Source organism: Chenopodium quinoa, unplaced genomic scaffold (genome assembly GCF_001683475.1).
Source record: "Chenopodium quinoa cultivar QQ74 unplaced genomic scaffold, ASM168347v1, whole genome shotgun sequence".
Taxonomy (NCBI): Eukaryota; Viridiplantae; Streptophyta; class Magnoliopsida; order Caryophyllales; family Amaranthaceae; genus Chenopodium; species Chenopodium quinoa.
This window is the reverse complement of record NW_018745666.1, coordinates 1061-62008: the sequence shown is the minus strand read 5'-3', so window position 1 is coordinate 62008 and position 60948 is coordinate 1061. Positions and strand designations below refer to the sequence as shown.

The window sequence follows — 60948 nt, the reverse complement described above, 5'->3', positions numbered from 1 at the left end:
TATATGGATTATTATTATTGTAAAATAGTGAAAATATTGGATTATTGTGCCTAATAATCTTTCATAAAGTTGAGAGAATAATAACATTCTTGTGAATATGTAATCTAACCCGTTCAATATGGGTTATCTATATTCTTTCTTTATCAAAAAGAAAAAGAGAAAAAAAAAAAAAAGTAGTTAGCACCCATTAAACAAAAAGTAATATTCCTAACTTTTCATATTAATTATAATGTGAATGCATTGATTTAGAGTGTCCTTGATTTAGAGTGTCCTTATCCAATGTCCAAAGAATTAGATTCTTTATCAATAGGTCCAGCCGCCACGTCTTTTATCCACCATAAGCCTAGTAAAATACTTTAATATTGTCAAATTACTCATATACATAATACATACTCACTAATCACTAAAAAAGTATGTATCTCGTATTTCCGTGACCCTATTATAACTGTACGAGTTGAGGTCTGATCAGCAAAATCTACTCACTAGTCACACACATCTAACGTCATTTTCATTTAAAAACAATCATTAAATATTCTTTTTTACGGCGTCCACGTAGTTATGTAAATCGCAATTTCGATCATACACCTAGGTGAACTAAAAAAAAAAAATATAATCCTTAACACCATAATGCCCAAGCATTATAATTGAGCGGCAAACAAGATACTAACACGACGTACATGTAACACATGTCACACAAACATTGATGCATATCGGTATACGGCATGTGTATACCCCGTCACCATTCACTCGAGTGTATCATGTACACGATACAATACGGATATTATATAATTTTGATGATATGCAAGTGTGTACTGAATTAATGAAGAATTAAAGCATATAGATGAAGCTGATATAAAAGTGGACCAACCCAAATATTTTCAACGTGGCTAAATATGCGTCAAACCGCGTAGCTAATAATCACGACAAAAAACTCTCCTACAAAAACCACGCTTCATACCCACCATAAAACCGCCATTTGTATTCCCACTTCAATTATAATTTTCTCTCTCCTACATTATAACAACAAACAAATTTCACAAACCCAGAAAAAAGTTTATTCAATCTTCAATTTCAATTCAATGGCAGATTTGTTAAGCAATCGAGGAGAAGATCAAATTATTATGGAGGGAGTTGATTATTTTGATCTGATTCCAGACCCAATTCTTAATTTGATCTTCAATAAGATTTTTGATGCGAAATCATTATGTCGATGTCTTCTTGTTTCTAAGAGATTTGCGACGATTGTTTCTGAGGTTGATTCAATCTCAATCCAAATGAGTAATAATCATAGTAATGGGAGTATGAATCAGCCGAAATCGAAGAAACCCAGTGAAGAATCTGCGAAATTATCAACTGGGTCAAAGAATTTTTTCAAGAATTCTATCTTTAAGTTCATCTGTAAGCCGATTAATCTTCTTCAACAGGCGATTTCAAGCAAGAAGATGGCTAAAAATGGAGGTGGGGTTGATATTATGAAATGGGTTGGAAATACTTTGAAGAATTTCCAGGATATTGAGTCGATTAAGCTCGAGCTCCCCTGCCATGGCGGCGAAATCGGGATCAACAAGAACATTCCATTGTTGAAATGGGAAGCTGAGTTTGGAAAAGAGATGGAGATGTGCGCAATTTTAGGGGCAACTTCGATTGTTGAGAGGAGAGAGAAAAAGGGGTCAGAAATTGAGGGTGAAAATGAGGTGCAGGTTTTTTCAGATGAAGAGCTGAAATTGAGGATTATTTGGATCATTTCTTGTTTGATTGCATCATCAGCTAGGCATAATTTGGTGAAAAAAATGGTGAATCAATGTCCAAAGTTAAGCAACGCGGTAGTTTCGGATGCTGGGAAACAGGGGAAGCTCTGTATGAATGCAAACCAGATTCAAGATCTCAAGGACTCAATCCAGATTGCAACAGTCAATGCTAGCAAAGGTGAAAACCCGGGATCGGAATCGGAATCGGAACCCGAAACCTCAGGTGAATCAACAACAGCAATGGCTTATGCAGGGAATTTGGTGATGAAAATGTGGTATGTCAAGGAATTGGAATTGCCCAATTCAGGGAAAGTGATGAAAGGAGCAACATTAGTTGTGATTAAGCCTGAAAAGAAAGGAAATAATGGTGAAGAAAAAGAAAAAGAAAAGGAAAAGAAAAGTGATGGAGTGAATATGTTGAAAGCTTTTCAAGGTGAAGATGTTTTTGAAGAAGCTGCAAAGAAATTGTTGAAGGGGAAAGAAAGGAGAATGTATAGATTAGAAATGAATTCCTTCTGAGTTTTCTTTTTTTTTCTTTTTTTTTTTTTTTTTTTTTTTTGGTTTGATTTCCATTTTGTTGCTAATATTTTGTTTTTAATTTTGTAGTTTGTGTATACATGATACATATATGAGATTAATTCCAACTTAGTTTATCTAATTCAATATGATTTTGGAAATTGTTACGAGTTTTTAATTTCAGGAGTTCGGACAATGTGACTACTTTATCCGAACTCTGATCTGAAGGATACCGAAGTATCAAACAAAGAGGTTAAGACTTAAGAGGGTGATGTAAGAGCCGTAAGCCGGTAACTAAACACTCTATATGAGCACAACCACTATAGCTATGGCTTTCCATAAGCCTTACCAAGGAACTCAAAGACTTGATCATCGAATCAACAAAACAATCCAATCTGATGTTTAGGCAGTAATTTACTACTTATATTGTTCTTGTAATTATACTCTGAATGACTAGTAGAAATGAATGCCTATCAACCAGCCACTTTTACCTATTTGTAGAGACGTTCTAGAAGTTGTCTAGTGAACTCCAAAGGGTGATGAATGCCGGTCTAGGAAGAATAAAACCTTGCAGTTATCTGCGCCACACGCGTAATGCTTAATGTGACATCTGACATAGACGATGTTGCAAAGAATAGTATGAAGAAGTTGACAAGGTATACTATAACAAGTAAATTTAGGAGTGGAGGGCACAAAATCTCCTCCACTTTGCTGATGGTATTTCCATAACATGATAACAACTGCTGTCTGCTGTAGCCAAAACTGACACCATTTTCTTACAGCTTACAAATTGCTTGGTCAGAAAATGGTACGATGACATTCAAATGTGATCATCTCAAAAGAGAGTCAGAGAAAGAGAGAGGGAGACAGGGAGGAAAGCTCTATTAAGACGTTACTTTGTGCAATTGTGCTGAAACATTGATCATTTTATTAATCTTCATCATCAAAAAAGGCATACAAATTTGTTTACCAAGACTAATTTAACCTAACCTAACCTAGAAGTATCTCTTCAAAACCTATACAGTAAATAGTCATACCAGGCAAAAATTCCATTTACAAAGTAAACTTAAGGAACACTAAGGAAAAATTACTCTCTGCAAGATGTATCTGAAAGATTAAAACTGAATCTGTCTACTTGATGCAACTGTAATCAGTAGTGCCTCCAATATTCAGAGGGATCACTCCGCATGCACCAGCCAATTACTACATGGCAGCTTCATCTGCAATATAAATAAATGGTCAATACTGATTAGCACCTTCAAAGATTCTAATAGAGTTTATATCAGTACGTTACTTTACAAATATTAAGCACAATAATTTCCTTACCATCACCACCATCACTCGGGTTGTAATCATCTTCATCATCATCAAAATTTTCACCCTGCAAGTTTTATCTTAGTCAGAAATAAAACTAACCAGGATATTCACCCAAGATTGTGAATCAGCTCAGTTAACATGCTTTTGCACAAAGCAGTAGTTATTTAACAGAAATCAGGGAAAAAAAAACAGCATTAAGCCTAAAATGCCATAATAACTCATATATGAGGCAAGCCATCAGATTTAGCCTAATAGCCAGTTACACTCTCCCTCTCTCACTCTTTGAACTCTAAATTCTAAAATAGAGAAGTATTTCATAGATATGCCAAAAAGAAAAAAGTTACTTATGTCAGTAACATTTCAGGTACACAATTAATTCTAGTTAACATACTGTACAATTACATAACCATCAGAGCCAAAATGTTGTCTACATTTGACCCCTGTTCATATAACTGGGGAATATTCCGATAGGCATTGAGTTATAATGTAAAAATATATTATTGGTTGATTCAAATTGAATTGAAGAAAATCAAATTAAAAATCAACTCAAACATTGCCCCCCAGTCCCAATCCAGAGCAAGAACAATGCAGTTAACCCCACATTGCCCTATTAGGTTTCACAAATTATTTATGGAGGTAAACTCCACATTGCCCTATTAGGTTTCACAAATTATTTATGGAGGTAAACTGGTGGATATAAAACTAAAAAAATTCTCAGCATGAGATTTGACAATGACAAAACCTCTTAACCAGTTTTGCAATATTCTAAATATGGGTTGCAATAGCCAAGGGGTTTTCAGGATAAAAAAACACCTGCACTCAACCAGTTGATCATATTACACCAATTGTTTTGGGACAATGGGCGGCAGTATATACATTCAGCTAGTTTTAGATAGAATGTGAATTTTTTTTTTTTTTTTTTTTTTTTTTTTTTTTTTTTTTGTTTTTGTTTTTGGAGTGTCTGAGATAGGATGGGAGTGGAGGACAGCAACGGATGGTTCTGATGTTGCAATGTGAATGTTATTTGTATCTAAATACTAATAGTGTTAGATGAAGCACATAGAAACACACTACGTTTGTTTTCTATAATAAGCTAGCACCCTATTATTGAGGAGATGTCACTACCATAAATGACATGCATCATGAAACTATCACTATAATACTACAGATTAAAATCTTAAGAGTGACAGATTTCCAAAGGTGACTATAGAAGTAAATTTATTCCCAAAAGGGCCAAAACAACAGAAAATAAACCGTTCAAAGCAGCAGTTTTGACAATAGAAGAAGTCATCACAAGGGTAAAACAAAGACAACAAACTCTAAAATTTGTTGTGTTATGAATTTATTAACTTACAACTCAACCAAATAGTTCAAATGTCCAAGCAGATGAAAGCATAAGCCAAAACAAGGCTTACTCATATCGAACAGATGGATAGGCAATTGGACAATCATACTCATCACTTGCAACTGTTGCAAATACTATATTAAGATTAAAAAAACTTAACAGAAGGATCAGAGATCTAAGAAACCAGTGTAAACTTTTTAAACTCGTAACTGCAAGCCATGTTATTTTGACTCTTGCATCCATCTCCATCCAAGTAATGGTCATGAACTCATGACAGAAGGGGAAAAAACAGTCATCTAAAGTTTTCTGGAGATCTTTACACATAATTTGCTCTCAAATAGCAAGAACGATACGTTATTCCTTTTTTTTTTTTTAATCTTTTTTCTTTAAATCAAAACATCAATTAGTGAATAAACAAGGTATAGATAGAGAATTGAACCTTTCCGTAATCATCATCAGACTCAACATCATCTTCTTCTTCCTCTAAATTCTCCTCTTCTTCCTCGTCCTCGTCACTTTCTTTCTCTTTCTCTTTCTTGCCTTTTGAGTCTTCATTCTATAGTCATCAAATCGAAAGGAATCATATAGTCATCAAGTATTACAACAAAAGAAGGGGATTCAAACAGAACATAAAAAACAGTGAACATATTTTATCTTCTGCAACTTTACATCCTCATTAAAAAATCTGAAGGATGACCCATCTTCAGCTTTTCAAAGGACATGTAGACAAAGCAGCAGGTCTTTAGAGCAACTTACTTCAAATTTCTTCTCAAGTTCCTCCAGGACATCCAGCTTCTGAAGGTCTACCATAGAAAGATCAGAGTTAGAAATGATTATACATCTAATGATAAGGGATTTGTGAAAGAGATAAATTCAGGTCCATATGCAAAATGTTCTGTCAAATTAACTGGCGAGACAGCCAAAAAAAATTGCTTTGTTGTTTATCTCTGTCATTTCATGGAACATAACATCACAAAGCCAATAGTCCTTAAAACAACATAGGGCATGAAGCTCAGGGCTAGCCAAGTGGCTTATGAGCAGTAATTTAGCCTAAAAGACCAAAAATGTCTTAAAATCTAATCACACACCAGTTACAACATGAACAAGTAAAGAGTAAGCTGGCAGAATCTGCAGAACTATCTTGAATAAATATACCTCGTTTTGGATTCCAATGAACCTTCCTCCTAGTCTTGAATTTTGTGCCTGAAATGATACTCTATTGTCAAACCACCTTTAGGGGGGTCAATAACAAGAAATTAAGAAAAGAGCAATAGTATTTTATTTTAATCAGCATAGGCACCATAAATTATTTGTCTCTTCAACAAAAGCTTCTCACAAGTTTAAACTAACCTCGAACAAGCTCTAGCGGAAAATATCCAGGTTCAAGTTTCAAATAACCAGAATCAGAAAGTGAGCACCGACCAAATCTACCTTTTTTCTTGACCTTATCAGAATATCGCTCAATGTCTACAGCTCCTTCTGCCAAGATGACAAACAACAAAAATAAGGATAGTTAAAATAGTAGCATGTAAATCTCAATAATTATGTTTAGCTGCAAAGAGTATTTATGTTTAATATTACTGTTAGAAAAGAGATATCTACTTTCCGAGAGAGAGAGAAAGAAAACTTAATTCTACACCTATGCTTAAATTAGTTAAATACCAAATTCAACACCAATGGAATTTACAGGATAAGTTCACCAGAGTTTACTGGTTTGTGTTGGAACACTCGGGAAGTCAGGAGGGACTCTGTCAAACAGAGTAAAGAGAAAAGAGCACATAACCGACAACACAGGTAGTGCAAAAGCCATCCTGAACAAACATAGCTCAAGTACATCCACGTTACTATTGTGCTTAGTGATCTTCAATAAGTTTACATATAAAATAACAAAACCAAACTGTATAGATACACACTATCACAAACTTCATTCTCCTTGACAGTTGACTTTCTGAATATAAAACACAAGCACGCCATTAAAAATAAATGCAGCCAGATTGCTTACCACCGGATAATGTTTCCTCAAGGTGGTACGGTGAGTTTTGAAAGTAGTTCCGAAACTTATAATTTCGTAATGCTAAATCCTTCTCTTCAGGAACATTGGTTCTGTCAGGCAACTCAATATCCTGTGGCAAATTTTTTAGAAAAATGTATTAAACAAATTAATCCAGCAGTGATCAAATATGAAGGTGAGGACTGAGGACAGAAATCAAGGATTTTAAGGAGTGATATAAATGTTAGAAATAAATTTCAATAATAATGACAGAAATATGCAGAACAAAATTTATCTTGTATACCACAACATCGGATTGAATAAAAGAACCCTAAAGTATAAATCAGTAAAGAGATACACACTGGTAAAACCGCGGGCAAAGTTACTGATAGATCCAGCCTTGTTCAGGAAAGGAATAAATTTTGGTAATGAGTAATTGTTCAAGTAATAAGAAGTATTAGTCTGTTAACCGTTTATGTTAAGGCCTAGGCTTTCAGAAAGCTAGCTGTCAAAAAAATTTCATGCATTTTGCCTCCACTCATTTCCAATCCAAATCTTTTAACTACCACTCAGCAGACAGTGAAGATATTTAAAAGTCCACTATCTTCGGTCATGCCTCAACGGGGAAAGCTCCAAAATCTCCAGCTTCTAAATCTAAATGATAACTTATTATCCGGGGTCATTCCAACCTCAATTGGAAACTTAACCAAGTTGTCAATGCTCTCCTTGTATAATAATAGCCTTGAAGGCCAAATACCTCCAAATCTTGAAAATTGTAGGTCACAAATATGATTATTGCTGTGTGATAACAAATCTCACCGGTAGTAAACCCTCACAACTCTACAACATTCTCTCCTCAACTATTGCACTCTCTCTACATGGAAAACACTTAATTGGATCTCTCTCTGAGGAAGTTGGACAATCGAAAAACCTTGGAGCCCTTGATGTATCTGGTGACAGGCTATCAGGTGAGATACCACACTCTCTTGGAAGTTGCCTATCATTAGAGCTCCTAGGCACGGATGAAAACAGATTCCAAGGCACTATTCCTAATGAACTGCAGAAATTAGCTGGTCTCCTAGAGATAGATTTGTCATACAACCATTTATCTGGCAAAATTCCAAAATTTTTAGCAAGCCTCAATTTGAGGAGGCTAAACCTATCATACAACAACCTTGAAGGTGAAGTACTAATCGGTGGAGTCTTCAGCAACGCAAAAAATCTTTCCATCATTGGAAACAATAGAATTTGCGGAGGCAAATCAGTCTTAAAATTGCCACACTGCAAATTTAGCAACACCAACAAGAAGAGAAGATTGATGAACAAAAAGAAGTTGACAGTTGCAATTCTTTCAGCAATTTTGGGAGTGGTTTTACTAGTTGTTATACTTGTGGTATCATACATTTGCTGGTTTAAAAGGAAGCCTAAGGAACCCATCTTCTAGTGATTCAGATAATTTCCAGAATTTGTCATATCAAATCCTTCTTAAATCAACTAATGGATTCTTCTCTGGAAATTTAATCGGCACTGGTTCATTTGGGATCGTATACAAAGGAATTATCTTGAAGAGGATGGATCAGCAGTGGCCATCAAGATATTTAACCTTGAAAATCGTGGTGCTTCCAAGAGTTTTTTGGCTGAATGTAGCGTCCTCAGAAGCATAAGACATCGGAATCTTGTGAAGGTAATAACAGTTTGTTCAAGTGTTGATTATCAAGGCAAAGATTTCAAGGCTTTGGTTTTTGAGTATATTGTGAATAGGAGTTTAGACAATTGGTTCCATCCAACTGAGGCAATCACTAGAGCTGATGGCACAAATGATACCTCAAGGAATTTGAACTTTAGCCAAAGACTTTATATTGCAATTGAGGTTGCATTTGCTTTGGATTATCTTCACCACCATTGTGGCACCTCCATAGTTCATTGCGACCTCAAGCCGAGCAATATTATCTTTGATGAAAATATGGTTGCACATGTAGGAGACTTTGGCCTTGCCAAGTTTCTCTTGAAAGGCATCACAAGCCAATCAATCTACCTCTATTGGAGTAAGAGGTACCATTGGTTACACTCCTCCAGGTATTAACTAGTGTTCTTATACCTATCTCTAAAAATATATAATCTACCTGTACTGTAGTGATCCTATTTAAGCTACTGTAGCAAACATTTAACATATGATTAAATGTTAGTTCAATTATAACATAGGAGGCACTACATGCAGAATATGGTGTGGGAAATGAGGTGTTTACCAGAGGTGATGTCTATAGTTTTGGAATCCTATTACTTGAAATAATTACTAGAAAGAGGCCTACAAACGACATGTTCAAGGGGGGCCTAAGCTTGCATTGCTTCGTCAAAGAAGCTCTATCTGAAAATGTTATCGAAATTTTAAATCATGTCCTTGTTGATGAAATAGACCATGAGGAAACAGACAGGCGAGACAGCACCTTGATGTTGGAGGCCCTAACTTCTATACTTGGAATAGCAATTTCTTGCTCAGCTGAGGTCCCAAGAGAAAGGTTGGACATAAGTGATGTAGCTAAAAAGCTATCATCAATCAGAAACAAGCTCCTTGAACTCGTTTACAACAAAGGAGGAGAATTCGAACAGGTAATGTTTAAAGTATGTTTCCTCACAAATGAAAATATAACGAGAAATTGCAGGATTACTTCTTCAACTACATCTCTAGCTGAGGTTTAGTGAAATTTTTATATCAGATTTTAACGCTTTAATCTTCTGGGTGCAGGAACACAAAAATGATCAATGTCTAAATAATGTTAGTGTCAAACAATAATTAAGAGTGAAAGTTCCCCTAATTAAGAATGTAGTGGTACACATAAACACTTAACCAAAATCACTACACTACCATCAGTTAAAAGATATTATCTCAGCCTAAATTTGATGAGCTTGAGCAAGTGCACTTTACCATTGCCACAAATAATAGATCCGATTGAAGACAATACAAGACAAACGGCCTGATGTTTACCAACAGATTGTCCAACACAAGAGATTACAACTTCCAAGGTTCAACTTAGCATATATTCCTGTATGTTGATAATATCCTTACAAAATATATACGACCAACTACAAGTCAAAAACATCTTCAACAAGTCCAACTTGAAACACATTTCCTCTACCCTCTCTTCTAAAAAGGAAAACAAAATTGTGGTCTGCGTTTTCTCCAGTATTGATTAAGGGAACAGCCACGTATGTGAGTCATACCTCTAGTGAGACTAGACTGGAACAGGGCAATTATGAAGGTTTCAAGTAATCAAATTCATAGAATAATTTGTTTTCTCCTACAACAACGACGACGACAACAACAAAGCCTTAGTCCTGAAATGAATCGGGTTCCGCTAACATAAACCAAATAATCAGGTTCCTTGTACAAAGAAAAAAGCTGGCAAAGTTGCATTACAACAGTTGTTAAGTGCAAATTTTGGCATCCAACATCAAAACAATGAAAAATGATAAAATTGGGTGAAATTATATACTAACCGGAAAAAGTACAAAAGATGTTTGCTTGGCAAACTTGAAGTCACTTCCACCAAATCCTCTCCCACGTCCTCTACCTCTAAATGCCATCTATATAACAGCAGTGGCGGATCCAAGATTTCGGAGCTAGTGAGTCACCCTGAATTTGATGACCTGTAAAAGTACCAAAAAAATTTTGAATCCATCGTTTCGGAGCTTTGTGGCATCTTATCAAAAACCCGACGAGCTTTCTCTAAAAACCCAAAACTCACATACATGTAAAGCAAATTGTTATGAGAAAACCCATCATTTAAAAACCCAAATTTGACAACATGGGCATGAATTTGCTTGCCTTCTAAAATCTAATTATCAATGCGACAAGCTCTAACAAGAGAAGGAAACGTGAAATTGTTAGGCAAAACAGAGTCCTGCAAACATTCGTAAGTACAAAATCAAGCATTCCCTATCCAAATAGCATTGCAAACAAGTAAATAACCCCTGATTAAGGTGTTGTTGGGGCATTTTATCAAATAGTTGGTGGGCATAAACCAAATCACCAGATTCCAACAAAGCACAAAACTTGATAGCTCTACCCATTACATCAAAGTATGAAACAATAAGTTCAATAACCAACTAATCAAGACTACAAAGCAGCAATTTTACCAAATAAAATTGAATTCAATATAACATTTCAACACCACAATGAACACATTGAACAACCTTGTCAAAGTACTGTCAAGATTATGAAATAATAAAAGGCTAAAATTATAATTAATTAAGTAATAACACAATAATGAACAATTTAATCAATCAAATGAGTGAAATTATACATAATTAAAATTAAAACTAAATAACAATTTAAATAGTTGATAATTTAAATTTTAATACAATAATACCTTGCTCAGTTACTCTGCTTCAATCGGTGGTCACTCACTCACTCGGTCACTCCGGTCGGACTTTGAGAGGTCGCCGATCGAAATGATGTGAGAGAGACAGAGAGGGAGTTAGGGTTTAATTCAAGGGAATTAGGGTTTAACATCAAGAAAAAAAAAAAAATACTGCTAATTTAGTTTCAAAATACGAGCTTTAATCTAACAAATTCCACTAAATCTCACATAATTTAAGGGTTTTGCACCACATTAAAAACTAAATTTGACGAGTAAAGTATATTACTAGGGTCCAAACTTTGCCAAAATGTAAGTTTAGGGGACTCACCTTTCAAATGTTTGAAAGAGGGGACTCCAAGCTGACCTTCAGTAACCGGTTACAAAGCTAATTATAATTTTATTTTTATTTTTCTTTTTTTCCTCTAAATCACTGAAAGTTCATTTCATTGGGAAACATAAAAATTGTTGATAAACAAAAGTAATTCATTTGCACACAACCACCATGAGCTATTACCCATACCACCCTACACCCATCAAACCCTGTCAACACCACAAACCACCACCACCCGAACCCCAAACGACCCACAAATCCTAAAATCCAGCCGCCAAACTTACCTTACAAAACTTCAATTATGGTTTTCTTTGATTTTCTCTGAAAATGCAATAGTGGGAATCATAAAGGTGATAGAGAAGGGGAATTTAATTTGGGAATGAATCCCGTAACGGCTGAGCAATTACCGCCGCCGCCACAACCACCGCATCCCCACCTGAAGTCAAAACCTACCAAATAATGGGTCCGCGTTATGAGGTAGGCCGAGTTCGAGTTCTTTGTTATCGGAGCCTCCAACAAAATTTCCACAATTCAAGCAACAAACTATAGATCTAGATTTTTCAAAGTTAAATTTAACTATCAAAACCTCACAATTTAGAGCTTTATTGGTGGTAATGAATTGAAAAAAAGGAGTAGAGAAAGTAACAATAATGAGAAATACCGAAATGGTGAGGTTGAACGGGGCGGGGTTACGAGCGGTGGCGCAACGTAAGAGGCGACGAGAGTGAAAAAGGGTTAAGATGGCGGTTGTAATATGAGGATGAGGGAGAAGAGAGTGAAAAAGGTTAGGCTAATTCAAACAATTAAGACAATTTTATCTCTTAAAAAAAATTAAGACAATTTTAATTCTTTTTAAAATTGAAAATTTGAGACAACTGGTAATTGAGGGTAAGCAAACTGGTGATAACTTGCACAACAGGTTTGAGTCCCCTCTTTCAAACATTTGAAAGGTGATAACTTACATTTTGGCAAAGTTTGGACCCTTGTATTGTGCTTTACTCCTAAATTTGACACAATTATCAAATTAAATTCTTCTCAAAAATAAGAATAAAATAAAGTATGTAATTTAATACCAGGATTGAGCAATTTTTCATAAAATAAAAGTATACTACTAGTCAACTTCAAACACCCATTTATAAATTTACATCAACAAATTACATTTTTTTATTTGAGTTTTGAGGAAAATCAACAAACTACATTTAGTATGTAATTCAATCGCTTACCAGGGAATGTCGGAGGTCGAAGAATACACAATCGCAGTGGTTAGGGTTTCGAGTGGAAAGAAACCACGATTTGGGTAAAACCAATTACTGCGGGGCATCAACTGATGTTTTCTGTTGGCGATCAGACAAAGATTGGGCACGGGTTGGGCTGCTCAGGGGAGATGTGCTTACGAGTTTAGGTCGGGTTAAAAAAAAAGTCGTGTTGTGTTAATTTCGTGTTACGTTTAAAATTAGAGTAATACATAATACATGGAGAATACATGACTTATCCCTACCCCTTAAAAAATAGTAAGTTGTCAAACATGAAATGAATAGTGTTATGAGTATATAGTAAATGAAAATCACTATTCATAAGGTTGGCAAAAGTTTGAGATACATGTATTTGGGTTGCATTTGCATTTCATTTGGTGAGTCACCAAATTTCCCATTTTTCCTCCCTTCCATTCATTTCCCCTCTCTGTCATATCTCTTTCCCAATTTCATGCTCCTCCATGTATTCTTTATCTCTCTCCTCTTTCATGGTTTAGGTTGGCTTGCCAATTTGCCATGCCCCAGCTTCATTCATTTTTCCTCCAACAATTGGCGGTAGCTTCAGGCCGGAGTTCTCACGGCGGTGGTAGGTTCGATGGTTGTGGTGGTCCAACTTCCATACACAAACTGTTACAGAGTTTTTTTTAAAAAAAACACATATTCATCCCCACCAAAACAAAGCTGTTAAAAAGCAGAATTTGTCTTCATTTTGAAGCGCGTAGAAATAACAGGAGTTCATCAGTGCGAGATCCACTCAAACTTACTGTCATCTCTTTCTCGATCTCTCTGCTTTTTCTAGGTAACTCTTAATTTCCTTTTCTTTTGGTGGATTACTTTCTCATTAATCAATGCTATCATTCAGCTTGTCGATTGCTTTGATTCAACTTGATTGATTTTGCGGTTGATTGATCCCTTCAATTTGGTGATTTCGACTCTTTTATAGTTGTTAAATCGATTTCAAAGGTTGATTATTGAGTAATTATGGGCTAATTTTGCCAAAATCAAGCCAATTTTGCTGGCTAAGGTTTCAATTTGTTGCTGCATTTAAGCAATTTACAAATTAGGGTTTTTGATAACTTCCATTGATGATTAATTCGGCAAAAATTTGAAAGGTATATGAAGATTAATTACCTAGAACTAGGTTTAATCATTTTTTATGAATTTCTACTTATTTTGTAGTTGATGATTTCAGCTTGAAACTGCAACTGTAAGTGGTGTTTTTTTTTTTAAGAATTTTTTTTTTTTGATTTTGATCTGAGCTTTAATAATTGTTTTTTAGTGAAATTTTGTCTCTTAATATAAAATTCTGGGTTTCATCTAATGACTAAATAATGATTTATCTGGTTTTTAAAATAAAATAAAATTATGATTTATCTGTTTGAAGAATGTTGTGATTAATTATGGGTTATTTATTAAGGAGTTATTTGAATTGTTGTGTTCAGGAATCACAATGTGAACATCAATGTATCAATTCAAACTGAGGAATGTTTAAATGTTCCAATTGTCCGGGTATATGATGCCTCAGTCTCACTCCTGCAAGTGCAGCAACAGGACAAGTAGTGGGAATTGTTGTTTCACCTGGTGCGGCCACCACATTGGAGCTGAGGAATCCTGGGGTCAGTGTGAAAGGGAGTTCCCCTGACCCCAGGGAGTAATCAACCCGTTGGAGTGAGCATATCAGAGCAGATGCTTTGGGTCAAGAGTTATCATTTATGCGCACTGTAACATATATGTTGTTCTTATTTTCTGGGTACAGAATGAGAGGGAATTGAAGCGGGAGAGGAGGAAACAATCCAATCAAGAATCTGCAAGAAGATCAAGGTTGAGGAAACAGGTAATGTGATATTTATAGTGTCTTTGATAAAACCAATTGTGAGCATCACTTGAGATTAACTTTGTTTTCATAACGCCTTGCTTATTATATTGCAGACTGAGACTGAGGAACTTGCCAGAAGAGTTGAATCCCTCAATGCTGAAAACTTGGCTCTTAAGTCAGAAATCAACCAACTGGTGGAGAACTCTCAGAAACTCCGTCTTGAAAATGTTGCATTAACGGTATAATTAAATCATATGAACTACTCTTCCTCATCCCTTAATCAAGTCATTGCATAGTTTCTTATAGTCATTGGTCATTGCATATGCAGGGTAAATTAAAAAATTTGTAGTCACAAGGAGAAGATAATGACTTGGCTACTATTGATGCCAAATGTAACCCATCAGACAGCACCAAAACGTAAATTAAAAATAATTTTCACGTATAAAGGATTAGGAGTGTTCAAAGGTTTTCTATTAAAGGGTTTAGCTTTATGCCTTAAATTTGAAAGGTATTTGAAGATTAAATGCCTAGAACTAGGTTTAATATTTTTTGATGAATTTTTACTTATTTTGTAGTTGATGATTTTAGCTTGGAATAAGTGGCTGAGATCTTGTGTGATTGAGTTTATGTGCTTGAGCGTGTGAATTTGAATGGTAAAAAATTCTGAGTTAATGATGATTTACAAGGGAATGGAATAAGTGGCTGAGATCTTATGGGTTTGAGTTTGTGCGCTTTAGTGTATGAATTTGGATGGTAAAATATTCGGAGATAATGATGATTTTGTGTATAAATAAATTGAATAAGGTAATCCTATTTGTTGGTGATGTAATGGAAGGGATCAGTGGGAATTAAAGTTATGTGATTGCATGAAATTTCTAAAGAGGAAAAGATGATCAGTGTTCAGGTCTTAAGGGAATGCGTCTTGTTTGGCATTGAATTAGGGCTGTTGATTTTGTTCGTGTTGTTAGTTTAATTTGTTGGTATTGGTTTTGTTTCTCTTGGATTATTTTCTAGGATTTAATTGTTTTAAAAATTGTCTGATATTTGTAAATAGGATTTGGGTTGCTGATTTTGTGGCTCAAGATAATTACGTGCAATTGGATCAATCAAACCTGTGTTGATTTTATAGGTATGATTTTATTTTAAAATTATTTGTTGTGGTATAGTGTGTAGGATACAATGAGCATGTTTATATTATGTGTTTATTCTAGATTCTTTGTTGAATAGATGCATTGATGCATGTATTATTGTGGTTAGCATCATTTTGATCTGTATTTGTTTTCTTTGCTTTGCGCTAATTTAGAATCATATATTTATTTTTATACTGACTGTGTTGGGCTTGAAAAACCAGTTTATGTGATTGATGATTTTGCTCTGACTTTGCTCTGTCCATTGGAAAGTTTATGGAGGCTTCTCAATCTACTCTCTGTCTTAGGCTATTCATCTTTGTTAAAGTTTAAGTTTAAGGCTTCTCAATCTACTCTCTGTCTTAGGCTATCCAAGTACTAAAAAAAACAACCTCCAATTCGCCTTGAATTTCAAAATTATAGAATTTGAAGTAGAGATTGAGTTATATTGACTTGAAGTTGATCGGGTACAATTTGGTGTTACCCTTAAGATATTAAGTCCAAATCAGGTCTGCTTTTCTACAGTCAATTGTATTTAACTGTTTTCTATTTAGTGACGGCTATGAGTCCAATGTTAGTAGGGGTTGGAAGGGGTTGTTTTTTAAAAACTAATTGGACTAATGAATGAACCCCCACTTCCTCCCTAGGGGTAAGAAGACAATGTGATAATTTGTTAAAATATTGGCTCTTCAGTTTACATGTGGCCTGCAGTATGTAATGTGAGCTCTCTCTTAAGTTTCAAAAATTTGAAGGCATATATTACACCGTGGTTTGAAATGCAACCAGGCTAGAAACCAATTTTGCAATTTATCGCCACAAATCATTCTCCGTTAGGGAATATTAAATTAACAACAAAAACCATTACCTCCATGACTTTAGATGTAGTAATAAAAATGGAAATTATGTAGAAGTTCCCAAATTACTCTGGGAAATTCAGCTATTACAGTTGATAAATATATCCTCCCTAGGGGTAAGAAGACAATGTGATAAATTGTTAAAATATTGGCTCTTCAGTTTACATGTGGCCTGCAGTATGTAATGTGAGCTCTCTCTTAATTTTCAAAAATTTGAAGGCATATATTACACCGTGGTTTGAAATGCAACCAGGCTAGAAACTAATTTTGCAATTTATCGCCACAAATCATTCTCCGTTAGGGAATATTAAATTAACAACAAAAACCATTACCCCCATGACTTTAGATGTAGTAATAAAAATGGAAATTCTGTAGAAGTTCCCAAATTACTCTGGGAAATTCAGCTACTACAGTTGATAAATATATACATGATCGAATTTCTTAGTATATGCCTATAACTTTGTTTCATGTTATTGTTGATCAGGATGAAACTTCTGAAGAGATTGGAGAGAAGCTATAATCTACTGGGAGTAAACATGACCTTTTTCTCTATGGATACGCTGTTAGTTTTTTGCATTACAATTGCTCTCAAAGGACTCCGGATGTTGCTGATATGGACCTGATAACTGAGGTTTGTTTGGATTTTCATTGATATGCTGATTCATACATGATTTTGGTGATGTTGGGAATGACATCTGCTATCTGTTTCTGACCATGGGTTTCTTTGTTTAATTAAATGACCTGTCAACATGTTGGTTTCCAATTTGGAGAATGTATACCCTTTTTCTTTTTAATTTTAGGTTCTGGGATTTTTGGGAAAAATACAAGAAACTTGATTTGGGTTGTATAATTTGGATCATTGATTACAAATAACAGCAAAAAAAAATTTTGGCTCTATAAAAATGTATGCTTTATTATGAGAATGATGCCCTTGATCTCGAGTATATATGTTGCTGCTATTATATGTATATGCAGGAACTCTTGAGCCTAGACCTAGATTGATTAGGGCTAACAATTTCCTAGAGTGTAGTGTTAGGCTATTAATCAAGAATTGAGTAGAGATCAAGTGATTGAACCCTGTGGTTGCCATCAATTCACAACTTAGGTCGTCCTGGGTTTAAGGCTCCTTTCCTCCTAAACCTAGAAATTATTCCTCAATAGCCACCTTCTGCCGGCCACCTTTAGATAGGGATTGAGTGAGGGGATAATTGTGCACCTAACGTGGAAAAACAGTACTATGATATCAGATGCTGCATAGTTTGTTCAAGTGTGCTGAATTTACTTCTTATGACCTCAGCAGCTTCATCAAAATCATGACTGCTATTCTAATGATTTTGAAGTTTTATACTTTTATGCTCAAGCTTTGTTATGACATACATTGCCATTTCTTCTAGAAATTGTCTATTTGCCAAACCAATTAGGCAATTAATAAGGATAGAAATAGTTACCTTAGTGTTAGACAATTAGTACAACTTATTCTTTTTATTGATTGTCAGGCAGCAGAATTGTAGAGTGGTTTGTATCCTAAAAGGTAATAAACTAATAAATACAGCTAATATGTAGATAATGTCCTGATTTATCGATTATTGAGTAACTAAATTGTATGGTATGTTTGTTAATAAGAGATGCAAACCCCACTGCAATTTTTGTTACAAAGGTAAATGATATCATTGAATGTTTATTTAGGAGATTTTGTCTGTTTTGTTGACCGCATCTTTGTTAAGGGATTAAATTAATGTGACCACATCTTTGTTAAGGGATTGAATTAATGTCAACTGACATCCTTTTAGATTGTCTGTAGCCTCACTCAGCAGACAACCATGCTTTAGCAAGACTGCAAGAGAGTGTGAAGATCTCAAACTTGACATATTGTATATTGGTTCTTGTGCTGGTGGAGAGACGATATTTTCTGGATGCAGCCAGAGTCTTTATTGCCTCTGTAAGTCTTCATGGGCTCTTTAAAGTTAAATTATAATTGTAATGTTACATGCTTCTTTCAGTTATTTGGGTTTTATTTACTGGCTCCTTCATTATTCAATGGTTTCATAGAAAAAGAGGGAATTTACTAAGTCGAGACATTAAGGGGAGTTTTTAAAATATGTTTCCATGTTAATTCTTTGTATTTAGAGTGATCTTATAGATTTTCTCCCTATACATGTCAAGTTTTTCGTAAGAAGTCATCTAGGTTGATCAAGTTATCTTTCTTGAATGAATTTAGCTGAATACTATTGAATTAATTGAATAATACGAATGCGTAGAATCAGACTGCTGCAATTAAATTGCAAAAGCAAAAAATTGGGGTTTATAAAGCTGATCATAGTCAACTTTCTTTAATAAGTAAAATAAACTGTAGTGATTTTGAGTTGTCTGTGGGTGAAGCTGTGAAGGAGTAGTAGCTTTACTTGAGGCAATGTTTGAATAACATTTTTTTTAGGCATGGATCAAGGTATTTATTAGCTGTTAGAAAGAAATCAAATGTTTTTCTTCCATTGCATTATGTCAGTATTCTTAATAGTCTAATAAACAGATTGACAAATCAACACACTTTGTTTATTAGTGATTATGTGTACTTTGTCTTAGTTAAGTAGTGAAGTTCAATTTTCTCCAATGAATTTCCCCTGCGCAACATTCTAAGCCTTTGAGAATTCCCCTGTATTAATATGGACTACTTACCTGTCTATTAGAAATATTCTGATTATCAGTGGTTATTCTGCAAGTCTAGCTACTGCCTTTTGCATGTTTAGTTGTCCTATTGGTTTTCTAAACAATCATTCTGCTTATAATGAGCTCATTGTTGACATATGATATATTCCCCTTGATTTCTTTTGGTGGTTAATTCCTTATAAATTATTAACTTTGTGTGGATTATCTGTGCAGGGTTCTTCATTTTCCAGTTAGTCGAATTCACCATCACCTTAAGTCAAGAGCCTCAGCCAATGGTCGTGTAGGTGCAACTGCTGCTGTCGACTCTGCAGCGATACTTGAGTACCTAACTGCATAAGTTCTCAAGCTAGCAGGAAATGCAAGCAAATATTTAAAAGTGAAGAGGATGACTCCAAGGCATCTGCAACTTGCTATTCGAGGGGATGAGGAGCTCGATACCCTCATCAAGGGGACCATTGCTGGTGGCGGTGTTATCCCTCACATTCACAAGTCATTGATTAACAAATCATCTAAGATTTAAGGGTTCTTTATTTGATAATTTAGGATGTAGAATAAAGTATATGTGGGATTGTTCCATAATAAGCAATTTCAGCTGTAATATCTTTCTGCCGAATCTCTAGGATTTCTAAGTGTGATATTTTATCAGCTATTTAGGTTTAGGTGCTTGTCAATTTACTTCATTCTGGTCTCTCTGTGCAGATCTAACTAAATTTGTCTTGTAACATGTGTTTGTTTGATGACTTAATTAAGTTTATTGCTTGATTAAACCAGTGAAATTTCAATTGCAAATTGAGCATGGATTATTTCGTTTCGTACATGTGCACATCCAATTCTTTTGATGACATCAACAATATAGCTTCATGGTAGTGTGGTACTAATCTATTCACAAGTTCACAACAATAGCAACTTAATTTTAGCACTATAACGGTAGCAACTTAATTTTAGCACAAGTCCTATTTGCCTCTCTTTGTAAGATTTTATAATGTTTTCTTAATTTCTATACTCCCACTATATAATGTCGTGGGCTATGTAACCTCTAATATATAATATATAATGTGATTATTTTAGTTTACTTTTTTGAGGAAAATCATTCACTTTTTTTTTATTCATTCCTACTTGTGTTCATATTGATACGTGTATATTAACATGAAATTAAGAAAAACGAATTTCATCCTCACTTAAATTAATTTTGACTTTCTCATGATTCCTCTACATTAAATAATTCTCACTTGTAAAAGGATTAGGAGTGTTCAAAGGTTTTCTATTAAAGGATTTGGCTTTATGCCTTAAATTTAAATTAGCTAATTCAAAGGTTGGCTTTAATTTCTTAATTGAGGGCTAAAAATTAGGGTGTTGTTGTTTCGGCATTTCTGATAAATGTGATACCTTGCAAAGATTGATATTATAGTCATTGATAGTCATAGCATTTGAACATGTTGGAATTGTGCATTTGTTGTATGATTGATTTAGTTAATCATTAGATAAACAACTAATTATAAATGTCTAATTTTGAATGTAGATTGTAGATTGGTTTTAGCTTTAAATTAGTTTTATACTACTTGACCCCCGTTTGTAATATTGGAGTATTGAAACTTTTAGTGCCGCTTTAAGAACTCTATGAACTATTTTCTTTGTTAAACCATAACCAAAAAAACATAAGACAACGAGTGGAGTGAAAATAAGAGTTTGAGAGAGATTTGCGGAGACAAGTAGACAACAATGAGTTTTAGGGAAGAGGGGAAGAAGAGTGGTACAATGAAGGAGGGACCAACTACGAAGGGATTACTAAAAATTACAAAAATCGAAGAATATGAGTAGGGAGAGAAATGGAGTGAGAAAACAAGGACTGGAAAGATACATAGATTGATGGATATCAAGTAGAAAGAGGCCTTCTAAAATTCACATCCATATAAAAACGAGTTACACAAGGAGATATAGCCTCTAGGGGAAATGGAAATGAGAAGGGATAAGGAGAGGGGAGAAGGAGGGAGCGAGTAAGAAGGGTAGAAATTATAAAAACCAAAAATATGTGTTGGGAGAGAGAAAGGAAATGAGAAAACAAGGCTTGAAAAGATAAATAAAAAGATTGATAGATTTTAAGTAGAAAAGGCCTTCTAAAATTCACGATCCATAAAAAAAAAAAAAAAAAAAACCGGTAACACAAGGAGATAGAGCCTATAGAGGAAAATAAATGAGAAGGGGAGAGAAAAAGGGGGGTGTAGCAAGTAATACAATAATTTCTAAAATTTGCAAAATCGTAAAAGTCAAAAGTGAGACTCTGTGGATGATTTTCTTTGTTGAAATATACCTTTAATATAAGACATAAAATTTGTAATAGAAAATCATAAAAGACAACTGGAATGAAAAGAAGAGTTTAAAAGAGTTATATGTTGAGATAGCAGTAAGTTTAAGTGAAGGAGGGAGGAAAGAAAGTGGTACGTACACCGAAGGACGGAGCAAGTAGGTAGAAACTTACTCAATTTTTTTTTTTAAAAAAAGAAACATAAAATATGACTGAGGTAACATAGAAAGGGAGTGAAAAAATAAGGGCTTTGGAAAGATTAATAAATATTTTGATGGTTAGCAAAATAGGAAGAGGCCTTCTAAAATTCTCAATTTGTAAAATGAGTAATAGAAGGAAATAGAGCCCATATAGGAAAAGGAAGTGAGAAGGGAAAGGGGGGGGGGGGGGAAAAGGAAAAGAAAAGTGGTACAATGAGGGAGTGAGCAAGTAGGTATATATATACTTACTAAAAATTCCAAAAATCATAAAATATGAGTAAGGTCAAATCGAAAGGCGGTGAAAGAATGAGGGTTTGGAAAGTTAATAGATAAATTGATGGTTAGCAAGTAAGAATTGTCCTAAAGTTCACAATACATAAGAATGAGTAACAAAAGCAGATAGAGCCCATAAAGAAAAGGAAGTGAGAAAAAAAGGGCCTAGAAAGATAAATAGATAGATTGATGGATATCAAAGTAGAAATAGGTTTTCTAAAATTCACGATTTAAAAAAAAGGAGTAACAGAAAGTGATAGAACTCGTAAAGGAAAAGAAAATAAGAAGGGTGGAGTAGCAAGTAATATAATACTTTCTCAAATTTGTAAAATCATAAACGTCAATTGAGAACTGTATGCATGAGTTTTTTTATTGAAACATACCTTTATTAAGACATAAAAGTTGTGTTAAAAACTTATAAAAGACAGGTGAAGTGAAAAGAAGAAAAAAAAAAGAGAGATATCTAGGGAGATATAAGTGAGTTTTAGTGAAAAGGGGAGGAAAGGAAGGAAAGTGATACAGCGAGAGAAGGAGCAAGTATGTAGAGACTTACTAAAAATTACAAAGCCATAAAATATGAGTGAGGCAAAATAGATAGAGAGTGAAAAAATAAGGGTTTGAAAAGATTAATAGATAAATTGATGGATAGAAAGTAGGAAGAGGCCTTTTAAAATTCACAATTCGTACAAATGAGTAACAGGAGGAGATAGAGCACATATAGGAAAAGGAATTGAGGAGGTAGGAGGGGGGAGAGGAAAAGGAAAGTGGTACACTAAGGGAAGAAAAAATTCTAAAAATCGTAAAGTATGAGTGAAGTAAAATAGAAAGAAAGTGTGAAAATGAGAGCTTGGAATGATTAATTGATAAATTAATGCATAGCAAGTAGAAAGAGGCCTTCTAAAATTCACAATACATAAAAGTGAGTAACACAAGATGATATATCCCATAGAGGAAAAAGAAGTGAGAAAACAAGGGCTTGAAAATATATATTGATAGATTGATGGACATCAAGTAGAAAGAGGTCTTCTAAAATTCAAGATCCATATAAAAAACGAGTAATGCATATAGATAGAGCCTATAAATTAAGAGGAAAAAGAATTATAAATCTTACAAATTGATGCAACAAAATAGTTAGCGCTACAGCACATCAAATCACCCAAATCATACCGCCAAGCAAAATAACGTTGGCTATTGAATGCAATAGGTTTTTATATGCGTTTAGTGAGTGTGTTACTCATAAGACAAAATTTGTGATTAAAAATCAGTTTTACTAATATACAAGTAGGTTAGAGAAATATATATTTATTAATTTAGGTATAACGGAATTATATAGTTTGCTATGTTATTCAAAAAAGAAAACTAGGTCAGTAGGTCACTAATTTGAGTAAAGATTGATTTACTTATTAGAAACAAGATTTTAATAACAAGTGAACAACAAATACGATCTATTTCCTTTCCAACACTAATCAACGAAACACACAACCCATGATGCCAAACAATATACACGCTGGACTATCGCACGCATCGCGTGCGAGAGGACTACTAGTATATTAAAATTGGATTACTTGTCAAGTAAATTATAAACGGATTAACATGTTAGTCGTCGTGTAGTGCTCGAGTAAAGATTGTGCTAAATTTTAAAAATGTTGATTATGCATGACTCGTATGCCGCCAACTTGTCTTTGGTTTTGTGTTGGGTTATTTTTGTGTTGCACATTACCTCCCTAACCCATGTTAAGCTAAGAGTTTTGGAGAGTACGGAGACATTATCATTTCTCATGAACGAGAATACGAGATTATACAAATGTTATTGTGTAGCCTATTACAAAGTATGTTTTGTGCTAGACCCACGAAGGTGGGAGCTCACTTTTACAAGTAGTGGTTTTAACATCGATTGTGCTCGAGGTGACGAGGTCCCATGTGACTAACCTATGCACAATGCACCTCAACCAAATTTCGTACGAAGAATGTAAACGTATAATTAATTAATTGTAATGCACTTTATCGTGTAATGTTTTTTTTTGAAAAATAAAATAACATTAAGGGTAATTCTCAATGGGTGACCCTATATTTTTGAGACACTAAAAAATGGTTATCCTCTTTAATTCATTATACATTAAGGGGCCGTTTGGTTGGGGGTAATCAGGAAAGGGAATGGGAATCAACTGGCCCCATTCCCTTTGTTGATGTTTATTTAGCACTTTTAATCATTCCCATTACCCCAATTCCTTCCAACTCCATTCCCCACCCCCTAGACTTTCCCATTCCCTTTCCCTACCCACCTTCACACCACCCCATCACCACCTTCACACCTACCAACACCATCGGAAAACCAGCCCGACCACCGCCGCCCCTACCCCGACCACCGCCGCCACTACCCCGACCACCGCCACCCCTCCCCCAAGCCTCGCCGCCCTCCCCTCCCACGCAAAAACCACCCCTAGCCCCGATCTCTCTCCCACCACCCGCAAAACCCTAGCCACCCCTTCCCCTCCCCTCGCCGCCCACCGATAAACGCGCGCCGCTCAAAACCCCCTCCCCTCGCCGCCCAAAAACCCCTCCCCTACCTCGAAAAACCTCCGAAAACCCTAAGGGAGGTTTTTCGAGGGTGAGATTCATTGTTTTGGGCCCAGCGAGTGGTGGGGGAGAGTTTACGAAGGGCGGCGAGGGGAGAGGGAGGGCCGGCGAGGGGTTTCGTGGCTGGGAATGATGAAAACCATATGAATTGTGTGGTGGTGTGGTGGCTGTGGTGGTGGTGGCTGTGGTGGTGTGGTGGTGGGATTGATTCCCTTGTTTTAAAAACAAACAACAAAGCAAAAAAAGGGTATTTTCATTCCATTCTTCTTCTTTCCCTTTGTTCATTCCATTCCGATTCCCTCGTGCGAACGAAACGACCCCTAAGAATTTTTCTAAAATTAAACAACCATTAATTTTTTATTGAAAAATAAATCAAGTGCAAAACTAGGCTAAGAAAGGTGATAAATTTGAATTTGAAGTGATTTACTCCTTACTAATCTATTATACCCATCATAGCCATCATCATCATTATCATTCATTATTGACTGACCTACTTGAATACAAATAATTGGGCAAATAAAATACCCGCGTTTTTTTGGTTCCCTTTTAAAGACGAAGCAATATACCAAACAAATTAAATTAACAAGTTGATTGGTGGGTGTCTTATAATATTAGATTCCTTAATATAATTAGACGATCCCATGATTAGAGGAGTAAGACTTTGTTTGGAGAGAGAAAAATTAAAGGAGAGATTTTGATTCAATTTTTTTTGATAATGTCTTTTTCCAAAGATAATCTAATTGGGTTTGGATTAGCTCTTTCATCCAGTGGTTTCATTGGAGCTAGTTTCATCATCAAAAAGAAAGGATTATGGAAAGCTGGAACTTCTGGGGTTCGAGCTGGTATAAATTTTCATCTTTTTTCATCAATTTTATTTATTTTGTTTATTAATTATTATGAATTAATCAGGGTTTTTTTTTCCAAAAAGAATTAAAATGGGTTTTATTTTTCAGGCCATGGAGGATATACATATCTGTTTGAGCCCTTATGGTGGCTTGGTTTGTTCATGAGTAAGTCTTTGATTGTCTTTTAGAGCTTAAATAGTTTGTGGATCTTTCAGAATTTTGATGTTTATATAATACATGCTTGTAATTTTGTATCTGTTGGTTGTATCTGAATCCGGGTTATGGGCAATTTGTTTGGTTGCAACATATATGGGGTTTTGGACAATTCATTTTATGGCCTTCAATAGGGCGGCCTAATTGGATAGCTAATGTTGGACGTGTGATTTTGTGTACAGTGATTGTTGGTGAAGTTGCAAATTTTGTGGCTTATGCATTTGCTCCAGCTATTCTTGTTACCCCACTAGGAGCCTTAAGCATTATTGTCAGGTACATCTTGTAACCTTCCAGTACTGGGGTTCGAGTGAATCCGTTGGATTGACTCTCATATCATATGATTTATGTAATGGATTAATATGATGGATGATATGCAGTGCTTTGCTCGCTCATTTTATGTTGAAGGAGAAATTGAACAAGTTGGGCTTCCTGGGTTGTGTAATGTGCATTGTCGGTTCTGTGATCATAGTAGTTCATGCACCCAAAGAGCATTCTGTCACATCTGTACAAGAGATTTGGAACATGGCCACTCAAATGGGTAATTTCTTTTGCATATTTAGTAAGCTGGACACACTATATATCATTGATGAGATTAAAGCAAGAAACCTTATTACTCTAATGTGTTTCTATTCCAGCGTTTCTTCTTTATGTTGGCTCAGTTCTCGTGTTAGTCTCCATTCTGGTACTTTACTTTGCACCATTGTGTGGACACTCAAACGTGTTGGTTTTCACTGGAATTTGTTCCTTGATGGGCTCTCTCTCGGTATAAACCTCTATCATACATCCTTTTGTTTAAAGTCATTAGTTGATCTTGGAATTAGAGTAATGCAAAACACCAAAATGCTCCATACACATTTGTTTTGGCTTTGAATTGCTTTCCAACAGCTATCAGGTTCAATATTTTTTCCCTGGCAGTCTAAACCATGTTTAATTTACCAATTAAAAACAAAATCATAGTTCAGGCTCAGTACCTCAGACCATACGCTGGAACTCCTCATGCTTGTGGTTTGCTTAAATTATTGTCTAAAATTAGGAGTAACTAACCTAAATAATACAAGTAACATATGATTTTAGTGATATTTTCCACTGTTTGGTTTCTCTTGGAGTGCATGATATGATTCAGAAATCTCAATTCTTTGTCATTAATGCTTAAATGATTATGCAGGTTATGAGTGTCAAAGCCCTTGGAATTTCATTGAAATTGACATTTAAGGGAAATAACCAGTTACTCTACCCAGAAACATGGTTCTTCACTGTAGTTCTTCTAACATGCGTCATCACTCAAATGAATTATCTGAATAAGGTTTGTAGTCTGGAGTTGATTTTTCTGGTATGGAAAGCTAGCTTTTATGTCTCTGTATAGATGAGAATTTTTGCTTTATTTTACATGAATAAAGCTTATATATGCAATCTATTAGCCAGGAAAAGCCTGATCTGAACTTTTGCACACTTCATAAAAATACTTAATGATTTTGATGAATACACACAATGAGAAAAAATAAACCTTTGTCGAGGAATGCTTTATAATCATCTTTTTTTTGTTCATGGATCTTGGTAAAATCATGTCTCTCGTCCTGCTGAGGTGTATATCTTGGGCACTATGGGAATAGGATATTAAATTAAGACTGTTACAGCCTTACAGGCTCTGATAGATGTTTCACATAAATATCATTTAATTTCTTGAGCAGGCTCTCTTATGAATTCGTTTTTGACACAATGATCTCATTAACATTTTCTTGGTTTGCGTAACCAGGTGTGGCTTTTAAATATTTGAATTTTGTTTGCTAATGGTATCTCATGTACCTTCCTTCTGGTGTTACTGTCTTTTAAATAAATGTCTGCCAATTTCATTATCTGTTAGCAAAATTGTGTAACAAGTGGTTTTTAATTTTCTTTTTTTCAGGCTCTGGATACTTTTAACACTGTGGTTGTGTCCCCAATATATTATGTTATGTTCACAACACTTACAATTCTTGCCAGTGTGATAATGTTCAAGGTACTTTTAACTCACCTTGCTTCATAAAAAACCATTTTTTTATCCCTTGCATCGTGTTCTTTTAGAGGTAAAGTTCATCCGCTATCTGGTTAGAATTAAGATGTACTCCTTAACAAATAAACAGTCTTTGAACTGCCAATCATGCAATGTAATTGTTCATTTAAGAATTAAATGAAGCAGACTATCAATCTTGACACTGGCTATAAAACAGTGGAGAAGAGTTAGAGTTAACAAACATACTAGATGACATTTGTCAGTTGTATTGTTATTTGGAAAACCACTTCTAATCAGAACTTTTATTTTGAAGATATATACTAGTATCAATTCTGTCAAAGCATTAAACTGGTTCATTAGTTATTATTCTTGGTATCATGTTGTGTTTGAAGTAAAACCAGACTTGTTGGAATAAAGGAGGCAGTGTTCTGACCTGATTCATATGATTGAATATTTGAATGCATGCAAATTTTAAATTCAGTATCGGACTGTGTGTTCCATTGTTCTTTGATGTGGCTCCTCTAACTTTTATGAGAGGATTGAGGAACTTGCACTGTTGCACGCCTCTGAGTCAACAATAGCATAGCTTTACAAATTTGCTGTTAAGTTTTCTAGATTTTTCGTGTTTATGGTGTAGCTGGGTTATTTCACCAGTGTCTAAAAATCTTTGTTGTTAACTTGTGTTGTGGAATGTATATCAGGATTGGGATGGTCAAGATGGAGCTGCCATTATATCAGAAATATGCGGCTTTATTGTTGTCGTCTTAGGAACGATTTTGCTGCAGATGACCAAAGAGGTTATGGAGAAACTGCCATCTTTCAAAGGTAAGCATTGGTAATCCCTTTCCATAGATTCCTTTATGGTCATGAATAAAGCTTTATAACCTATAGTATATCATGGTACCACCTACTTGTTATCATTAGAATACGGCTCTGTTGCTACTTTGCCTGTTTCGTAAGATTTTAGCTACGTAACAATTAATTATTATGTGTGTTGGGTACCTAACATGTAAATACTAGAGTTTTCTTATTAATACACTAAATACTTGCAACAGTTAATTCTTACGCGCCTCCTATGTCCCCCACTCTCACAGCCGGGCTTTGTGCTGGGAATGCGGATTTTCTAAAATGCGATTGGGATGATGTGGAAAATCCAGAGGAAGTTTTGTTGAGTAGACAATACTCATACACCTAATTTGCAAGCCTTCAATATTTCTGACCCAATGAATCAATGATACTTATGAGCTCTGAACATGAATGTATTCATTATTCCTGTGACATCTTGGTGCTCCCATTATTGGTTGAGGTAGTGAGTACATTTTTTCACTTAGGTTTATTGTCGAAAATGTTAGAAAGAGCAAGAGAGTCATTAAAGCAAGAGAACATGAGACTGATTCGAGTGCAGTCTGTCGTTTTTAAGAATGGAAAGTGATGCCTGTTTGAAAGAAAATTATACCTGTATATTAGAGTAGTAATGAAGTACATTGTAGCCTGCAAATATGTATATGTATGTAACTATTATATAATGTAATTAAGATCAAATCCATCATTATTTTCCCACATTGTAGAAACAGTTTTACTACTGAATTTTGAAAGTGTTCAAGGTCTGAACTCTGAAGTCACATATTATCTTCATTATTTCTCATAGATTGTGTTCAAACTTTTGTTCATACAGGATTTATTACCGGCGTAATACATTGCAATGTTCTTTATTTTCTTTTCTCTCTGACATGTTTCGGAGAGGGTGGTGCTAAACTTCTTTCACAGGGGAAAATAATCTTATTAACCAAGAACATCATATCTTGTAAAATTCATGATAAGGGGAATTTAAGAGTTAGAAAGAAACGGGTGAATTCGATATAACATTGAATTATTGAAATCGTTGCAACTAGAAAGATTAATGCCTATAACTTCTCATTTATTAGAAATGCTCTAATTTAAGGTCTCAATATTCATCACTTCCCAACAAAGTTAGTAAAAATGCTCTGTAATCTCCTGAAGTATCTCCAGCTACAGCTTGATCAAGGGAAATGTTGTTCCTCTCCAAGTATAATTCTTTTATTTCTTTCAAGTCGATTTCTGCTCGTGCAACAATCACACGAGTAAGAACATCTTCATCCGTTCCAAGTCCAACAATTGCATTGCGCAAGATCTTTTGAAAGAAAACTAACTCCAATCATTATTCTAGTTGAAAAAAAGAGTAAGTTGTACTTGAAAAAAAAAAAAAAAATTTAATCATAGCATCTGACTGACTGAATTTCATACCTTAGCAAAGTACTTTTGAGGATTTTTGATGCATTTAACAGCCACTCTTACAGTCTGAAAAAATTCTTGTTCTGGTGCACCTCTTAGAGCCTAATTCATCACATAAATGTTCTGATTAGCAGACTAATTAACTTTTTTTAAATGTAATTTATAATGAAATTTTAAGGTAATTATCTAGTGACAAATTATTTAGGGTATATACCCTTGAAATGGAGGTTCCATGAATGTCCTTGAACTGATTGAAGGTAGCCAAGAGTTGTTGCTTGCTCCTTGTGCTGATAATTCTTGTGACCTCGTCGTGGAAAGATTGTTCATCCTGAATTTCATCACGAAGAATGTTTGCATCTGAGAATGCTACTATCTCATCAATTTCATCTCCATGGTACTTGTATGTGCTAACTATTCCCACCAAAAACTGCGCGAAAAAAAAAAAAAAAAAAAGCATAGTCAAGTACTCAATAATGTAGATGACATTTGACCTCGAGTTTTGGGTACCATTCTTAAGATTTTAAGTAACGTACTTTTATAATTTTTCCGGTAGTGTGAGTTGCAACATCTTCTTCAAGTGCGCGCTTGTAGATTTTGTGATAACCACGCTTAACTGCTAGGAGTTCTTCAGGTGATTTGATACTCACAATCTCCGCTACTAAATTGTAATCCGGTATTGCTTTCTTCAATGCCTCATGGATTAGAATAGCATCACGTCCAACCGGATCAATTACCCATTGGCATATTGCTTTCTTTTTTAATTTTGATTTTTGTTGACGACAAAGAATATAAGCAATAAGTAAATAATTAATTCAACGAGTAACATAGTCCAGTAAAAAACAACAACAATTGAAGCCAATCTCAAAGATAGGGTCGGCTACATGAAGCAAGATTTCATCTCCAATACCCACCAATAAGTAATAGTAACATCGACAAATTTATAATATATATAAGATGATTATGCTTATAAATATTAGAGAATGAATGAAGAAAATGCAGCTTCAATGACAAACCTCAAAATCCCCTGAAATTTCACATTTAAGCTGCTTGATGAGGTCTTCTTGATATACTTCTTGATAAGCTTGTTTAATTAGCTTGATTTGACTTGCATTTCGGTGACCCAACAATAAAATTATAGCTTTCTCATCGGTTCCTAATCCTAAACACAAGAAACAATTAGAAGATAACTTCATAAGACAAATATGAACTATCGATTTTCACCTTTTGAATCTCAAACATTTATAAATTGATTATACGTATATCTAAACCTACAGGTACACACTACAATGCTACATGCACATCATGCACCATGCATATGAACATCGAAATTAGACTTGAATATAAAATATTCAATATCCGAATATCCACCATGGCACAATGCGATGTTACTTTATGATTTACAACACATATTGAAACTTTTTAATTATATTCCTCAATTCTCACGTGTTAATAGGATTGTGCAAAGTGTAAATTTAGGAGGAAAAATTGACGTTGTAATTTCAATACATTTTATATTTAAAACTTGCTAGAAAGGTTATTTGAGAAATAAAAATTTCGCGTAACAAAAATAAAGAGAAATTTATAAAGAAAAACCTCTGCATGATTTTTTGATAACATAGGCATCATCAATAGGAGACGTCTTCTCAGGAGCAACAATCGTAGCCATTGTTGTTAATTATGTTTTTTTCTCTCTTTCTCTCTTAATAAGAATGAATATATATAAAATTGTATATAATGCAGAAAAGCTAAACTTTATTTTATAGTAGTTGTTCTAAAGTCCATAATATTCGAAACATATCTTTTAATTCTATTCTTGGACAGTAAATTACACATTAAATTATTCAGTTATACGGTAATACAAAGCATGGATTTTACGTAACGTGAGTAACATAATGGCAATATAATGTAAGAGTTATCGTTCTTAAACAGTTATTATTCTGACTGAGAATGTTACTAATTTACGAGGACATAGCAACAAAATATAACATTAATGGGCGATATCGTCTTAACGATTAGTTAATGTTGTTTTGAGGTGGTAACATATGTAATACAATATGACTTAATCTAAATTTTCTTACTCCAACCTTTAAAAATATTACACTGTAGTGTTAAACATAATGTGCTAGATAAACACATTAGATCAATTCGTCGATTACTCCAACCTCTACTCGTATTACTCTGTAGTGTTTACCACTCGAGTCGATATATGTCATCAGTGAACAAAGGCTGGCTGAGCTGATTATAGTGAGTTGTAATTACTCTCTAGCATACAAACCAAAAGTATTGAAGTACGTTTATAATTTAGTCTAACGTAAATAAGATGTAAATAAGATCCTACGTGACTACGTGAGCGTACAAATGTGATTATTACAGTAAACTGGTTTAAGCAGCAAGCAAATAGCCACTCTCAAGTTTAATCATTCACATGTTTGAGCAGAGCCTAACATGTTCTATTAGACTACTACAACCAATACTAACAAATACCATAACACTAATATCTGCAAATGTTTATTTCCTTGATAAAAAAATTCTAGCATATAACTCTTTAGAATTGTGTTTTTGAGATCCATGACCGTGTACATGTGAAAATTACGAAATGCAACACTCGGTTGCAAGATATAGAGGATACTTAATTCTCCTCTCTATCCTTTCATTTCCAAAAGGATAATTTTATCCACTAATCTATGTTATTGTAAACTTGTAATAAGAAGTTAATACGACGCACACCAGTAGAATTATGCTCCTTTCTTACAAAATTTTTCAAGCCATTCCATTGTCACACTCTTTGGCCTTTCTAGTGGCAAACCAAGAGCTCGATCCCATATTAGCTGCGAGAAGAGGAAACAAAATTAATGAACAACTGGTCCCATACTTGACTATAGTTTACAAAGCAAATTGACAAACAATTTCCAGAAAAATGAAATGAACAAACCTGTGAGCAAATTCCTATACTCCTTGATACCCCAAATAGGACTGTATAATACCTGTTAAAAGAGTATAATTAATTGCGATGTAGGGAAAAATAACTTGAAAATATATCACAAAGGAAAATCAAAGAGTACCTTGCTTCTGTCAAGCCATAGTAGTTCAACAAAACTCCACTATGGGCGTCAACATTCGGCCATGGATTTTTAACCTACAAGACAAAAATATTCAGTGGATTCAGGAAAGCTAGCATATTTCAGTTGATTAGAACATCAGAAAAATTTAGCAAGAACAATTAAGAGCAGGAAATATGCATAATTAACCAGCTACCTTTCCAAGCTCTGTAAGAATAGGAGGCACCACATCATACAGCTTTGACACCTATATTTTTTTTTTTTTTAAAAAAAAAGTCATCTCAAAAGTATGAAGTCAAGAAATGGCATTAGAAACTATGGAATCCTTTTATCTATTTATTAGTACCAATTGGAAAAGTGGATCTTTAGGTAGGTGCTTCAACGCGAATTCTCTCTGGCATGTGTATCTTGGGTCTGTCTTTCGGAGAACTCCATGACCAAATCCAGGAACAACCTACAAATTTGAAAATGTATGAAGTGAGCCAACACAAAAATATTGAACATAGTATAATAATTTTTTTATCAACTCCAGTATATCTATCAGAAAATATTATACGAAGTAATTAACATTAATTAAGGAAAAAGATGCCCAATATAAAAAAATATTAAAATATAGTTATCAACCAAATATGAATATTCATTCGATGGTCAATTTCATCACCTATTATCAAAAAATGATGTTAAAAAAAAAACTCTCATGTATGCATTCTTTTTTTCTTTTTTCTTTTTTTTTTTTTTGTTTTTTTTTGGTAATGACAAATCTACTATAACCCTCATGCATTAGGCTGTTTTCCTGATATGTATGATGCTAGTCTACAAGATTTATAATAATATTTCCGTAACCTCTCTACCAAAGGGCTCAAGTGTCCTGTTCTCTCTCCTTAACCTCCTAATTTTACTAGAGCTGTTTCACCCAATTTTCATACCAATATATGCACCAGCCCTGCAAATGATGATAACATCTTTGTTGCAGCAAGATTTTCCAGGGCAAACATGACTTAGTTGTTAGTTCCCACCTTTTTGCTACAATTATCATTCAATCATCCACTGAAGCTAGTACTTCATTTATAGTTGTCAGTCTTGTCACAAGAATTTTAGGGCCATGGTTTAAGAACTGAAGGAAGTTCTAGTAGTTTGAAAATACTGAAGAGACTATATGCTAGCAACAAAGAATTCATTGATTTACCTTGCCGCTGTTTAATGTCTTCCAAACATAATCTTTCAACTGCTCGGTCGAGATGTTCTCTCCACATTCATCTACTACTTTTTTGATCCATAGCAGGACTTCCTAAAACAGAACAAGTCAAACATGAAACTTAGACCATTAGCAATTTCAGGCCACTAATGGGACCAAGCAAAATACAATGAGGGAGGGTTTAATAGAGATACATAGTAAACTATTCAGGATTTGCATGCGGTTTACTTATTTGAACTACAATAGAAAACTATGTTACTTAACCTCTTCATCTCACATCAAGAACCCATGTACAATTGGACATGGGTTGGACACTTTAATTCAGACCAAAATAATGGACTTTTGTCACAAAGTAGCCAACTTGGACACATATTCATGTTGGATATAGGTACCAGAGTCCGAGACTGACAATTAAATACAACTACCATTACCAAGAAAGAGTATAAATGAGAATTTTTTGGAATTAAATATGTTCAACGGTGTAATTACAGAATTTGATAGGAGCTGAAGACCATGCCCATAAGTCTGCAGCTAATTGAGGGCATGAACATACAGAAGCGTCTCTTCAGAAGCAGGAAGAAGAAAAGAATTGTCCCAAGGATCTTATTCCACCAAAAGTGTATAATCAGGCAATTAGCAGTATGAACTTGTGCTGATAATCATGCAGGAAGAACCAATTAACCAAAGAAATGAAAAAAGGTGAAGTAAGATATTATACCTGGTTGGCTAATCCATGAAGTGGGCCAGCCAATCCATTTAAAGCAGCTGCAAATGACAGATAAGGATCTGAGAGTGCACTTCCCACCTAATAGAGTTAAGAAACTGGTCAAATTTCCAACGCTCAAGATTAATATTGGTTGCATAAAGATGCTTCATGATTTTCAAATATATATTTCTTCAGCATGAGAAGAAGTCCATAAATGCAGAAGCAAACTAACAGTAAGTTATTTTCCAGAAACATTACCAGATGGCCAGTGTGTGCACTAACATTTCCACCCTCATGATCACTGCATGATAACAGATTGAAGTTTATTAAAATCGAAGTAAATTCTTTTATTACATGTGGTTTCAGAACAATCTCACCAATGTTAACCTGTGAATTGTTATATATAGCCGCATCAGCTCAAGCATTTCAGGGCTGTCAAATCCCAACATCTGCGAGAAATTCCCTCCATAATCAAGAGAGTCATCCAGTGGTATTTTTTGTCCATTCTTATACATCCTTCAGCAAGAAAATTAAAGATAAAAATGAGATTAAGCCAGCTGAATCAGCTGATGATCAAACCAAACCATTAATTACCAGTGCATAACAACAGACAATTCATTCAGTTCCAATCTACATATTTTTATTTATTTATTTATTTAATTTTTTTTTTTTAAATCTTTTGCTACACTATAGAGGACAATTGTAACGCATAAGAATATGCGGTAGGCAATCAATTTCAAAGTAATAAATCACCTAAATCACATAAAATGCCTAGAAACTTCAACACTTATACTTAAAAGCTCTTTTTCTCTCTCTCTCTCTCTCTCTCTCTAATACCCGAGAGCTCATTTCTTTCAATTTTTTCTGCTTATTTATGTATTATATACAGAAACACTAACAATATGTAACCATTTACCACCCATAAATCACTATCACTAAATGGCTTGTGGAAGGTTTACTAACCTACGGTAAACATAGGCTGCAACGACAGGAACTTGAGCTATCAAACTAAGGCAGTCCTCATATGTTGGCTCCCAAAACCTGGAATCAAAAACAACCTTAGCATTTGACTAGATGAAGACACTGCAAGACAGGTAAGATAAAACCATCATAAGAAATGGTTTACTTTGTTTTGTGGATCCCTTTCTCATATGCCTTCTGAAATTCGCTTTGAACCTGAAGAAAAGAAAGACAAGAGACAGTTGTATATAAGATGCAAAAAAGCAGCAAATTTTTTGGTAGGAAAAAAAAAAAAAAAAAAAACAAACAAACAAAAAACAATGTTCAACATGATAACTCATAAAGAATAAAAGCCAGATGTCATTAGTTGGAGGTTTTTATCAATGTAATGCAGTAATATCATATTCAGGAGAACTACAGCAACCAATTCCAAGTAAGAGATAGAGAAGAAGAAAGAAAAGGAGGAGCTATCATTTAGGAGTAAATTTTACATAGTAACAATAATGAACAGCATTGCTACAGGAAATAGCAGCAGGAATTTATTAGAAAATACAGCAAATATGCATATAGTCAAATAAGAGGGAAACTGTACAGCAAGAAATCAGTACCTGAAGGGCCATAATACCAGTAGTGAACTGAGTCATAGGATGAGCAGTAATTGGTAGGGCATCAATTGTTTTGAACACATGGTCTGCAATTACAATATATATAGACATAATCAACACCCAAGTGAAAAAATTCATTTCTGATCCAAAAGAAGCAAGCACACTAGCAAAACCAAAAATTCTTCTCTTAACAAGAACTACTAAAGAAAAGGGAAGACAATAGACACTGTAAATATAATCGATCACCAATACTATTGAAAAAGTTCATTACCTACCATATTAGTCAGTTGATATCAAGAATAATACAATGAACAGGACTTAAAAGGCAAAAAAATGAATATTCATACAGAATTACAGATATAACATATCTGTAAAACAGACACCAACAGGAACTAAAATTGGCACAAACATTGCAAGTATACATTGTCAAAATACTTTATTGTTAGTGAAATAGTGAACCTGGGACTGAAGCACGTGTTCGCAGTTCTGCTGATAAAGCATCTACTTGCTCTTTGCTCGGAACCTAAATAAATGAAAAGAAAATTAGAATACAATTGATCAAAAAGAAGCTAGAAAAAAGCATACAACAAAAGAAAACAAGACTTTGATAGACATCAAGGCATAGCTACATCGAAGAATAGCAGTGTAATGAACTCATCCCACCCCTAAGGCCCTAATATTCAGCTAGTTTCATAGATCAAAGTATGCGCATGGGACTACAACAAGTAATTACAAAGAAATTGAGAAGCATCTCTCAAACTTTTTACCATATATTTCTATAATTTCACTTTCTTCTCTCGAAGTAATTTTCACCTTAAATGAGAAGAGCAAGGTAGAGAGATCAATTCGCCCCTTCTCTACATTTTAGGATATCATTTATAATTAACCACTTAGAACATATCAATAAGTATTTATCAAAGTCACATATGTCAAAAATGATATACAAAACACAAAAGTCACCCTTCTCCACATAGTGTATCAGTGAGATGAAGACTTTTCAGCAAAGCAGAAGACTAAATCTCATTACGGTTCAATTATAGATGAATTTGGAGGTGAAAAGAACAGAATTAAGACCCAAAGAAAAGCACAATTATTAGAAAAAAAATGTATTACCAATGAAACTAAGGCTAAGAATATATAACAACCTTTCCAGTTAGAAGAAGCCAAAGAAGGCCTTCAGGCAATGGCTCTCCACCAGGACTTGCAGCTGGTAAAAGTTTCTGACACTCGGGTATAGACAAACCCCTAAATCGAATGCCCTACAAAATGTACCACCACCAATGAAACGAAGTTACATAAAACCTTGTTTAAATGAACTGGAGGGAACTTACAATAAAACGCAAGAGATAAGTACTATACCTCATCTGGGTCAAGTAAGGAAGTTTCCCAAAGTAAACCAGGCATCCCTCTCATTCCGCCCAACACCTATTACATTAATTCATAATAAGATAGGGGAAACTTTTACATCATAAAGTGGCCTTGAAGAGAAATGATTGCAGGTGTAATGCTGCAACATTGACTATTTGACTTATTATAACATGATTATCAATATTATTCCAAATTCCACATTTGAGAATGGCCAACCATATTCACGCCAAACAAGTATTTTGATACCTTTATGGATATGAATACATAGGCATGGTCCTTGAAAACTTACAAGAGACACGAAAAGCTTGACATAATTAATTTTATATTTTGTATAACTAATATGTTCAAACGAATCTGACATTACTGAATGTCCAAGTATCATAGATAGAGAAGAATATTCATGATAATATTTTACCATGTCCACATTAATCTTCCCCAGCTGGACACTTCCATATTCTTTCTTTATCTTCTTCAGACGTTCCTACAGAAAAGAAAACAAGCTCAAGAACATTTATCAATAAGATATTCATGATTGTGAACTACATTGTTGCATACTTTGAAAATCAATGTTTAACAAAGTATAAACCGCTCATTTACCAGTTACTGAAACCCTAGCTCTGATCACCAAGGGCAACAATACAATTACATAAAAATTTTAGACATTCACGAGATAATTGCATTGTAATGTGTAAATAAATATTTAAATTTGTACTGATAATCTGAGGAAAGAAAACAATATGGCAAAGATAGCTACCAATTGAAAATGCAAAGATACAAATAAAGCAAACAAACCTGCTGTTCAGGAATCAATTCTTGTAACTCTGAACGCAGGTCCTGCACAACATATGAAAATCATTCGAATATGTCACAATAAGCTCGACACAACCAAATGGAGAACCAAAATAAAAGGCAACATTTCGACATCTTGAAATCTAATGCGCAACTATTCATGTCGGCATTATCTTTCTTCACTTTGACAAGGTAGATTTCAAAACTAACTACCACATTTTAACCAAGACTTAAACCAATATGGGTCACTTTACAGTAAATTATTTTTCCTTCAACTCCTCAAAATTGACCAGTGACACTTATTATCAATGTTGAGCTTATGCAAGATAAAATTAAGCTAAAAGCATAATCAATACTGCAATACAATACAAAGTTCTTTCCATAGTGTTTCACTACTGCTTTAATTCATGTAAATGTGCTAATTTGTCATCAATTTCGCGAAGCAATAAATACATATTGACTGAAACAAAGAGAGATAATATACCAGACTAGAAGAACTTTGCATCTGAATCCATCTCACAGAATTGCTTAGACATGATTGTTGTCCCTGCAAGTCAAAATTCAATGACATAAATCAAATAACTACCAGTAACTCGGGAATGAAGTAAACTTACAACAATTTCTAAATTATTACAATACATTAGTTCAAAATTAATAATTCAATCGAAGAATTAATCAAAAATTCAACATAAAAATCGAACAAAATGATGAGCATAAATCTTACAGAACGAGAACGAAGCTTTGAGAGAGTTGAAAGACCTCTGAAAAACGACATGATCAACCTAAAAACAGATTATATTAATTTATACAAATGAGAATCATATTATGCGAATTTAAGAACAAAAAATGTATCGAATTATGAGAAATTGATGCAATTACAGGAAATATCAAATCTGAAATTGAAAATCTGGAAAATGAAGCATTAATCAATGGCAGAATGAAGAGAGAGAAAGAGAAAGAGATACCTTTTTGAAGAAGAAAGTGTGAAAAAGACGAGTTAGCGAGTAATTTGGAGAGAGAAAAGGTAGGAACTTCGAACGAGTCCCAGCTTAAACAAATGTTTTGGCGTTGAGGGCAGGTGGTCGTCATGTAGTTTAAATTATGCTATCAACGTGATGTGTTTTTTTAAAAAGAATTTGCGTTTTATATGAGTATGACTTTGAAATTTTAGATTAATACGTAAATGACTGAGGACCTTTCTTCATATTTGACATTTTTAGACACCTAAATCGACAAACTATCCTACTCCGTAATATAAAATCAACATTTGGTAATGTTTTGTAATTAATCAGGCTTCCATTGTATTGTAAAGTATTGTTCATTTGTTCATGATTTATCGTCGATGATAGAGCATATTCACAAACATATATCTATACATTTGGGATAATGGTGTAAGAAAAATACACCTGATTTTAAAAATCTGTAATCACACAAATTCACAAAACTCAGATAGGAGAGGACAAGTCAAAGAATATGATCATAATCTGAACTAAATTGAACTAGTAAAGAACAATACAATTAAACTACAGTAATAGAATAAAAGGAATTATTTTGATTTATGGATTGGATAAGGTCTACAGGTAAAAGAGGTATGGGAAAAATGCAGATGACCCTATTGGGGTTCGGAGAACACTGTACCAAACTAACCCATAAAAAAATTGAGTAGAGAACCAACGATTGATATGCCCATATGGTGTTTTCCCGGAACAGTGGACATTAGCAAGCTTCATGAGCTGCATTCGAAAACATGAAGCTCATTCTTATCTCACACATACATGCAACTGAAATTGCAAGACTCGTGCAATTGTGAGTGTTTCTAAAGAGCATAGCAAAAGTCGACAATAGAAGCCTCTAGTGATTCCAACCATGGAATATTCTGACTTTGGCTGTTTTGGTTGCATCTAGAGCTTTGAGGCTGGCAAGAACAACAATATCCATCCCAGAGAGCCTAGAGAATTGCTCGAAGCAACATCTACTCTCAATCATCAGAAAGAGGGCACAAATCAATGACATCCATCTACAAGAAGACATGCAGGACAGTTGTACTGAAACAGAACACAAACATCAGAATCATCTTTAAGTAAGCATTAAATAATCAAGAAATGATTAAGTGAATGGAAACTTCCACATGCTCCTATGTTGTCACAACAACGGAAGAATTTTATACATCTTTAACCAAAAAAAATAGCAGAAAAGTTATCTGGAACAACACTGACCAATTTTCAGAAACTTGTGGAGATGCTCACCACAACTTCCACATGCTCCTATGCTCACCAATAAGTTGTAATTTTCTTATCTGATGCGACTTTGGGGTAAGCCAATAGAAAATAAACCTCAAGTGTCTCTAAGACTAATACTCATCAGACAGCGGCCAACTTGTTGGTTACCACAGTTTCAGTCTCCTTATGAAAAATGCAAAAAGCTTGTGTGTTGCAATATCAGCAGCCAGATGCCACATTGCAACAACTTGAGGTCGGCGCCTTTTGCCAGCTCACTCTACAATATCAACATTGATGCCGAGTATTATTGCAGATCAATCCAGAGAAATCTGAATTTCCCTAAAGGCAAGGGATATTCTTTGGGATTTGGGAGATGAAGCTTTAGCCAGTGCCCTTTTCCATGCACCAGTCATCAGACAATCCATGTAATGCTACCTGATCCATCAATTGATTAATCAAACATCAAATTACATGTATAGCAGCTTGAAGCATTTTTTTTTCATGCTTGGGCACATGTATAATTTTGATGTATTAACAAGCCCGAGGCTAGAAAACACAACAAAAGCTATAGGGTCATTCGTTATCGTTTTTTGTTTCCAGTTTTCAGTTTCTATAAAACAAAAAACCAAAAATCAATAATTTAAGTTGAGAATTTGATATTATTACTGAGAGGCAACAACTCTGAGTAGCCTCCCAAATTTTCTTGAAATAATGGGACAATGGGACAAGCAGAGAAGTAAACTACAGAGTACTTGACAAGGAGTACGATAACAGGGCAATTTACCTGTGTTGCATATTTAATTTTAACCAAGTTGTATAAGATGGTGTACCTACCAAAAATGGCATTCAAAAAATCAGAGATGACTAACGCCCCAATATCTGTATCATAGGGAAAGCATCTTGTTACATGATCAATTCATCACTTAGTTATATTTCAGTGCTCATCAAAACCACAGAGATTCCTGCAACAGTAAAAAAAGCATCATCTTAACATTCTCCTTTTATAATTGAAACAAACGATCAAACACAAGGGCTAATTATTAACTCACCCTTACGCACAACAGAGTTATCCTGTATCCATTGGAACTATACAGTTCTTGGGTCTTGTTTCTACATCTGATAAATGTAATGCCAGATTTTCCAGCATGTTATCTCCTCGTTCACCTTGTCCTTTGAAATACTCTAACAAAAACAAGAGAGCCGATTGGTTGACTAAGACACTGCCTAAGTCAAGAGGAGCATTCCCATCCGCATTTCCAAGTTTATTCAAAAAATCAGCAACACTATTGGAGAGCATTGATGCATTAGTTATGGTCCAATGGGAGAGGATGGCAGCAGCAAAATCAGGGAACTTATCACTAGGCAATAACATGACAGCACCAACAATTTCTGGTGTGGGAGCACAAGAACTACATAGCGCTAGAAGTCCACCAACAGCAATACCACTAGCCTTTGAATCAAAATCAGTTGAAAAGAAGCAGCCCAAAAGCAACTTCTCCACAGGAAACCTGTTAACAATAAGCTCTGATCTGATCAAGCTCCAAATTTTGTGCTGATCTTCGTGCTTCCAGTAAAAAGACCTTTTAATTAATTGAAGAACTTTTTGAACATCTTCACCAAATATAGTGAGCCTTTTCAATCCCAAGTCCATTTGCATGTACAAAAGATCAGCATCTTCTAACTGACTGACAAGTAACAGTATTACACTTTCATCACTAAGAGATAGATCAGGAAGATACAAAAAGATACTGCAGAAGAGAAACTTCAAACTTTTTCCCTTCCATAGTGAACTAGACACCACATCCATTAAGGGGAGCTTACCAGAATCCGACACTTCTTTACTTGAAACATCCTTAGCATGGGTAAGAATAGTCCTGTATGAGGTGAAAGCACTATCAATCATGTTGGAGATCAATTTTCTATCAACCTCGGGGGTAGGAGTAGTTGCTCCATTTACACAATCCTCATTTTGGTATGTTAGTGCCAAATACTCTTCAATGTGACACTTTAGCAAGGGCATATTTTTGTATGTGATCTCACTGGTATAATCAACTCCATAGCCAGCTCCGTGAGCTTCGTGTGCAAGTCTCAATGCATATGACAACAAGCGGGCTCCAACTAAACACCCATTCCTTGACCACCAGAATAGCATCTCTTTGATCCGTTGGTGTTGAGAAATAATGAATGTACGAATGATCACAGCTGTAATAGATTGAACTTCATCATCACTGTTTAGAAGACTTCCAGCAGGTGAAAAAAGATTGTAGCCAACCAACTCAAGCTCCTTCTTTAATTCACATGCTAAATAGTCAGAGCCAATACCACCAAGTTTATCTTCATTGGCAGGATTTATGTACAAAAGCAGAATATTTTCCACAAGTTGCTGGCCTTTTCTGCTTGAGCTTTTCATGAACTCTCCTATTTTGCCGATCAAATTTGCCAAATTACCAACTTGGCTCTCGTCGAACGGAGCAGCTGAATCAGTTGGTTTTAATACAGAGCTGTGCTGAGCATTCAGTTCATCATTTCTATGACATGCAGGAAGTCCTTCAGATAAATGTTCCTGTATTGCCAGATCAGGTGGATTAGGCAAAGTCTGGGATGACATATCAGACGAAAGAATTCCAGGTGGCTGAGGGCCCTTAGGCTCTTTGCAGGTTCCAGATTCGACCTCGAATATAAATTTTTGAAGCATCTCTTTGACCAAAGGAGACAGAACGTTGCAAGAAATAAAAATGTCAAGAGAACCAATCACTCCTTTAGTGACTAGCATACTTATAGCAGATGACATACCTTTGTAAATGACATTTTTCCTGTCCATATCATAGTTATCTACAACTAGTAACAAAAATTCTAGTAGAGAATTGGTCATATCGATGTACCTAGGTATAGAGTTCACCATCAATAACATTGCAGGCTCAATATTCATAACGTTGTCCACCTTTTCATCAAAAAAAAGCCAATCATAAAACAAGGTCAGCTTCACATTAGCTTCAAAGTATTTCTTTGAACATAATTTCAACAACCAACCAATAACAGCCCACCTTGGAATCACATCTGATTGAAGTATCTCATTGGAGGGATGGTGTGCACAGCAAATGAAACGAACAATGTCGGAGACAAGCGTCTCTCTTTCTGGCACAAATAGGAATTTCCTAGTGAACCATGCCTGGTGCCTTCTCTGAGACCCCAGCTTTACATGGGTAAGCAAAAACCGCAACTGAGTCTCCATTTCAGGAGTTATTCTAAGCAAGAAATACCTACTAGATGTCCTCATGCCATAAATACAAGAAATGTCTGAAAACCCGGTAGTCCCAAACGAACTTGGATTCAACAACAAATCCTTCCATATAGCTCGAAACTCGGGGATATGAACCAAGTCCTGTAAAAGACGAACTAAATCCCTCCCAATCCTCAAGCACAAATGAAACTGCTCCCTCAACATTCTAACACAAAACTCAATCTCCTTCCTCTTTAACTCATTCAATTTCGGACTACACGCTAGACGATAATGATCAGCCAATAACCTAAGATATGTATACAAAGCACAAGACAACACTAGGGGTTCCTCATTCAATATCAAATCCCATTTCAAGGAAAACAGATTAACCATCTCAAAGCTCAGCCATAAATTCCCATCACTAAAATCCCCACCAACAATTTGCCTCAAAAGAGACACCAACAAACAATCAAAACCTATCCCAGAAACATCAATCATAACAGAAGCAACCCAAATCAACTGAACTTTAGGAAACTCCAACATCTTTGAATACAACCCATCAACAATTTGTGAAAGTAAATTGATAAACAAACAATACCCATCATTTACAATAGCATGTAAGTATTTCATATGAATATTGGCCAAATTGGGTTCACATAAAACCCCATAAACAATTGCTTTATTAAGGTTTAAGTACTCTTCAGGGGAAGGGATAGTTAGCTTTAATGGGGGTGTTAATTTAGGTAAAAGAAGATTATAAGCTTCTCTTAGAGAGATTTCTAATTGATCTGGGGATTCATGAGGTGCTACAAGAATCAATTTTGAAGCCATATTTGTTATTTCAATGGAGCAAGAAAGAACTAAGAAGATAAAATAAATTGGGAAAGGTTGAAAAAGTTGAAGAGATTAGGAGGAGTACCTTGTTGTGGTGGCGCTCTCATTCAGTTAATTTTAATTTGCGAATGACTAATTGGCGGTGAAGTGGTGGTTGTGTGGGCCGCAAGGGGTTCACCAAAGAGGAGAGAGAAAGGGTTGGAGCCGTAGAACATCTGTGGTGTGGTTCGGTAGTCGGGCCCGCTTAGTAATGGGGGCGAACTGGTGGATATGGGAACGATATGATTTCAAAGTCATCACCTACTCACTATTCGTCATGGGTTGTTGATTTATTTTTGGACTATATAGGGTCTGTTCTGATTGACTAAATTTAATTATATACTCCTAGACTCTAATGTAGTTATTTATTTCTATACCCTCCCCCCTAAACAACGCATAAACAAACCTAACAACCCCACTTTATGTAATTGTGTAGTAACTACATATTAACAACATTTTTTACCCACCTATAGATAATAAATAAAAAAAAAAATAATAATTCAAACCACCATTTCATTTCATTTTCTCTCTCCTTACCCATTTTCTCTCTCTACACCCAATTTTTGCATTTTCTCTCTAATACTCATTGAACTTCTTTTCCAAACCCAAAATTTCTACGAATTTGAGACAAATTATCAATAAAAATTGTTTAATCACTACAAAATTCAACAAAACAAGGTTAAATTCGAAAGAATAAGTGGTTTTGTTCATATTTGGTTCAAAAGAGAGTATGAAACCTAAGTTTTACTAATTTATTTTTGTTGTAATCGTATTTCAAAACAATAATTGAAACATCAACTACGGAAAATGCATCAATGTAAATATTTACTATAGTTTTAGTAATTTTTGTTCAAAAACTAGTAAATCAAATCAGTACATTCTACATTTTTTTTTTTGTACAACGAAAAAAAGTTCCAGAGAAGGAAAACAAAGATTTTGGAAAAATATAAGTATTAATAAAATTAATTTGTAGTGAATTTTTTCTTTTGACAAATGTTCATTTCCATTTTGATAAATGCTCATTTATACATTAGTATACTATAGTTCACATGTTTTTTTTTGTTTTTTTTTTTTATTTTTTTTTTTACTTTTTTTTATTTTTGAAAAAACTCTCATTTACATATAATTAGATAATTAATACATTTTCAAAAAAAAAAAAAAGATAATTAATACAAATGTCCATTCACATGTATTTAATAATTTATAGTCATTTGTGTAATAATATTCATTTTTTTCAAAGTTTGAAATAGAGAATTATTTTGATGAATGTTCATTTTTATTTTGGTAAATGTTCAATCACATAATAGTACATGGTCATTCACAATTTCACAAATTAACATACGATTATAAGAATTTTTATAATTCTTCATATTTTTTGTTATCTATTTCAAATGTTTCATGTACATTTCAATTTTGAATTGTTTCAATATATGTTTTTTCTCATATGAATACATGGTCAATCACATATTGATAGCTTCAAGAATTTATTTACGTATATATTTCAGGTTCATCAATTGTTATCTTTCATGCATGATCATTTTCAAACTAATCTATGCTCATTTATAAAGAAATGGATGTTCATTTTCATATTGAATTACGTAAATATGTTAATTTATGTGTTAATAGTTATTCATTTTCATATCGATAAGTCATTTTCATACTGATATATATATTCATTTATTTACTGATAGATGTTCATTGTCATATCGATCATGTCAATTGTTGTATGTATTTACTCGTGTTTATATTCATATAAATATTGGTTCATTTTAACATTTATTATGATCTTGCTCAAATCTAATACAATAATTTATATGTTTATTTTTTTTCTATTAGTTAAATAAAGAATCGTGGATATAGTGAGTTAGATCACACAACGACAAGGAAAAAAAGGAAGACAACCGAAATAAGGAGATTTAGAAGGCATGGATTCGTCAAGCAACATGAACCAACAACATGAGCTTGAATTTTTCAAATTCGGATCGAGAAGTTTATTGTCTTTAATAATATGTGTGGAATCGTATTGTATATTTTAATATCTATTTTCATATTAACATATATCCATTTTCATTTAGATCAATTCATTTTAATAGATGTACATTGCAATATTAATGAATAAGATGTTCATTTATTTTTATATCACTACAAAATTAAGTCAATATAGCATCAACTAAAATTTGTTGTTATTCACCAAAAAAATTGTTGTCAACTTTATTTAGCAACGAGTTGAAAACGAAAATTTGTTGTTGCTAAAGGCTTGTAACCATGGGATTTTGGCTACCAGTTGCAAAACAATTTTGTTGCAATATTGCATCTATTTAAATATAGTTTCCATAATGGTTGTTGTTTTTGGTGCATTCTTTGCCAACTTTGGCAACAAATTATTAATGTTAGTTCCTAAAATAGTAACAAATTATGAATGTTGGTTCTTAAATTTAGCAACAAATTATTAAAGTTGGTTCATAAAAATAGCAACAAATCATGGTTATTCATTTTGATAGATATTTATTACATAGTACAATATTAATACACATGGTTATTCACATATAAATGTATATATGTTCATTTTCAATGTAACACCCCAAATTACTCTCTAATATTTAACAATAATAATCCAACTTTAGGGAGTAAATTGGGAGTATTACCGCCACGTGATTACGTAAAGCTTAACAAAGTTTTGCAGCGTAAAATAGTACTTATCTTTTATTAATGATAATAATAGTTTTGAAACACTTCTAGAGCAACTAAAACATTGATACTATGTTGACTAAATTAAACTAGGTGATCACCACCCATCGTCCCCAATGCAGCATATAATTCATGTCGTCTGGTTGCCATCACCTATTTACTCATCATTAATGATAAGTAGGGCGAAGCCAAAATAAAACAAATACGTATAAGCCAAGATACTATGTACATACAAATGCTATTGTCTCAAAAAAAAAAAAAGTACAGACAAATGCTAGACATGTAAAATTAATTTAATTAATTAAATATGCTTTCGAAGAGAATTGACTTTAATAAATCATAATTTATCCAAACCATTCATGAATAGAAATTCATGTATTAAAGCTTGTCAAAAGAACCAATTTCCGAAATAACCAACTTTCCAAAGATAATTCCGAATAGGATGGATCAATCCATATTTTCATAAATCATTTTCCCATCTAAGTGTGCACACCCCCAAGCTAGTAACTCCTTTACATAGTGCTATCAAGGGGAAAGAGTGAAAGACTAGGTCATTCAAAGTTCATAGTCTTCAATTTACTCCGCATAGTGGGAGTTAAAAATCCAAAGATCCAAGGAATAAATCCTGATAAATAAACTTTTCAATATCCCGTACTCGGGTTAATATCAACAATAAAACTTCTTTTTTAAACATCTTGAATACCAATACAAGTTTATAATCAATCGTATAAAATATTTAAATACTTAAGATTAAACGATTAAAACATGTTTCACCGAAATATATTTCACAATCATTTAAACATGGTTCGAAATCACTTAACATGTAAATCACGTTGCATATAAAAGTCATTTTATAAAAGATCTAGCCACGTGTACGTACCTCGATCTTTGCAAAACAAACACGGGGTTCCTAGTTACGAACCGGAAATTCCTCCTATAACAAACCAATAATCCTAATCAAATACTTTCGAACCCATGGACACGAGGACTTAGAATACCGACTTTATTTGACTAGTTGTGCATGATCGAACAATTGATTATTTTAACCCTTTTTTTAAAAAAAAATTTAACATTTGTTTTTATAAATTTTTAAGAATTCACATTAAAGATAATAATAATAATAATAATAATAATAATAATGATAATAATAATAATGACAGGAAGTAGCAGTAGTACATAGATGTAGGAATAGTAGTAGTACTACTAGTACTTAGTAGTAGTAGTAGTAGTAGGACATAGTAGTGCAAGATAGAAAGTTAAAGAAGTATGGTAGTAGCTTGGGACTTGCGGTCAACAACAACAAGGAAGGAGGTGGCGGCAAGGTGGTGGTCGAGTGCGTGGCGGCAGCAAGGTGGCAGCAAGGAGGTGCTCGTGAGGAGCTCAAGACCACAAAATGAAAGCTAAAAGAAGGTGAATATGGAGGAGGAAGGAGAAAGGAGAAGGAAAGTAAGAAGAGGAAGTAGGAGATGGTGAAGTAGATTATGTTCCCATGGCTATTTATAGGGAAGGTAGTGTTCCTTGTTCAACCTTCATCAATGAAGGAAGCAAGTGGGTGGGTTTTCCCCCTCTTGCCGACATAGCTCCATAAATTTTATTTATTTATTTGTTTATTTTTTGATACATGCCAATTTGATGAAGTAGAAAGATGGCTAGATCGATTGGAGTATTGGCTTTGTGTAGTATTAGTGTACTACAAATATGTGTTTGGGTTTAAGAAATGAAATTGATATTTTGTAATTTGAAAACAAGGTTTCTTGACCCGGAAAAATATTATCAATTGAACTCCGATATTTGGGTATGATAAATTTTAACTTTGACTCGTATAATTAAAGCCTTTATAAAGTATAATTATGAAATTATCTTCGTAAAATCATATTAATATTTTTGTATAATAATAAAATGTTTCGGAAAAATTCATAGTTAATAATAAGTGGCTTAAAAAATACGAGGTATTACAGTCTACCCTCTTAAAAGAAGTTTCGACCTCGAAACTTGAGTAAAAGATTGGTTAAATAATCCAAGTTAGTACAAATTGACTCATGCACAACTTATAATGACTCAGAACGGTTCAAATTATGATCAAGCACAACACATAACAACTCAAAATGACTCAAAAACTAACCAAAAATAATGGCAAAAGCGCGATACTCTATCGCATTCTACCCCCCTTAAAAGGAGTTATGCCCCCGTAACTCGACTACTGACAGAAAACAACTCTGGATATCTTTTCCTCATATCTGCTTTAGCTTCCCAAGTAGCTTCCTCGGTTTTATGGTTTGACCATAAAACCTTGATTATTTTAACATCCTTAGCTTGTTCCTAGTGTTTCTCACTTTACTATCCAAATTCTTCACAGGTCTTTCCTCATAAGTCAAGTTTCCGCCCATTTCGATATAGTTTCAGGCTGTAAAACATGGGAAACATCTGGTATGTATCTCCGAATTTGGCTCACATGGAACACGCTGTGAACTCTTTCTAGCTCGTTAGGCAAATCCAACTTGTAGGCTACCTTTCCCAACCTTTGGATAATCTTGTAGGGTCCAATGTACTTCGGGCTTAGCCGCATTCCTCTCTTCCCAAACCTCATTATTCCCTTCATCGGAGATATTTTCAATAAAACTTTCTCTCCTACTTCGTATTTTCAATAAAAAGGGAAAGAAGTGGTGCTGACAATTCTAAGGGAATACATTATAGGTAATGGCTTGAAGTGGAAAGACAAAATTGATCAGGAATTGTACAAGGTGATCTACAAAACCAAGATCATTGAAGGCGTGTCCAAGATAAAGGCTATCCCAAACTCCTGCTTACAGAGGCTAATGCGGATTGTAATGATGGTTATGACTGCCCTGAAGGGCCAAGATAAAGGCTAATAGGCTATCCCAAACTCCTGCTTACAGAGGCTAATGCGGATTGTAATGATGGTTATAACTGCCCTCAAGGGCCTCAACGTCACGAAATCAGCACAGCTAGTAAGTTTATTAAGACAGATCTGCGTTGTCTATAAACTTTGTCTATTGTTGATGAATGATGGGGAGATTTTTGAGAAAACTTCTGGACCTAATCAGGTTATCATTTATCCTTGTCTCGATATGTACGCTACACTATAATCAGGATCCAACATGCTATCTCATTTAATTACAATAAAGAAAAAGATATAAATGTAGACCTGAAAATTTTCAAAGAAAAAAATGATCATAAAATGTGTATTGCAACAAAGTATTACTAGTATAAGGCATAGTAACAGAAGATAGTTGTAGCAAGAGGTATTTGTCACAACATAATGATAATGAGCAATTAAGGTAAAAGAAGCAGAGTTTGATTGCAGGAAGCTGTTTCAACTAGTCCCATTCACAGCAATTCCCATACATTCATAGGTCGATAAAATCCTCTGCTACTCAGTTTGGAGTCTTTATTCAGGCTTCAACTTATACCCACGCGGTTCATTAGCCACCCATGACATCTCTGATGCACCACTATCAGACCTGAAACTGCTACAGCTGCTTGATTCATCTTTCACTCGACAAGTATTAGATTATTAGGTGAGGAAGGTGCCCCATCAATCAAGTTATACTTCATTTCTTCTACTACCCCTGCATGTATATCATGAGATGCAGAGCTGACACTGTTACATCTGCTTGATTCAGCATTGAGTTGATGTTCAGCTAGGATAGATGCCCGAAAATTCAAATTATAATTCGCTTCTTCTTCTGCCCCTGCATGTACATGAGCTTAACGTGAGTGCTCGTTAAGAAGCAAACTAAAGTTAGAGAATTACAATCAAATTACAACATCAACATTAGCAGACAGAAACAACATATTGCTTAATTGTGATTTGTGATTACACTAGAATCAATCATTCGCATGTACATCAGCTTATCAACTTACTGAATCATTGTTATTACATGATTAGGCATAAGAAGGTGGAAATACAATCAATCAATTAATTAATTAATTAATTCTTCCCAATTAAACCCTATGATGCTAATGACAATAATAGTGACTATGAGTACATATTGTATGCAACTTTTGATCGAGTATTAATTATTATTCCAACGACAGGTAATAAAATTAATTTATACCTTTGATTGAAAGAATAGAGAGGAATTTATTGGCATCAACATCTCTCAAGAAGCCGAGAATGGAGACTGGATATCGAACTGCCAGTGCAGCTTGGTATGTAGCAATACAGCCGGTATCTTCATCAATGGCAGAAAATGTAATGTAGTAACTGTTTGGGTCCAATTTAGTCCAATTGGGCCTAGGCATTAAATGATCCAATTAAAAGCCCAAGGTCAAGGTTCAACTCTCCAATTGTGCTAAAGTCAAAGGTCAGCCCTCAAAGCAAGCCAATTGGGCTAAGGCCCAACTTCTCCATGTGTGAAGAGGTATAAAAGCCATCAATATTCATACATTCATATATAGATTCATATATTCTCATATATTCAAGAAAAGCCTCAAGCAACTAATTCTCTTGCATAGTGTTCTCTTTCTACACATTGTACTGACTTTAGCATCGGAGGGGCCTTCCTCGGCAACACCCCCGAGGCTAGTTTACGTGTGTTTACTGTGCAGGAAACCTTCGGCCCAGCATAACTTGGACCGAATCCAGTCTTCTCCGTTTCAGCGGACCTTCGGCAAGGTCCCATTGTTTTCACCCGAAACAAGTTGGCGCCGTCTGTGGGGAAGGAGTTCACAAAAATCTTTAAGCCAAATTTCTAACCAAGATCATCTTGCAATTATCTTAGTAGCAATGGCTAAGAACCGCAAGAGCAAAAGCCTCCGTCAAGGAGCGGGTGAAAAGCCTAAAACCCCTACACCATCACCCTCGCCGGACCGGAACTCTCCCAAGGGTGCCAGCTCGGGGGGAGGATCATACAAGGAGGATTCCCTTTCTCCCGTAATTCATGACTCTCATTATAGGCCGAGTCACTCTCGGTCTAGCAGGGGTGAATCAGATCATAGGACACATTCAGTGCCCCAAAGCCAACCATCGGCTGTGCGCCCTCATTCCCATACTCGGCCGAGGACCCCTTTGACGGGGCCCAGCTCGGAAGAGGTGGCAAGAGCGCTGGCAGTGCTCATGGAGGCGATGAGGGCACAAAATATGCCACCACCTCGTGATCGAACTCCTCCGCATACCCGGCATCAGCGGAGGAAGTTAGACCATGATGGTAGGAAGCTTCCTTCCTTCCGGGAACTGGAAGAGTGGGAAGAGGATTCCTGGAAAAATGAAAAAGAGAGGAAAAAGAACCCTCAATTTTTAAAAGGATCCTCATCCTCAAGACCAGAAGCGCATAAGAGCAACAGCTCAGCTTCTCGGCCAGAATCTACTCACCGAGAACCTGAGACTGTTCGCCGAAGCGTCCTTGACCGACTCGGCGGCAAGGAACCGAGCGTGCGCAGTTGCCTCTCGTTCCCTGCAGCCGAGGCCCAGACTTCCCAGCCAGGGACGAAAACCACTCCTACCTCTCTAAGAGGGCGGAGCGCGGTCCCTTCGGCCAGGAACAAGGGCAAGGCCGTTATGCTACCCGCCAGTTCACCATTCGAGCAATGGATACTGGAAGAGCGCGTACCCACGGTTAAAATACCGTCGCACATCACATATGACGGGACCTCGGATCCGAAGGATCACGTGGCCTCGTATGAGACTCATATGCATCTTTGCCCCAGATCCGAGGCGACTTGGTGCAAATATTTCCCAATCACTCTCAAGGGGGTCGCGCAAGCGTGGATCTCCAAGGGAGTAAGGCAAGGCTCCATAACAGGGTGGGATGATCTGTCCTCCAAGTTCAGGAGCAAGTTTTCCACGGCAAACCGCCGAGAGAAGACTACTGCAGAGCTCATGAGTCTACAACAGGGGGAAACCGAAAGCCTCCGAGACTATCTGACCCGTTTCAGTAACGAGTCATCCAGCGTCTCTCAGCTGGACCAGGGGCTAGCCGTTTTTGCAATGCAGAATGGCCTTCAGCCCGGAAATTTCCTAGACTTCATGGTCATGCATACCCCGCAGACCTTGGAGGAAGCTCTGAATGCCTCGGACAAGTTCATCCGAGCCGAAGAATGGAACAAAGCGAAAACCCAACCTCAATTTGGGGGAGGGAAACAAAGGCAAATACCCTTGTCTGAAGGCCAAGGCCATAAGGCAAAGGGAAAGTCAAAGGCCTCGGAGTAATCTTTGGCCAGCGACCCAAAGAAGGAAAGATCTGCCTCATACACAGGCAGATACGAGTCCTACACTCCGCTCTCTCTTCCACGCGCCAAAATTTACAGCGTGACGAAGGAGGAGCAGAGTTACCGAAAGCCGAGACCACTCCCAGAGTGGTATCAGCGAAAAAATAAAAATCAGTGGTGCGAGTTCCACGAGTCTTCGGGACACAACACTGAGGAGTGTATCCAACTGAAGGACCAGATAGAGGACATGGTCCGGAAGGGATACTTGAAAAAATACATCGCGGATCACCGCGAGAAAAAAGAATCCGAGAAGTCAGCAAAGGACTCTCGACAAGACCTCGACTTCCCCCGGAAAAACAGTAAAAAGCCGGAGGGGAAATTCCCTCCGATCAATGTTATCTCGGGAGGAATATACTCTCGAAGGGAGCACAAGCGACACCTTAGAGCTTTGACTCACCAGGTGAACAACGCTGACATTCAATCTCCCCAGTCGCCGGTGCCGAACATGACGTTCACAGCCGCCGACTGCCGGGGGATTACGTTCCCTCACGAGGATCCGTTGGTGATCATCGCCACGGTGGCCAACCACGACGTCAGTAAGGTCCTTGTTGACGGTGGCAGTGGAGCAAACATTCTGTTCCGAAAGGCCTACAATCAAATCAAGCTGAAGCCCAAGCATCTTACGCCGGTACCCTACCCGGTATCCGGGTTCAATGGGGCTTCAACTTATCCAGATGGGAAGGTGACACTTCCTGTCACCATCGGTTGCGATGAGGCAGCCAGGAACGTCATGATTGAATTTTTGGTCATCGACGCTCCTTCAGTGTACAACGTGATTTTGGGGAGACCCATAATTCACGAGATCCAAGGGGTCGTCTCAACTTATCATCAGCTGATGATTTACGTCTCAGACGCCGGCTTCCCCGAAAGGATACAGGGCAACCAAAAGGACGCCCGAAGGTGCAACTACCTCAAACCATCCAATAGTCGCCCAGATGACAAGGATGAGGAGGAGAAAGAAAAAGAAAGAGAGCCGAGCACAAAAAAGCCGAAAGGCCTAAGTGCTTCGGCCCAAGGATCTGTACCCAGAGGTAAAGGGCCCGAAAGGGAAAAGGCTAGCTCTTCAGCTGAGCCGCAAGACTCAGAGAGCCAGCCGAAGAACAAAAAGACTGGGACACCTGCTGACATTGGCAGCAGGCCAGATTATGAAGAGTCCAGTCCATCAGCAATGGACATGGACCAACAGACTGAAACAGTTGAGTTGACCGAAGGAGACGTTGAGAAATGTGTAACAATCGGGATGGACCTTGATCCGAACACCCGATGTGAACTTATTCAGCTCCTTCGGGACAACAGAGATATGTTTGCTTTCTCGGCAGCTGATATGCCCGGGATAAGTTCAGACCTCATCTCCCATAAGCTTAATGTTGACCCAACGTGTCGACCAGTTAAGCAAAAGAAGCGGAATTACTCCGCCAATAAGAACCGAGACATCGCAGCCGAGGTCAAAAAATTGTTGGATGCAGGATTCATCGAACCTTGCCAATATCCAGAATGGCTGGCAAATGTGGTGATGGTTCAGAAGCCCAATGGTACCTGGAGGATGTGCGTTGACTTCACGGACCTAAATAAGGCTTGTCCTAAGGATTTCTATCCCTTGCCGAGGATCGATCAGCTAGTCGATTCGACAAGTGGCCATGCCTTGCTTAGTTTCATGGACTCATTCTCGGGGTATCATCCGATCTTTATGCACCCCGACGATCGAGCAAAGACAGCATTCGTCACGAACGCTGGGGTGTACAATTACAAAATGATGCCCTTCGGATTGAAAAATGCGGGGGCAATCTATCAAAGGCTGGTGGATCAAGTTTTCGCCGATCAAAAGGGCCGAAACATGGAAGTCTATGTTGACGATTCGATCGTCAAAAGCAAAAAACCAGAGGACCATGTAAAGGACCTGGCTGAAACTTTCGCCACCTTGAGAAAGCATCAAATGAAGCTGAATCCGAAGAAGTGTGTCTTCGGCGTGAAGTCAGGGAAATTCCTTGGGTTCATAGTCAGCAAAAGGGGGATTGATGCCAATCCCTCTAAAGTCAAAGCGGCGCTCGACCTTCCTGAGCCGAAAACGAAGCGGGATGTTCAGCGGCTCACCGGAAGAATGGCAGCCCTCTCGAGGTTCATTTCCAGAGCTTCGGATAAGGGGTTACCTTTCTTCAAAGCCCTGAAACTCCCGAAAACAAAAGAGCTCGTTTGGGAGGAAGAGCAAAAAGACGCCTTTAAACAGCTTCGGGAGCATCTGGCTCAACTCCCAACGCTGGCTAGCCCAGCTGAAGGAGAAACTTTGTACCTATATGTGGCCGTTAGCCCAGCCACCATCAGCACAGTATTGCTGAAGGAAGAAAGTAAAAGCCAGCAACCGATCTACTTCGTCAGTCATACACTGACGGATGCCGAGACTCGCTATCCTCTACTCGAGAAAGTTGCTTTCGCGGTAGTAGTAGCTGCTCGGAAGCTGAGGCCCTATTTTGATTGCCATCAGATAGTGGTATTAACTGATCAGCCGTTGGAAAAAAGTTCTCGGCAAGGTTGAAAAATCTGGTAGGCTAGCCAAGTGGGCTTTTGAGCTCACCGAATTCAGCATCAGCTACCGTCCGAGGGCTGCCATTAAGGCTCAAGCTCTAGCGGATTTCTTGGCCGAATGCTCATACCAAGAAGCGCTAGACAGTGAAAAGAAAGTCTGGACCGTGTTTACGGATGGATCTTCCACCGAAAACGGTTCGGGGGCAGGAGTAGTGATAACTTCTCCCGAAGGCAAATCCTTTGAGTATGCACTAAAGTTTTCTTTTAAGGCCTCGAACAATGAAGCCGAGTATGAGGCAGCAATCGCCGGCCTAGAATTGTGCATCTCCCTGGAAGCCGATCATGTCTGCCTAAAAACAGACTCTCAGCTAGTTGCATATCAGATCAGTGGCAGCTACGAGGCCAAAGAGCCCTCCATGATAGCTCATCTTGCCAAGATCAAATCAGTCATTGCAGAGCTGAAAACTTTTGAGGTTCAGCTGATCCCAAGGGGTCAGAATACTCAAGCCGATGCACTCTCCAAACTTGCCAGTTCATCTCTTACCGAGCTGAACAGATCTGTATATGTAGAAGTGCGTCGAGAGAGAAGTGTCGACGAAGCACCTGAAGTGTGCTGCGCTGACCCAGAGCCTAGTTGGATGGACCCCATCCTAGCTTTTAAGCTTCGGGGAGAAACTCCCGAAGATAAAGCTTTGGCCTCCAAGATGAAGAGAACCAGCTCTAGGTTCATTGTCTTCAGGGGGGAACTTCTGAAAAAGTCCTTCTCAGCCCCATTGCTGAAATGCGTGGGACCAACAGATGCAGATTATATCCTACGGGAGATTCACCTCGGCATCTGTGGGAACCACATTGGGGGAAGAACCTTAGCCCACAAGGCATTGAGGGCTGGATATTACTGGCCCACCATGATCGCAGATGCTAAGGAGCTGGTCCGGAAATGCGAAAAATGTCAAAAATACGCTCCAGTTATCCATCAGCCAGCAAGGGATCTTCAGCCGATCCTTAATCCACTCCCGTTTGCCTAATGGGGACTGGATATACTGGGACCATTTCCAGAGGCTGTGTACCAGAAAAAATGGCTGATAGTTGGAGTTGACTACTTCGGTAAATGGATCGAGGCCGAAGCAGCCTCGAACATTACAGAGAAAACTGTCAGAAAATTTATCTGGCAGAATATCATCACTCGATTTGGCATCCCGAGAGTATTTTTCTTCGATCATGGGAGGCAATTTGATAACTTACCGCTGAAGCGGTATACAGATCAGTTCGGCATCAAACTGGCATATTCAGCGGTATGCCACCCGCAAAGTAACGGACAAGCCGAAGCTGCAAATAAACAGATCTTAAATGCCCTCAAGAAGAGGGTGGAAGATCAAAAGTCCAAGTGGCTGGAGGAGCTCCCTGGAACCCTTTGGTCCCTTCGGACAACTGAAAAAGAGGCAACGGGCCACTCACCTTTTGAACTGGTGTATGGTGCCGAAGCCGTCCTTCCAGTGGAAATTGGCTCTGAGAGCCTTCGAGTGCACCACTTCTCGGCTGAGAATGAGCGACTGATGACGGAATCTCTCGATTTCCTCGACGAAGTAAGAGACTCAGCCCGAGACAGAATGGCCGCCTATAAGCAGAGAATCAGCAAATTTTATAACCGAAGGGTCCATGCAAGGCCTCTCAAAATTGGAGACCTTGTCCTTCGGAATGCTGCTGCAGTTCAGAAAGGCCGAATCCATGGGAAACTCTCAGCTGCATGGGAAGGACCTTATGAAATCTATGATGAGCTTCAGCCAGGGACATACCGACTTCGGCAGTTGGATGGAACTGAGTTGAAAAATCACTGGAACGCTGATGTACTGAAAAAATATCATGTGTAAACCCTTCGGGGCAGAATAATCTTTGTAAGTACATTTTGAACTAATGAAAGGCCTTGGAGCCGCCATTTATATAAATGTTTACAACTTTTTATCCTTTCAAAATTTTCTTTGTTCTATCTACTCTTTAAGGGTTTTTTATTCAGCCTCGTCTGAAACCTTCGCCTTCGGGTAATTGGGTTTCAGATTGCTGACAAAACTCGTCTTTTTAAAGAACACTGGTCTTTCAGCTGAAGTCAAACTTCAGTAAGACTTGTTCTCCAAAGACATGAGTCCATGGACAATTCTGGGATATTGCCTTAACTGAGCCTTGTATCCCAGAGAGCCATTATCCGAAACATTGCCTTAAGTTGGCCCTGTGTTTCGGGTATCCATTTTTCAAAGATAGACAGAAAATCAAGGATAACAGCAACAATTGAAAATGGTTTAATCAGCCTCGTCTGAAACCTTCGCCTTCGGGTAACTGGGTTTCAGATTGCTGACAAAACTCGTCTTTTTTAAGAACATTGGTCTTTCAGCTGAATTCCAACTTCAGTAAGACTTGTTCTCTAAAGACATGAGTCCATGGACAATTCTGGGATATTGCCTTAACTGAGCCTTGTATCCCAGAAAGCCATTATCCGAAACATTGCCTTCAGTTGGCCCTGTGTTTCGGATATGCATCTTTTTAAAGAACACAGGTCTCTCAGCTGCCAACTTCAGTAAGATTTGTTCTCCAAAGTCATGAGTCCATGGACAATTCTGGGATATTGCCTTAACTGAGCCTTGTATCCCAGAAAGCTAATATCCGAAGCATTGCCTTCAGTTGGCCCTGTGTTTCGGATATCCAATTTTCAGCTGAAGTCAATCTTCAGTAAGACTTGTATTCCAGAAGCACTGCCTTCAGTTGGCCCTGTGTTTCGGATACACATTTTAAAGAAGTGAAGAAATTGTTTATTCAGCTGAAGTCATACTTCAATTTCTGGGAGGGCAAGAAGCACTATCAGTGCAAGTTTATGTTCGGCAGAATGAAAGAAACAGTAAAGCATTAAAAAACAAAGCAGCTGAAGAAAAGAGCATCAAATAAATAATTTATGCTCAGAAATTGAGCTACAAGTTCAATTAAGCTGTATCGGCAGCCGCCCACAAGCGGAAAATAACAGCTGCCGAAATACGTACATAAGCAAAAAAATAAATTGTTGTACGACAAGGCAAGCTGAAGCAAAAAACAAGGCAAAAAATTCAGAAAGCGGCAAGTCTAAAGTTAAGCGCATGATGAACCGCAAGATTCTAAAGACGACTGCCCGAGTTCCTATGCTTCAGCCCGAGGATCAGACTGATCAGCATTGTTGAGCCCCATGGTGGCCTCAGCCCCAGCAGCAAAAGAAGCAAGCTTTGCACTCTGCCGAGCCTCCCTTTCCCTCTGTTCAGCCTCCAACTCCATTCTCTCAGCTTCCTCTTCGGCTTCCTCAGCCTTAAGAATTTCAGCTTCGACTGGAGTTGCATACTTCATATGAGGGTCTTCGGGATTCTGGACCCATTCAGCACATTTGGACCAGTCCAGCTTCGGCTCAGCATGAAGGCAGACTCTTCGGCATACTCTGAACCCGTTTCTGAAACCCATTTCGTATTCTTCCTGGGTATAGACACGGACTTTGAGTAGAGCCTCAGCATCAGCCAGCTTCTTCTGGGTCTCCTCCAAGTCTTCCTTGGATTTCTTCATCTCATCGGCGAGCTTGGAGGAGGAACCTTTCAGCTCATTCAGCTCCTGCTGAACTTGGGAAGCCTTTGTCTGAGCCTGGGCCACTTCAACTTTTTTGGCCATCAGTTGATCCTCAGCCTCATGGAGATTAGCTCTCTAACCTTCAGCAGCAGCAGCAGCTTCTGAGAGTTGGACATCTCTGGCCTGGAGCAGCTCTTCAGCAGCCATTCGGCTGTCTTCAAGAGCTTCTAGTCGTTGCTGCACTTCAGCTTGTGCAGCAGCTCCTTCCTGAATACGGCTCTCAACGGCAGCCTTGAATTTGGAGACGTCCACTCCCATGTGCTCCTGGAGGAATTTTTCCCCTTCCACCAGTGGGGGAAAAACTTCCTTCTCCATAGCGTCGCAGAAGGTTTTGAGGGCTTCAGCAGCTTTTTTCTCGTACTCCTCACCCTTCTGCTGCTTCTCTTCAGCTGCTGCTTGCTTCAGCTTAGCAAGCTTTAATTCCTCCTCAGCTACCTTCTTGTCGTGCTCGGCAGCATCTACCCTATCTTGTAGGGTATCTATCAGCTCTACAGTGAGAGTCTGATTGTGCACGAACTGAAAACAGGAGCACAAGTTAAAAAAAAAAAATAAAGGTAAATAAAAATAGAGCTGAATTTTAGAGGAAATAAAGGCAAGGAAAATCACCTGCATCATCAGCAGTTGGTTAGACCTGGCTGGGTCAGGAACTTATCTGCTGGATTCGCCCATCCCGGCAGTGGCCTTCAGCGACCAGATTCTTGCCCTATCTACTTCGGACATGCCAGCAAAATCGCCGAAGTAGGCTGCAGCACCTTCACGGTTCTGACCCCATATGAGGTCCCAGATGTGATCTGGGATTGGAATTCGGGGGACCGAGAAACCCATTTCTCCAGATTGCAGAGTCTGGAAAGAAGGAAAGGATGACGATGGAGCTTCTTTAGCTTTGGATGACTCAGCATCATCCTTCTCAGAAGAG

At 36.5% G+C, this 60948-nt stretch overlaps 7 protein-coding genes and 1 long non-coding RNA gene across 13 annotated transcripts; 3 read left to right on the top strand and 5 right to left on the bottom strand.

The window, feature by feature from the left end:
• Positions 1-920: 920 nt before the first annotated feature.
• LOC110717199 (F-box protein At1g30200-like) lies at positions 921-2406 on the top strand. Its single transcript, XM_021895844.1, has one exon. The coding sequence runs from the start codon at positions 1080-1082 to the stop codon at positions 2265-2267; it is 1188 nt and encodes a 395-aa protein (XP_021751536.1). The 5' UTR covers positions 921-1079; the 3' UTR covers positions 2268-2406.
• A 754-nt stretch (positions 2407-3160) lies between these two features.
• On the bottom strand, positions 3161-12442 carry LOC110717200 (DNA-directed RNA polymerase III subunit rpc31-like). Of its 3 annotated transcripts, none has more exons than XM_021895847.1 (10): positions 11890-12442; positions 11284-11343; positions 10412-10561; positions 6929-7049; positions 6277-6405; positions 6082-6129; positions 5683-5729; positions 5366-5482; positions 3591-3645; positions 3161-3484 (listed from the first exon to the last, which is right to left on the bottom strand). In XM_021895847.1, the coding sequence occupies exons 3-10, from the start codon at positions 10496-10498 to the stop codon at positions 3468-3470; spliced, it is 621 nt and encodes a 206-aa protein (XP_021751539.1). In that variant the 5' UTR covers positions 10499-10561; positions 11284-11343; positions 11890-12442; the 3' UTR covers positions 3161-3467. The 3 variants fall into 3 exon arrangements, with proteins under 3 accessions (XP_021751539.1, XP_021751537.1, XP_021751538.1); XM_021895845.1 differs by having other exon boundaries at positions 11603-12441; XM_021895846.1 differs by having other exon boundaries at positions 11284-12441.
• A 779-nt stretch (positions 12443-13221) lies between these two features.
• Positions 13222-20132, top strand: LOC110717201. 2 transcript variants are annotated; one of them, XR_002510690.1, is made up of 8 exons: positions 13224-13657; positions 14301-14526; positions 14615-14692; positions 14788-14913; positions 15729-15803; positions 17140-17286; positions 18446-18594; positions 19533-20132. It is a non-coding gene; the product is annotated as an uncharacterized LOC110717201 (long non-coding RNA). The 2 variants fall into 2 exon arrangements; XR_002510689.1 differs by having other exon boundaries at positions 13222-13657; positions 14301-14692.
• Positions 20133-25185: 5053 nt separating this feature from the next.
• On the top strand, positions 25186-29362 carry LOC110717183 (probable magnesium transporter NIPA6). Of its 2 annotated transcripts, none has more exons than XM_021895829.1 (9): positions 25186-25513; positions 25625-25681; positions 25912-26002; positions 26107-26267; positions 26365-26492; positions 26895-27032; positions 27633-27725; positions 28421-28544; positions 28814-29362. In XM_021895829.1, the coding sequence occupies exons 1-9, from the start codon at positions 25387-25389 to the stop codon at positions 28912-28914; spliced, it is 1020 nt and encodes a 339-aa protein (XP_021751521.1). In that variant the 5' UTR covers positions 25186-25386; the 3' UTR covers positions 28915-29362. The 2 variants fall into 2 exon arrangements, with proteins under 2 accessions (XP_021751521.1, XP_021751520.1); XM_021895828.1 differs by having other exon boundaries at positions 25188-25513; positions 28775-29362.
• A 302-nt stretch (positions 29363-29664) lies between these two features.
• LOC110717153 (annexin D8-like) lies at positions 29665-31638 on the bottom strand. The gene is made up of 6 exons (XM_021895792.1): positions 31566-31638; positions 30986-31131; positions 30506-30724; positions 30187-30399; positions 29985-30074; positions 29665-29871 (listed from the first exon to the last, which is right to left on the bottom strand). The coding sequence occupies exons 1-6, from the start codon at positions 31636-31638 to the stop codon at positions 29665-29667; spliced, it is 948 nt and encodes a 315-aa protein (XP_021751484.1).
• A 673-nt stretch (positions 31639-32311) lies between these two features.
• Positions 32312-39763, bottom strand: LOC110717188 (citrate synthase, mitochondrial-like). Of its 2 annotated transcripts, none has more exons than XM_021895834.1 (20): positions 39620-39763; positions 39379-39436; positions 39139-39201; positions 38658-38699; positions 38281-38346; positions 37857-37922; positions 37643-37756; positions 36957-37020; positions 36501-36583; positions 36059-36108; positions 35896-35973; positions 35320-35448; positions 35191-35233; positions 34945-35031; positions 34218-34319; positions 33378-33485; positions 33228-33278; positions 33035-33108; positions 32905-32956; positions 32312-32800 (listed from the first exon to the last, which is right to left on the bottom strand). In XM_021895834.1, the coding sequence occupies exons 2-20, from the start codon at positions 39427-39429 to the stop codon at positions 32708-32710; spliced, it is 1416 nt and encodes a 471-aa protein (XP_021751526.1). In that variant the 5' UTR covers positions 39430-39436; positions 39620-39763; the 3' UTR covers positions 32312-32707. The 2 variants fall into 2 exon arrangements, with proteins under 2 accessions (XP_021751526.1, XP_021751527.1); XM_021895835.1 differs by lacking the exon at positions 39620-39763 and adding an exon at positions 39534-39589.
• Positions 39764-40031: 268 nt separating this feature from the next.
• Positions 40032-45563, bottom strand: LOC110717187 (integrator complex subunit 3-like). The gene is made up of 4 exons (XM_021895833.1): positions 41923-45563; positions 41708-41835; positions 40871-41308; positions 40032-40699 (listed from the first exon to the last, which is right to left on the bottom strand). Exon 1 carries the CDS (start codon positions 44922-44924, stop codon positions 41940-41942), a length of 2985 nt encoding a protein of 994 aa, XP_021751525.1. The 5' UTR covers positions 44925-45563; the 3' UTR covers positions 40032-40699; positions 40871-41308; positions 41708-41835; positions 41923-41939.
• A 5204-nt stretch (positions 45564-50767) lies between these two features.
• LOC110717189 lies at positions 50768-51882 on the bottom strand (the record flags this gene model as incomplete). The annotated part of the gene is made up of 2 exons (XM_021895836.1): positions 50768-51367; positions 51734-51882. Coding segments are annotated over 2 exons (349 nt in total), but the record flags the coding sequence as incomplete, so codon positions are not given.
• Between the last annotated feature and the right edge of the window lie 9066 nt (positions 51883-60948).

Excerpts from the sequence above, each read along its gene's own strand:
- LOC110717199 (XM_021895844.1), top strand. The coding sequence starts at position 1,080 with ATGGCAGATTTGTTAAGCAATCGAGGAGAAGATCAAATTATTATGGAG.
- LOC110717200 (XM_021895847.1), bottom strand. The coding sequence starts at position 10,498 with ATGGCATTTAGAGGTAGAGGACGTGGGAGAGGATTTGGTGGAAGTGAC. Across the intron at positions 6,406-6,928 it reads TGAGGAAACATTATCCGGTG|AAGGAGCTGTAGACATTGAG; the intron begins GTAAGCAATCTG and ends TCATCTTGGCAG. Across the intron at positions 3,646-5,365 it reads CTGATGATGATTACGGAAAG|GGTGAAAATTTTGATGATGA; the intron begins GTTCAATTCTCT and ends TAAAACTTGCAG.
- LOC110717183 (XM_021895828.1), top strand. The coding sequence starts at position 25,387 with ATGTCTTTTTCCAAAGATAATCTAATTGGGTTTGGATTAGCTCTTTCA. Across the intron at positions 26,268-26,364 it reads GAACATGGCCACTCAAATGG|CGTTTCTTCTTTATGTTGGC; the intron begins GTAATTTCTTTT and ends TTTCTATTCCAG. Across the intron at positions 27,033-27,632 it reads AAATGAATTATCTGAATAAG|GCTCTGGATACTTTTAACAC; the intron begins GTTTGTAGTCTG and ends TCTTTTTTTCAG.
- LOC110717153 (XM_021895792.1), bottom strand. The coding sequence starts at position 31,638 with ATGGCTACGATTGTTGCTCCTGAGAAGACGTCTCCTATTGATGATGCC. Across the intron at positions 31,132-31,565 it reads TATCAAAAAATCATGCAGAG|GATTAGGAACCGATGAGAAA; the intron begins GTTTTTCTTTAT and ends TCTTGTGTTTAG. Across the intron at positions 30,075-30,186 it reads ATGGAACCTCCATTTCAAGG|GCTCTAAGAGGTGCACCAGA; the intron begins GTATATACCCTA and ends GTGATGAATTAG.
- LOC110717188 (XM_021895834.1), bottom strand. The coding sequence starts at position 39,429 with ATGTCGTTTTTCAGAGGTCTTTCAACTCTCTCAAAGCTTCGTTCTCGT. Across the intron at positions 37,923-38,280 it reads GGAAGATTAATGTGGACATG|GTGTTGGGCGGAATGAGAGG; the intron begins GTAAAATATTAT and ends TTAATGTAATAG. Across the intron at positions 36,584-36,956 it reads AACACGTGCTTCAGTCCCAG|ACCATGTGTTCAAAACAATT; the intron begins GTTCACTATTTC and ends TTGTAATTGCAG.
- LOC110717187 (XM_021895833.1), bottom strand. The coding sequence starts at position 44,924 with ATGGCTTCAAAATTGATTCTTGTAGCACCTCATGAATCCCCAGATCAA.